General features: G+C 33.9%; 4 protein-coding genes across 4 annotated transcripts; 2 read left to right on the top strand and 2 right to left on the bottom strand.

Moving 5' to 3' along the window:
* Window positions 1-20425: 20425 nt before the first annotated feature.
* LOC128559254 (uncharacterized) lies at window positions 20426-21823 on the bottom strand. The gene has a single exon (XM_053550502.1). It carries the CDS (start codon window positions 21821-21823, stop codon window positions 20426-20428), a length of 1398 nt encoding a protein of 465 aa, XP_053406477.1.
* Window positions 21824-35960: 14137 nt separating this feature from the next.
* On the top strand, window positions 35961-40252 carry LOC123547881 (perlucin-like protein). The gene is made up of 5 exons (XM_045335126.2): window positions 35961-36080; window positions 36653-36738; window positions 37707-37797; window positions 39115-39331; window positions 40187-40252. The coding sequence occupies exons 1-5, from the start codon at window positions 36008-36010 to the stop codon at window positions 40206-40208; spliced, it is 489 nt and encodes a 162-aa protein (XP_045191061.2). The 5' UTR covers window positions 35961-36007; the 3' UTR covers window positions 40209-40252.
* A 5294-nt stretch (window positions 40253-45546) lies between these two features.
* On the top strand, window positions 45547-53438 carry LOC123547880 (perlucin-like protein). Its single transcript, XM_045335124.2, has 5 exons — window positions 45547-45685; window positions 46168-46253; window positions 46666-46756; window positions 47014-47230; window positions 53319-53438. The coding sequence occupies exons 1-5, from the start codon at window positions 45631-45633 to the stop codon at window positions 53338-53340; spliced, it is 471 nt and encodes a 156-aa protein (XP_045191059.2). The 5' UTR covers window positions 45547-45630; the 3' UTR covers window positions 53341-53438.
* Window positions 53439-53549: 111 nt separating this feature from the next.
* Window positions 53550-64180, bottom strand: LOC123545143 (uncharacterized). Its single transcript, XM_053550501.1, has 5 exons — window positions 64090-64180; window positions 58168-58425; window positions 55909-56226; window positions 54650-54766; window positions 53550-53558 (listed from the first exon to the last, which is right to left on the bottom strand). The coding sequence occupies exons 1-5, from the start codon at window positions 64147-64149 to the stop codon at window positions 53550-53552; spliced, it is 762 nt and encodes a 253-aa protein (XP_053406476.1). The 5' UTR covers window positions 64150-64180.
* Between the last annotated feature and the right edge of the window lie 7909 nt (window positions 64181-72089).

Here is a 72089-nt window from a genome sequence, read left to right as displayed (position 1 = left end):
TAACAGAAGACCATTTTCACAGAGATTTTAGAAAGTTTCTAAACTACTAAAAAAACCAAAAAAAAACAACAAAAATATGCATAGTCTGAATACAGCACAGTGAAGAAAAATAATCCGAAGTGTAGTCCATTGTTCATCTTTGAGTACATAACTTAACATAATGCGAAGTTGTACATGATTTGTTTCAAATGTTGTCTGATACACTGGTCAATGCCAAAAGTTATAACAGTTGAATAATGGTCTAAATATTACTTTAATTTAAAAAAGTTATATAAAATGTGCGCTATATTGGCGGTGTGATCATACAGCCGATTACAAGAAACATTATAGTCTAGTAAACGCTTTGGTCAATATTTTGTCCGCCAAGTCCATAACTAAATATGAACGTAAGTGCCATCTAATTTAATTAATATAAAAAATAGCAGTGAATTGACCCGTTTGTGCTATTTATTTTTCGCAAGCATGCACATTACTTGAAGGGACGACATAATACATTCTAGAGTGGATGGTCAAGTACAGCTTATATTGTTGAATAGGTGTGTATTTTTCCATTTAACTACAAAACACATTATCGAGACGATAATAAGATCTTTTGATCAATGCGTTTTGGTATCTTGAACGTGTTTATAATGAAAATGGTGTTATATGAATTTAAATAGAAAAATTATAAATAAACATTCTTATTCTGAAATTTATCAACCATCATCTAAAAACAAACGCCAAACAACACAAATTTAGCCCATAGTACAAATTTAAATATTTTGATAGTATACTTGTTAAAAATACAAGCAATAATTTTTTGGCCAAACAAGATGAGGTACAAGCTTACATTAATTAAAATGCTTTGAACGTAAGTGAATAGGAGTAATTTCTTAATATATGTTTCTTAGTTATAGACGAGAACTAAATCAGGAATTTCTTTTGATGCTTGAATTATTAAGCCACTTTTTGCCGCCATCATCAAGACTTTAAAAACAGCTTCAATTTCATGGGCAGTAGTTTTTCAATTATACAGGATTTAATATTTACATCGGCCCAATACTATTCCATTGAAAATTATGATTAACGGTAAAAGGAAAGGCGCCATAGCCAACGCTTCTTTGTGATAACGGGTCAAAAGTTTCACGATGTCCGCGTGTAGAGCGTTCCTTAGATGATTTCGAAGTTTTTCCGTTTTGTTTTATTTTTATCCTTGTTTTTCTTTTCTCTTTTTTGTGAACGGAATGACTTGGAGGCAGATTCAATGTTAAATGCAGCAAAACGTGTGTTATTTTTATAATATAACCTTTTTTTTGAAATTGAAAAGAAATATATTGATTTCAGTTCAAAATCTACACTCCTTTGATATAAAAACAAAGACAAATATCAAACAGGGAATGCCACGTACCAAAATCGCAGCCTCCCCAAAACGAAACCTACAGCACGCAGACGTGCACACCACAAACACACACATACACGTGCACACACACAAAGCCAACACACGAGGACAAAACGAACAAACAAAGGAACACACACACGTACACGCGCACACACACAAAGCCTACACAAGAAGACAATACGAACAAACAAAGGAACACAGTGGGGCACCGCCTTGGAACGGTCAGTGGCAAAAACACCACTGGGGAGCTTAAACCGGTTTATGGTACGCACCCAACCTCACTCTTACCCCAACCATGTTCCAAAGACACGGGACAGTGTAAATAAAAGTAATCCCTCCAGGTAAAACCATTCAGCAGCTCTAAATTTCAAGTAAAAAGGATTTCTTTTATACTTTAAAAATAAAATATCGTTTTAGCTAAAAGTTTTAACTGCAAACAAGGTTTGCATGATTTGTGCCGAGCAAAAACATATAATATGCACAATATAACTGAAAAAGAGACTTATTCACTTTACTAATAGCAGAAGGGGGCATAATACAAAACATCTTTAAAAATGGATGTAATTTTATACTGTCTTGTGACATTGGTACATGGTAGGAATAAAAGGTATCAGTTTATTCTCCCTCGACTTTTTCCACTGACAGTTCCAAGGAGGGATTCCGCTCTCCTTTGTAAGAATTTGATGTGTTCTGGTTGTCTTATTGTTTTACACTGTCTATCCTTGTTTATAGATGTCGATCGTCTCTATACACATGCAAACGCTTCTGGGGGAAGGCTACGTATTTTGAATGTCGATATCCTGTCGGATATTTGTCCTTGTAGATACGTATTTACATCCTTAGGTTTTGTGGTTCTCATACTGGTGTTGAATGAGTAAAGAGTGAGGTTTGGTTCGATCCTTTATTCAGTTTAAACGCAATGTAGGCATGGTTATTTCAAGGCTAGATGCCACTGTAGTCACTGTATTCTTTGTCCTTGGTTTCTAATTGTTTTCTTTGCGTGTACATGTGCATCATTTGTCCGTTAGTCCGACACTAAATGGGATCCTGTGATAAATAAAAATACATTCTTTTTCATTAAATTTGCTGTGTGGATAGTTGGAAGCGTGGAAAATATGCATGTAACGTATCCTTCCTGCGGCAGAAAATAATGACGAAGTCCCCCAGCATTTGATGACATTTATTGCTGAGCAGTAGTTTGACATGCAATATATATATTGCAATATTCTATAAACAAAGAGGAATGTGTATACAATCTGTCATGTATTTGAATTGTGTTGATAATTTTAGTGCAGTATATTTTTAATAAACTTAATATGAATATACATTGCAGTAGTCGCAGTTAAATTTACATAATCATATCCAGTGTAAACCTTAATTTGACATTTTCTTTGATTTTATTTCTTTGGTTTTGTTTGAGATATGATTTCTCAACGACACAATTCAGAAAATTTTGCCACACTGCATCCTCTTGGGTATTCCGAGCACATAATTGTGGGGGACAAGCGATTCAATGCAGCAGTTTTAAGCACTCAGCCAGAGGCAATTATCATTTTCATGGTACGCAGTATCAAAATATAAATATCAAGTAAAGCGTGCACACATTTTATATTTTGCAAATTTGCTATGCGTGCTATTACTTTTTAAACTGTTATTCAGTACGACTTAGGGCTATTTATGTTATGTATAACTATTTTTAAACATTGATTTGATAATACATCGCTTGAAGAACCACTTTAAAATAACATATGGTATAAATTATCTCCTGAAAACATTCGATTTAAGCAGTCTTTTCCTGAACCATTATCATACAGGATAATATCTTAAACCATTAAATTCTAAACAATGTACACAATGTACTGACAAATTGTATTTTTCACTCAATGTAAATCTACAACGCACGTACGCAAGCAAAGATATAATCCGCAATTGAAGAATGTTTATCAACACTATGCCAAGTTGTCTTCTATGCATATTTTATTGTTTTAGAACTTTCTGGATAAACAAAAAGAGGCACTTCAAACAGTATTTAAACAATATTCAAAATACGTGTAACAGGATGTCTGATGCATTTTTATCGCGGTTGTAGCGTTCAAATGTTGGTGTTACCTTTCAATCGCGATCGCACAATATTGCATCTCACTGTTGTATTATTCTGTTTATACAAGTCACTTGTTATCGTCATTTAACAAAACCACTCAATCCATAGCAGAAACTTTCAGATCTCTGATACACCCACAGATGTTTCTGATCTTTGAACAGTCTTTCGTAAGTATACGTTTTCTTCAACAGTAATTGCTTGGCAATTAACATTGATAGATCAGGTCATAGATAAAAAAAGTGGCGGCACCAAACGTAAAATGGAATGTAACTATTGGTAACAGCTTGGCTTCCGACGCTGGAAGAAATTTAATCATATTTTGCAACTCCAGAAAATACAGAAATTATGGAATACAATGTAATAGTATATCAGATAGCCTTTAATGTAGCATATACCGTATTCCTAAATGTTGTTCCTTAAAATCGTCAGATAACGCTTTGAAATTTTATCATACGTGTAAAGTGTACACACCTATATATACTTTTGAGAGGTCTTTTGAATTACTAAATGAATATAACAGGACTGAATATATACCATATAAATGCAGACCGATGCGTAGTTCACTAAATAGAATAAAATGTATAATATGTCATCACCTCTTTATCAAGGCAAACAGCTGTTAAGTATCACTGTTTTACGCCATTTTGTGCAATATTCACTTCTTGACGGAATAGTTATAAAAACTTGATCTCTGCCTTCAAAAATGTTATGACCTTATCATATGTGCATCTGCATAACAATACACACATTTTTACAAAATGTTCTTGCAAAACTGTTTCACAATTCCGTCAAGCAAAGAATACAGTAAACAGTGCAGTAATAATCCTTGATCAAAGGAGGTTACCCATAGCTGTAACGTTTGTTCAAAAGGTAATGGTTTAGATATCTTCTTTTCTTTAGCGACAAACATGTATTTCTAGTTATAGTTATTTCTAAATTGGGCTACCTGACCCGTTTAACGTATCTAAAAGTTATATGCTACATGAACTGTTTAACGGATTTAAAATACGCATATGTTGATTTACTTTCTTTATATGATATACAAGTTACAAACCTTTGAAGATGCAAGGGTCTTAGAAAATAATAAAAAGTATTAGCGTCTGTCTGTGTTTATTTGAGAAGTTTGGCAATAGTATAAACGGATGTACATTTGTTCTGTTCAGCTATGTCTACTTTAGGTAACGTCAGTTAACATGATAATTACGTTACAATTAAGACCCAAAATATCTTTTATAATTGCCACATAGAAAAGAATTCTCGTAAACGTTCACCTTAGCAGCTGAAAGTAAAGTAGAAGTGATAGAAACGTTGAAGCAAGTCAAATTGCTGGCTTTTACTGCCTTATTATATTTCCCCCGAACATATAAATGTCAGTTTGCATTGACAAAATAGCAGTATATAATAATGCAAGGTATTTGTTTTTATCTCAGTTTTAAACTTTAAATATATTGACACAAATGTAATCTGTTTAAACCTTTAAACATACTAGAATACATTTAACGTCTTTGCATTTAATTTAAGTATGCTGTTAATTATCCAAACGAAATCATGCCTATGCGAATAAAAAGTATATCAAATTTGACAGTAATCATATATTAATATAAATATTGATGGAAACTAATGCATTTCAATTTAACTTAGAAGCACGTTACTGATTGAATGGAAACTAAGAAAAAGACAAATGTACATTTTCAATGTTTGAAATGTCTTTTTTTATTTTTTTTTGTGTGTTTCCTATGTCTATAGGATTTTGTTAGAAATAAACAATGTGGTACTGTTCACGGCCTACGAAGCCTATGCCGATTATATTAAAATAAGAGTGACAGTGATCATTTTTTTATTTTCTGAATAAATTGGGAAGAAGTGTTATAGAGACATTTGTATTCAGTTGTTCATTTGAAATCAATATAATTACAAGGTTTCCGTGAAAGAGTAACATTGTTGAATGCATAAATATAGTTTACTAAAGTTTTCATTCAATAATTTGTGAGAATATCGATACTCTAACTGTAAACGCCATACATAGTATTGAAGGTTTATTTCTAAGAAAATACGTAAAGCAAAACATAAACAGTTAGTGTACAGAAATTTGCACTTATTGATTACTGTTTCAAGTAAGATATTGACTCTTACGAAGTTGAACTAAGTATTTTTCTTTAATTCGTGGGCTGTATTTGCGAAGAGCGCATAAAGATCCAAAACTTGCCATTAACTCTCCGCATGGGAATTTCTTCTAGACAATATTTACGCAAGTTTTCAAGATTCGTGCAGTCATGACTCTATACCAAACAACAGGGTTTCAATACGTTCAAAATAAAAACAAAACTAAATAAAAGCCCTACAGAACACATTATCCTATGTGATTACACAAAAGAAATGTTTGATTAACAAATTGCATGTGAAAAGTTTTGGTCAAGAACGAAACAAGTTAAGTCTAATATTTTTCTTTTACTCAGATGATTATTCCCAGAAATTCTTCAGGTTTGCATTTTGTCTTAAATTAAGCCCTGCTCAGCGCAACATTTATTTGTCGTACGATGGCAACACCTAAAGTTAATACAGTAATTTTGTTAGATCTTTATTTGTTTTGACTTTAAAAGCTTGCGGACCCGAAGCCGGATATTTCAATTCGCAGCTACTTCCGGGAATATACTCTTTCTTTTGTCTGCGTCTGATACAAACAATATGAATGCCTGTGAACAATACTATTTTGTCTCACAGAAGCGCAGGAAACATTCGTCCGAAACAGAACCAACGTCGGTAAGACAGCACGCTGGACTTTTCTCAGTGCTTGACTCTGAATTAGAGCTTTGCCAGTAAAAACTTTATAAAACTTTAATCAAAAAAATCTAAGTTGGAAAGGGGAATAACTCTGTCACAAATGAGAATTAGGAGAAGTGTTTCTCCTAGTTTAGACTTTACAAAGCAATTTTAAGTTTCAAGTAAAAATCTTTGAAAGTAACAGAGGTAGTTGAGTGTATAAAATTTTCTAACCAAAACTGTCTAAGTAAAAAAGGATATTACTCTGTCAAAATTAAGACCAGGGTTATGGAGATTGCTTTTTTTCCGGTGTAGACTTTGATAGTAAATAACTATGTTAAGTTCAAGTCAAAAACTTTGATGGTAACAGAGATAGTTGACTTTATATAAAACTTTAACCAACGGCGACGACGCCGGGACGAGTGCAATAGCTTTACTTTTTCTTCGAAAGGTCGAGCTAAAAATGAACAAAAATCAAGAGTTCCGGTTTAGTGTTATAATTTGTTGTGAAACATTATGTATTTCATGTATAATAAGTTTTTAATTCAACAACTTTACTATAAAAATAGAGCGCAACTATCAATGTATTTCATTACCCGGTTTTGCATCAAATTAAAAGTAAGCACACGAATATTCTGCATAAAAGGAAGTCATTATGATGGCATTTACAACACGATGTTATGCCACAAAGAATAATAGAAAACAAAATATAATAAAGATTTGTTGATCTCAACAAACTTGTTTTCTTAGGAGTTCTAAGGGGTAACTTATAGCCTTACCTGACCATATATAATTATTTGCTAGTGAATAGACATTCAGCAAACCATCTGGAACTGCCATAAGAAAAACGTAAGATAACTGATCTCTCTTTGGTTGGATACATTTATGACACCTGAGAAAATTACTTAATGCTAAAATAACGTCATATCTTATATTTAGTAATTCGTCTGTATTAAATGACTTCTTAGGAGTAAATGATAGACGCCTGGAGAACTTCTTACCTGTTAAGTAAATACACTGACATAGATGGCAATCTAATTAAAATCATCTCCTATTAATGCTACGCATTTGATCTGAGGAAAGGCTACTGAGACTCACGTTCAAGAATCAGAGCCTTGCAAGTGAAAGTAGAAGTTAAAAAAATCTATATTTGACCTTGTATTCCAGTTTTCGATATGTGATTATCACGTATGGGCTTATAATTCTAATAAGAAAGCTTGCAGAAAGACATGAGAATTAATTGCCTTTCCTATTTCTTCCATTTCAAATTGAAAAGCCTTTGTAAGGGATACCGGAGGTAAATTGCCTTAATTATAGAGCTTTCTTTTTAACAATCGATAAGTTCGTGTTCCTCTGTGGTGTAATAATCATGAACGCAAGAATACTTATTGCTGTGGCGGCCCGGGTTCCATTCCCGACTCGGGTGTGATGATTTCTTGATTTAACATTTTTAAGATAGTTAAGAAACAAAATGTCATGTTCTTATGTTCATAATATGACGAAACTTTTATTCTAAAGAAATAGAATTTTGACAGAATCTGTCTTCATTCCCTTTTAGCCAAACGCTTGTTGAAACAGAATCGTCTGATTGGTTCAAATAAAAATAATTTGGTGGAAATAGAATTAGCAATATTGGGAATGAAATTATACAGAAATCGGCTTTCATCATATCTACCCTTTAGGAAGATCGGGAACTTTTGCAGATTGACTTAAATGGTCAGGAAATTGCTAAATGCGCCCGAATTTTAAAACTTACGTGTAAAAGAATCATGTCTTAAAATATTAATTTATTCGAAATAAAAACTTACCAAAACTGCATAACACATGACAGCGAAAAAAAAAAAAAACGAAAAAAACAACATGAATCATACTTATTTGAAATTAACAATTTTTATATCCTTTAGATACAAATACAGAAAATAATTGTTATACCTTTAATGTTCTAAATATTAAATCTCTTTTTTTGTAATAAAGCTTAAGTATTGCTTAATTTTCGAACACTTGATTTTTCAGGTGTAAGTTTAAACCATTCAAGATAATACGTCGTACATTTAGGATTTCCTACAGGGTTTGGAATTACCCTCTGATATCATAACCACAATAATCGGCATGAAATCCGAATCAAAATTTATATATAAATCAAAAGTAAATGAGCTGCCACATAACAACTCTGATAAAAACATCCTTAACAATAAACTAATATGGCGATAGAAGCATATGTATAAACATTATAAACGAGAAAAGCAAGAAGGGAACTAAAAACGAAATGCGGAATCATCAGTGCGAAATAAATTACCCTACAAACGTCTTATTCTGTTAGTTAAAATTCCATTTAAGAAAAGTCTTCCCGGAGTAATATGAATTGCGTTCTTTGACGGTAATGCAGGTATCTCTTAAGTCAAAGTATTTTCCTCATCTTAGATTTTATAACTGCAGAATTACACCAATGGCATTGCATTGTACTCATTTTAAGACATGGAATCACATTTATCAAGTGGGATACAATGTCCTGTAACTGGCGGAATAGTAGGAGTAAAGAGTGATTGTTAATTGATTTCAACGGAAAACAGTTGGTGATTTTGTTTTTGGTTATTTCATTGGGATATATGCCACTGTATTTACTGTATTTTTGTCCTTGTTATTATTTTAACATTTACTTTTGTATAAATGTGGATCATTTGTTCATTAGTCCGACACAAATGTCGGTCCTATGATACTTTAAAAAGACAAGACCTTGTTTTATTAAATTTCGTATGTGGATAGTTGGAAGCTATGAAATTATGTATGTAAAGTATGGTTCCTTTGGCAGTAAATGATGAAGAATGGGGACATTTTTGTTGAGCAGTAGTTTGAAACACAAACTATTTATTGCAATAGTTTAAAAATAAAGGGGAAACTGTATATCTAAAACTATGTTAATAACTTCAGTGCAGTATATTTTCAATATAGTTATGAATATGCATTGCAGCCGTCACTGGGTTAAATATGCAGACTTATATCCTGTATTAGCTTTCATTTTAAGTTGTGTCTGTTGTTTTAGTTCTTAAATGGGATTTTTGTTTCACACAGACACAATTCTAAGAATTTCACGACACTAAATCCCCTAGAGTCTTTCGAGCACACAGTTGTTAGGACAAGCGATTCAAGGCAGCAGACTTAAGCACCCAGCCACTGTCCTTTTCATGGTACGCAGTATCACAATATTAAACAAAGCGAACAGTAAAACTAGGCGCATGTTAGATTTTGCAAATTAGTTAAGCATCCTATTACTTTTTAAACTATTATTCATCACGGCTTAGGTATATGTAATATATTAATATTGCGAAATATTGATATTATAATCCATCACTTGAAGAACCTTTTCAAACTAACATACGGTATGAATAACTTCCTGGAACATTCGATTTAATATTTCTAAACCTTTAAATTCCAAACATATGTACTGACAAAATGAACTTATCACTCAATATAAATCTCAACACACGAACGCAAGCAAACTTGTAACCCGTAATTAAAAAAATTGTATCAATGTAACGCCAATCCCCCCTATACTAGTATATATATAAGCTACGCGATTCGTCTTCTATTTGTTTATGCTTTGAACTGTCTAGATTAATGGTTAGATGCATAACATTAAAGCCGGTCAAACACGATTTAAACTGTACACTTTAGAATATATATGACAGGATGTCTGATGCAAATTCCATGTTGGTGCATCTTGAAATCTTACAATGTTGAATTTCCCTTCTCCGTATCTTAATGTTGAAGCATTCTGTTAATACCGTCGTTCAACAATAACAACAAAAAATACTCAGACTGTCTGAAACAGAAATTATTAGATTTTAGATAGGCCATTAAATCACTAAATAAATATAAAGAACTGACCATAGTCTATATAAATGCAGACCGATGTATAGGTCACTAAATGGAATAAAATGGATAACATATTAATCAGCCACATACAGCTTTGATGAACCACTGTATAAAGATTCTGTATTTTGTACAGTATTCTCTGATATCTGCTTCAGACAAATGTTATGCCCTTATCGTATGTGCAGTATATCCCCGTAACGATACAAAAAGCTCAGGCATTTAAAACAAAATATTCTTTCCAAAACTCTGCTTCACAAACAAGGAATAGAGTATAAATTGCAGAAATAATCATTGTACGTATGAGGTTGCCTGTAGCTGAAACCATTGCTCAAAAATGATAGGTTGGATTTTGTTCCGCTTTAGTATCATACGTGTATTTTTAGTTATATTTATTATAATTTATATGCTACAGAAACAGTTTTGTTATCCTTTCGGAAAAGTAATGGTAAGGGTAGATTTCTTATCACAGTCCTAAGGCTTCTTAAATACACTTTCAAAGTCGCAAAACGTCTCCCCGTACTTGGATTCAGTGTTTGACATTTAAGTTAAACCTAAACTAGAGCTGCGCGTAATGACTTTTCTTATGAACAGACTTATTCAAATCGGATTTGCTCGTTGCAACACACTTTGTTTAGCTGCATTCAATTTCTATGCTTCTACAGGATCTTCTCATTATAGATAGTTTACGTAAGTAATTTGAAGACCTAGATTCTTAACATTGATCGATGCGATATCGGTATTTTGCATTAAACACTCGATGTTCTTCTCAAACTGGACAGTTATTACTGTCAAAAGCATGTTATTCTGCCTCGCTTCAAGATATTTACAATAAAACATAAGAGTAGAAATACATGTTGCACACAATGAGCAAATGGTCTTTCAGCTGATTTCCCAGTGAGGCCTCGTCGTATTATTTTCCATGTGAACCACAAGAGTACACACTGAAAATGAATACTATTTTCGATAAAAATGATCAATTTACGCACTGAATTACTTTGCTTTTATTTTTATTTTTGATAAGAATTATCAAGAAGGCATTGAAGTACTTAGCATTCACTTTATATTTCCAAAAGTTAAAGTCTTTCTACTTAACAAGTGTTTTGTGTTTGCCCCTTAAATTATACATTCAACTTACTACTAGATAATCAATTTTTTACGCCACTAATTTCTTGTTTAGTCCACTAAATTTGTATCAGACTTGGACAGTCTTTATGTCATGAGTTGTTTTTTTTTTTGTTTTCTTTTCAGACAAAGATTCTTTAAACCAATTTATTATTACATATTTGTACAAATATCTAAACCCACTTAGCATGAATAAAATATGATAATCTCGCAATAACTGACATTGAAGCTTAAAATACTGGCCCTAGGACAAATAAAAACCACTTTTGCAAGTTTTATAATTTTTTTTTAAAAAATTGCACTGATATATTTATAATTTATCTATTAATTTAAAATTTAACAAGTAAATTCAATCTATATGAAGACATTTTGCATGCATAGATCCGATATATTCGAAAATATAGTTACCATAAATCTAAAACTCTGTACTACTTCTTGCACTATTAAATATATACAAACGTATAAAGAAAGATAAATTTACGAAATATAATATCTGAAACATTCAAAGGCATACATCTGTATCCTTTTATCCGTAACTCCACGGAAATTATTCCAAGTGGAACTGGTAAAAAGAGTTAACTGTTTTGTTGAGTTAAACGTCACACCGACACATTTATTGGTCATATGGCGAATTGCACGTTTTCAAGTGAAGAAAGTTCCAAAGGCATTCTTTCTAAAATCATTTCAGGCATAGGTGGGTAACTGGTTAGAGCCATCAGTCTTCTGCACGCAAGATAAATAGCTTTCTCACAGGAAATAATTCTTAAACCAAATATTTAAGAGTTGAGCCCACAGTAACTAAGGGTCTTCTAATAATCTTAACGTCCATTCTTCAGGTAGAGGAGCAACTCCAATTTAAACATGTCGGCGCAGCTCAACTTTATATACTTTTTGGTATTATCATAATTTTGCTTTCAAAATGAAGGAGGCATGTTTTGTACTGTCTAAAATCGCACTGAAATGTCCACTAGAGATAACTAATTTTCGAAATCAGGCTTTTAACACATGTACCTGAAATCAAAAATCTATGTCGGCGATCTAGGGTTAAATTAAATTGCATAGAACTGAAATCTAAATATCGGGACAATTACTAAAATGTTATGCTCAAATGATTAGTTAATGATATACATCTTGAACAAAACATCGCCTTTTTTTCAATTTGTGTCATTCATTTGTATATTGACCACGTACCTTTTGTGTCGGCAATTTGGACAACAGGTACGTTACAACATCTATTCAATTCAAACACTCAGGTGTGTAATGCATGTTCCGGAACGACTATTGCCAGTTTGAATGTTTAATGATATCATTATCAAAATAATATTTATTTATTAACGGAAAAACATATTGTAGAAAATAAAATAAGATGATGTTCAACTGCCACCGTGTATTGCATTTATCTAGAAATTTTACTGGGCATTGTAGTAGAACATGTGTTTAACTTTGTATCCGAGTTAAAGTATTTAACTTTTAGTCTAGATTTTATATTTTTCACTTGAGAAAACATATTAATACAGATACGTTACAAACAACAGATACGTTATACGACCGTGCTATAAATGTGTAAAAATATTTGAATTGTTTGAATAATCATCACCTTAACTTAAAGTTTTAGAAAACAGTTGAATACGGTTTTATTATTGATATCTGGAGTTAATAAGACATCATAAATAATGAATAAAACAGATACGTTACAATTTCTATTTTTTATGTTAGATGTCCAAATTAAAGTTTTTCTATACAAAACATAAACATTTTATGTTATATTTCTTTATTTTCAAATAGAATCATATCAAAGTGTATGAAATATAAAGCAAATGTAACGCCAATTAATCAATTTAAAAATGCGACAGATACGTTTATACGAAATGGATAGAATATTTTCACAAAAAAAGACTGTATTTTCAGATATATCTAATAAACAACAGTTATGTTGTTCATATAGTATGTTTCCCTCATCAATTCAAGTACGTTTATCTACATGATGATATAGATTTTATTTCATAATCCAATATGAAGTGCGTTTTATGACAACTGATATTTGTGTGTAAATTACGTTATTTTTTCCATACAATTTGATTTATTTTTTCAATCATGGTATATAAATAACTTCATTTCTTATTAAAGTATAAAGAGTATTTAGTTTGAACAGGTAAATAACGGACACACATATTGGTATATGTTATATTAAACAATTTTTGAATGAAAATACGCAGTGTAACGTATCTATTGCTGATTTCGAGCTATCTTTGCAAAATCAATGAAATAACAAAAAATTGTCAAAAGTTAAATAAAATATTTAATTTGTGTACTCCAAAGGCATGAAACAACTAAATAAAAACAAATCTGATTATATTTGGGAACATCAGATATGGGGACATTTTTACTGTCCAAGTTGCTCCTCTATCTGTAGAATGGACGTTAACCACCCGCCCAAGAAGAAAGGTGCTGTAATCATTTAAAAATTGCATTTGTGTACTTTAACGGATATTTTTTAACAATTTTCTCCCAAGATATACTAGAAAACATTGGATAGGCTTGTATACTAGGCCGATGGATTGTGTTAGCATCGCTTAAGGGTTGAGATCTACATTATTTGAAACATAAGCGGCGTAGCATGAAAATGTAAGCTCGAAAGCTGACAATGGGAGGCAGTAGGCAGTTCCTATGTATTCAGAGCCAAAAAGAAAACACCCAACATACCTGTATCTCTTGTGTTCGGGATATATATTATCAAAACATTATGATATTCGTTTTACCACAGTACACTGAGCAAAATAAATCATTTGATAATGCAATTTGAATGTTTTTATAAATATAAACATTAACCTGAAAATCAACTTGAACCATGGTTCTACTATTGTCAATAAAGCAACCATATATTAAGAACTGTTTGCTGGGTCCTATGCCTAATTGGCAGGTATACACAACAATTCTATATAATTGTATACATGCTGTAATCAGTGCTCACTAAATTTAAACGAAATAGATACAAAGTAAAACGATCCTATTATATCAATTAAATAAAATCTAAACAGAGTCAATGTATTTAGGCATACTTATATAAAGTTCCGGTGAACAAAAAGCAGACAAACTGCGAAATTTGAAGCATCTAAAATGTCTATAAAATGCTCTTATTATTTCTACATTGTACTTTTTCCCAAAGCCAAAAGATGCATCAGTGTCTGCAATTATTGTAGCGATGTTCAATTACAAGGCAATTATACTCCAATTTATGTTCAGCGCCGATACGTTTCTAATCATTAGTCTGGTCTATTAAGGATTTATATTGACTACCAAATAATTACCGCTGAAATATAGGATAACGCTTGCTTTCTAGTTTCTTTGAAAAGTATTTTCCAGCTTTCGATTTCAAATACACTAAGAATGATATAAAAAAACGACAATAGATAACTTTAAGCCATATTGGCTACTTTTTTTTAAAAACTATGGCAACAAAAGGTGGTACGGGGGAAATTTCTATATTCTGAGATTTCACGATCAACAACATTTTTTGTACTAAGACCCAAGCCGACATTAGTTTTTTTAACCATTTCACATATAATAATATTCTTTCTAATCTTCATTGTCTGTTTGTGTCGCACTCCAAAAGTTGCTTTTCAAGTTGTAAGTTTGCGATATTGTGATAAGTAGAAACCAAGTTGGTGTATAAATGAGGTTATTTTGCGTTTATTTTATATTTAACTTGATATATTGAATCAGATTGTTCAATAGTGAGATCGTAAAAGCTGGCTTAAAGAAGTAAGTTTAACGATAAGCTACCAACTGCTACATAAACATTTTCGGTTTGTGTAAATTTTACAAACTTCTTTCACTTCTTGTTTCAATAGTTTTATCTCTGCACAATTTCTAGACTGGTACTCTGATACAAATCAAGATTAAACCGATCAAGAAATACAAACACTTTATCTAAATGATATATCTTTGCATTTAAACATACGTTCGAAACATTAGCCTTTTACAAGAACAGTCTTTAATTGAGCTGGAATTATTGATTCATATGTAATGTGGTGGTTTTAATAATATTTCGTTGCATTTACAAAATAGGAACAAAATACGTAATTAACAATTTTGTAATCTGAAAATAAGGAAATTTGGATGAAAATACACCATTCTTTTTGGCATGGTAAGCAGTAGCTCCGCACACGATTTGCATCTTCTGAAAAGCTTACATAGTCATTTTTATTAAAGCCAGAGATATTTTACTATATAACATAATAATTCGGTTATAAGGACATCGATTTTGCAACCCTTTTATACTTATACAACACTTAACATCATTAGAAAAACTATTATGTCTAAATGAGACAAAATTAGAATAGACAAAATGCTAAATGACAGGCGTGTCTGGAAGAAAAGAATATCTTTTATCTGACGAAACAAAAATTAACAAACAGACATCGTGAATCTTTCAATATATATGTGAAGCGTTGCGGTCTCTGTTGGATTACATATTTATCAAATTTGGCAATAAAACATATAGACAAGCGTTTCATATCCCAAAGAGCAACGAATGTGCTCCACTAATAGCTGATTTAATTTTATTCTTTTGTTAACGAGATTTCATTCAGTGGACTGAAACCAAGTTTGCAATTTTTGTAGTTGATACTGAAAATTGCTCTGGCTATGCTTACTGTTTTCAGTGCTTTCAGGTTGTCTTCTTGTATATGTCCGTAAATCCTCACAGTGTAATAAAAAAGTATTTATCTTAAATTTAAAACATTCTAACTGGTTGGAACTTGTCACTGTTACTCGAGTTAACTGAAGAAAATTTAATTATGTTGTGAATAAAAACAGTGATGATTGCTTCAAGCAATACATATAATGGCTTCCCGTCCAAATGATATAAATGAATTTGCAAAAAAAAAATATTCTTTGCTGCAGTTGATAATGACTGTTTTCTGTCACTACATATTATTTTTATACTGACACAGTACGTTAACTGTCAATACAATTGTGTCAATGCCTAATGTAATAAAATTAATGTGTTTGTTTGATCACTGCCATTGGTTTGGCCATTAATGTCTGGTGCATTGTCTATTACATTTCCGACATGGCGACTCTAGTTTAAAGATGTACACAAGAAAAAATACATTTTAATGAAACAGAATGATAAAAAGAATTCATTCAACTTGAATTTTGAATCCTCCTAGAATTTCATTAGCTTCCACCATATATTTCCGTTAGATACAGTTGTTTATTTTCAGAAACATGTGTGTGACAGACAATCTTAAATATGAGGAATCTTGAATAAAATAACGTTTTTCGCGATAAACTTACGAGAAGGCATAAATGGTAAAATACGAAATGATCTAACAACAATAAACGGACTAGAGCTCTATGAGTCGAAATAAAACACCAAAACAAGTCAATTTTAATAGGTGGTTTTTACCGTCCGCCAAGTTCTAACAACAATTACTGGCTACTAATAGAGGAAAGTTTTGACAGGGCCTATAACTCTCAAATAGAGAACATAGTTCTCGCTGGAGACTTTAACTGTAATCAAATTGACGATAATTCTAACAAAATGACTAATATTATCTCTTCGTATAACATGTACCAAACAATAACTGAACCAACACATTTTACTGAACATTCATTTTCTTTAATTGACCTTTGCATTGTTAAAAACATAAACAGTGTAATTACTAGCTTTGTAGCTGACCCGTTTATACCTGATTTAGTTAGACATCATTGTCCTGTCGTACTTGTTCTGAAATTTAATAAACCAAAAGTTACGTCATTCAAAAGACATGTTTGGAGTTACGATAAAGGTACGCCGTATTCTTAATCTCACCGACAGGAATAACATCTTGTTAAATGACATCTAATAGTAAAAGATGTTTCATTCGCGATACAAACTGCTGCCGAAAAGTCTATTCCGAACAAAACAGTAACTATACGCCCAAATGGTGTTCCTTGGTTGAACACAAAAATACGTAAACTGATACGCCAGCCAAAACGCGTGAATAGGCAGGCCAACTTAGAAAATACAGTACATGCCTGGAATAGATTTAAGACAAAAAGAAATCAAGTTACCAAAGAAATAAGGCGTGCAAAAACTGAATATCAAAATAAAATTGTTGATAATATTAATGAAAACTCAATAACTTCTAACAAAAAGTAAATCTGTATATCTGATTAAACCTTTGGTGTGATACAACTGGGTTTGATTAAATGCCATTTGACAGTTTACCCGGCCTTTCTGATCTCTTCAGAGGCCTTCAATGAGAGGTACCGCTTCAAAAATGGAATAGCTAAAGACATAGCTACTTCATTAAAGTCAGCTGTAAGTACAGTTGTACATCAAGTGAGAGAAACGTATCTTAAGTGTAAGTGTTATTATACACATGTTGTCATAGGTATATAGCATTCATGGAAAACAGCATAGTTTATATAATATATATACAATATGACCACACAATTCTAAATAAATAGCAGCGTATAATAAAAAAATGAGAACTGCTCCGCAATACATACGGCATAAGATTTTCAACAATTAGCATCTATGTTATGAAGGAAAAGAAATGAGTTTTACTGTCTTGACATATAAATCATTTCGAGTATTGATTTACGACATATCTCTGACTTGAATGTAATATCAGGAGCGTTTTGCTTTTCAATAAAAGGAGGCCCTTTATTATCAGAAATGACAATGTTTGCTTTATCTCTGGTTTACGAAATGTATCTACTAAGATTTCAGTATAGAAATCTCCATGACCGAGTAGTTGCGGAATAGGATATGAATAATCCTTCATGTGGATTTTGCATTCGGTTGGCTTACTGAAGGTCAGTAGTTCTACTCATTTGCTCGCCAATGCTTGAAACAGTGTTTGAAGGAGAACATGGAGCCTTTATCCACCAGAAAAAAAGTTCGTATACAATCTTAATTGTGCAGCTGTTCAAACACAACTACAAGGTTTCAGTTCGCCCGAAATAATAAAATACAACATTAAGTTAAGGTCCTTCAGATATTTTTAATCTGCAACTACCTCCGGGAATATATTTTTTTCTTTTATCTACCGTTTGATAAAAACAAAACAAATGACTGTGAACAACACCGAATTGTCTTATAGAAGAGTGGAGAATATTCCTCCGAAAAGAGAATAATGTCAGGAAATTTGAAATTAAAGCAAACACCAACAATTAAAATTTTGTATGATTTATGATATTTCCTCAAGCTCAAAAAGAGACAACTTTCAAAGTGACAAATTGTACAAAAAGTTTGAAGAGAATTAATTATACCAATAATTTTGATAAAAGAAACCTCGAAATATTGGTAAACAATAATAATTATTGTAAAACACGAAATGAAACTGTCGAGAACATTTTAGGGAGCCTCAAGTAAAAGGATTTAATCGGACAGAAATTTAGCTCCAGCACTGAAAAAATATGGCCGAGTCCTGTGAGACCGTTTTAAATTTTGCTCTCACGATCAAAAACAACTTTTTAATCATGCGGCGGACTTAATCTACCTACATTTCATCCACAACATGTAAACTAAAGAGTAAAGATGAAATAAAGAACTTTGACCGTATGTTCAAAGATGAATAACCCTGCACCCTTCTGATTCAGAGGTAAAATTTACATTAAACAGCAAGAAACTGCTTATCAAAAATCCGCTTTACAAAGAATCAATAATAAGTTTAACTTATTAGAAACAAGAAATGTAATGAACCAGTTTGGTCCTAGTGCGGCTTGAACCTACGCCCTCCTGAAAAATTAGTCAAAGTAGGTTTATGGTATAGGAACTGAATACTCTTCAAAAGGAGGTACACTATTACGACTCCATTACCTTAAAAGCAAATACACGAATCTTCTGCATAAGGTAAGTCATTATGATGGCATTTACAACACGAGAATCATCTTATCCCGTAGGATTAAATACATAGTCTTCCGCTCTACTCCGGAAATGCTAATCAAATTAACAGGAAATTCATATATTTGCCGTGGAAAAAAGAGTTTGCATAATAATATGAAACTCAACGGAATTTGTTATGTTATGCCCGTGAACCTTCATAAATATGCTACTATGAATTGAACATGAGTCCTTTAAAATAAATCTCTCTGTAACACATCCCTCTTTAATAGTACTTTTTGAAAATAGTTCACTTAAAACGGACTCTTAATTTAAAAGTGAATTTCAGTGAATAAAAGAAACAAAATGTAATAAAGATTTCGTGATAATTTACGGAATTCTAAGGCGTAATTCATAGCCTCGTCTGAACCAATACATTATTCGCTTGTCACATCTTAAGCTGTCTGGAACTGTTTTAGGAAAAAGCGTAAGATAATTTGCGTCTCTTTGTTGGGATATTTTTATGACAACTGAGAAAATTACATAATGCTAGAATAACGACATGTCACACATTTTGTCATTCGTCTATATTAAATGACATCTTAGAAGTACATGATAGTCGCATGGGTAACTTAGTACCTGTTAGGCCTAAAATAAATACACTGACATAGATTATCTACAAAGTAGTCAATGTGCTTGGATTTTAAAACGTATGTGTAAACGATTCAAGTTTTAAAGATATGAACTTATTCGGAATGAAAACTGACTACACATGAAAGCGAAAGAACATAAATCATATATACTTTAAATCAACAATTCTTATATCTTATAAATATATATAAAGAAAATAATCATTATACCTTTAGTGTCCAAAAAATTAATCTTATTCTTTCTGTAATAAACGTAAATAAATTGCTCAATTTTTGAGCACTTGTTTTTTTTTCAGGTGTAAATCATACATGATAATACATCGTACCTTTCGAATTTCCTACAGGATTTAGAATTACTCATTGATTCATATCTTAACTAAACCACCATAATCTGTATGAAATCAGAGTCAGTTTTTATATAAATCAATTGCAAATGAGTGCCACATTACAAAATTTGATAAACATCTTAACCAATAAACCAATATGACGATATAAGCGCAGGTATAGACATTATAAACGAGAATAGCAAGGAGAAAATTCAAAACAAAATGCAGAATAACCTGTACGAAATAAGTCTTTATTCTGTTGGTTAAAATTCCATTTAAGAAAAGCCTTCCTAGAGTTACATGATTGGCGTTCTTTGACGGTAATGCAGGTATCTCTTAAGTCAAAGTATTTTCCTTATCTGCAGTATTACACCAATTTTATTACAATGATTCATATTAAGTCAACAAATCGTTGCCTTTGTCGGAGCAATTATCACGGTCTTGAACATTTTCATGTAGCGGTCTAGGAGAAGTCTGACCGTCTCTAGGGATTCTTTTCCTTACAGAACATGGACACGGAAATGGTTTCCGCATGTTCGACTGTCCACGTTTTTCACGTCTGCAAAGACAAGTAAGTATCTTCCATAGCTCCTTACGAAATGCTTTACACATACACGAGTAAATTAGAAATATAGCTGGATAGGTTATAAACTGCCATAACAAAACAACTATAGAGAAACATCCTTTAGACAATGGTAATGGTTTATCAGAATAGTTTGCTAAAGTGTACGTATTTACAATGGCAAGAGGACATTCGTGTACAAGAATAATGGTTGAGACAAGAAGAATAAGCAAAGACGTCCTTTCGCTTTCTCTATCCAGTTTATCTAAACTATGATCACTTGAAGTACTTGCATGAGTATGCCTGCTTTTGAAAGTATAGAAGTTATGCTGAGTATCTCTCCTCTCCTTAATGTCTTTCATCGAATTTGTCTTACATTTATTGTTTTGTACAAGTGGTTGTGAAATGTTTGGAATATACCGTTCATTAAAATGGAAAACTTTTTTCAGTCCCAAAGTCTGATTGGTTGAACCACGGCTATTGATTTTACTTGGTTCGGCGTCCGTATTTATATTCTTCTGACTGTTTTCCTCATCGCTTTTAAAACACACATTGTTTGTATGACGCAATGACGACCGGCTTTGCTTCGCCTTTCTCAACGTTATCAGTAACTTGATGTTGCAGCACACAAGAAGAGCAGATGGTATTAAAGAATCGGTTAATGTTTCCACAATAATGTGCAATTTTCTTCCAGAACATGATTTCAAATATACACCCTCTCTTTCTATTAAAGCACCTACTATGGTAGTCAAATTTGAAATTGGATCAACATTTGTCACAGACCGGAATTCAAATAGATAAAACGACGGTACATGTACCAAGCCCACAAACACAATTATAACTACAACATATATTATTATTTTTCTTGGCGAATGTACTTTCCTAGCAACAAAAGGTGAACTGATACATCTATAACGTATAAAAGCCAGTAAAACTGTCAGCCATAATGAACACATGTTAAACATATCCACGCAAATTTTTCCAAGTAAATATGACCATTTAATTTGCTCACTTGTTAAATAATGTTTGTAACTTCCACGTAAATAAAGATATGCAAACACAATAGCCGGGCAATCAATATTCAATATTTCCACACACGCAATTAACGTCAAAATAAATGTTGTATGTGACCTCATATGTCGTTTGACAAAAACTATAATTATAAGAACATTCATTGTAGTAACAAACAAGGATAAAACAGGAATAATATATCCAAACATATTCACAGCCATTTCTGTACAATCCCGATGCAAATCTATAAAACGTATGAAGACGGGTTTTCCACAAGTGCTATTCATGATGCCGTAATTACTTCCTCTAGTCTTATTACAGAATTAATATTTTCCAATCAGGGGTCTTTGTTGTTTCTCCACTTTTTTGTGTATTTAATAGATCAAATATATATATTACATCAAGAAACTAAGGCATGTATGATATACCTCCAATTAGACAATGAGAACTGTTGTACTACCAATTGCAGTGTATAGTTGCACTATGTCTATCGGAAATTCCTACTCACGCTCACGATGTGAAAGACAAGGCGAATGCGTATGAAAATAGGCGAGAAAAAGCTTATGTTAAGAATATTTATGAATACAAGTTAGTATCAATTGCAAAAGTATCTTTGAATATATTGTTTTATCTGTATTCAGTGCTTAATCTAATATTCAAATAGTTTTTCGCACACATGCTTGTTTAAGCATATTCATTTTACCTTGTTAAAAACCAATAAAATATGGTTAAAACTGATAAACATTTTTATACAAACGTATATTTCTTTCCAGTGTTTAAATTACAACTTATAAGGCGTTATTGCTTACTTAAGTTAATTTTGTGTGTGTATTGTCATCCCTCTTCTCTATATTGCATTGTATCAAGTAATTTATTAGTCCCCTACTGGTTGAAAACCAGTTTCAGGGTATTTAGGAATGCGCTTTTACGTTATTCCGTCATTCCGCCTGTCCGTCCGTCCGCATTTTCATGTCCGGCTCATAACTCAGTCATCCATGAAGGGATTTTAATATTACTTGGCACAAATGTTCCCCATGATGAGTCGACTTGTCATGCGCAAAACTCGGACCCCTAGCTAAAAGGTCAAGGTCACAGTTGCAGGTCTCCCGCCCATGAAGAGATTTTAATATTACTTGGCACAAATGTACCTCATTATAAAATGATGTGTCATGCACAACTTTCAGACTCCTAGCTCAAAGGTAAAGGTCACACTTAGCAGTCAAATGTTAACATGGCATGAACAGGGTCTGTTTCTTGTCCGGTCAATAACTCTGTCATAAAGGGATTTTAATATCAATTGGCACAAATGTTTGCCATGATAAGACAACGTGTCATGCGCAAAACCCGGACCCCTGGCTCAAAGGCCAATGTCACAACTGGGGTCAAAGGTCAACAGGGTTTTTTTCCTGTCCGGTCTATAACTCTGCCATCCGTCATTGCGTCCGTCCTTCCGCCCGTCCGCAATTCGTGTCCGGCCCATAACTCAGTCATCTATGAAGGGATTTTAATATTACTTGTCACAAATGTTTCTCATGATGAGATGACATGTTATATGCAAACCCCGAACCCATAGGTCAAGGTCACAATTAGAGGTAAAACGTTAAAAAGAACTTTTTCCTGTCTGGTCCAGAACTCTGTCATCCATCAAGGTATTACAATATTACTTGGCATAAATGTTCCCTATGATGAGGTGACGTGTCATGCACAACATCCAGAAACTCTAGCTTAAAGGTCAAGGCCATACTTGGAGATCAAAAGTCAGTAGGTTTTTTTTCTGTCCGGTCTATAACTTTGTCATGCAAGACAGGATTTAAATATCAGTTGGTACAAATATTCCCCTGGATGAGACAACATTTCATGCGCAAAACCCGGGCCCTAGGTCTAAGGTCAAAGTCACACCCTGAGACCAATAATAAAAATGACTTTGTCCCGAGCATTTCTACTTTATGCATGGAGAGATTTTGATGTTACTTGGCACAAATTTTCACCACCATGAGACGGATTGTCATGTGAAAGAACCAGGTCCCTAGGTCTAAGGTCAAGGTCATACTTGGTTAGATTTAAGAATAACTTTGTCCTGAGCAATTCTTCTTCATGTTTGGAGGGATTTTGATGTAACTCGGCACAATTGTTCACCACCATGAGGCACCTTTGATTTTAGAATTTCGTCCCTTTGTTTTTACTATAAATAAATTATGTTACTTTTTTATTACTGGCCGTAGGGAAAAATCGATTGTATTTTGACCTATAAAGAGTTTTGTGTGGACTTATAATAGAATATTTTTTCAGGATTAATTTCCTTGTGTTGTTACTATAATACAGTAACTATAAATAACTTGTATGATAACTTTTTTATAATTGGCAAAAAAATCCATACCAAAACAACTGTAGGTTTTTATACATGCAAATTTTAATCCAAGTGGTGTTAACTGTTTTCTTATAACATATTGTATATATAGTACAGTATTGTTTATATATCATTGACAGATATCAGTTTATTATGTTATACTGCAGTACAAAAAATTAGGTGCCTACCAGTAGGGGACTTTGTATTGCATGGCAATACTTCATTCACTTGTGTTAATCTTATTTAATTCAATCTAATTTCAATTTCATTATTTTTAAATCATCTTGTTGACTGAAATTTCAAGCAATGCGCCCGCATTTTAGTTTTCAAAAAATAAAAGCTACCAATTCCAGATATTGTTTGTGTGTGTCTGGACAATGTCAAGTTTTTTTCTCTATGAACCAAGTTCTTCTAATCTAAAAGTTTCATTTTCAAACCTTTCTATATATCCCTTTATTGGTTAAACTGTGTGTGTGCGCGGGTTGTTGAACGTCTTTTTCAACATTTTTTTCAATCATATAAACGACGATGTCTACTTATAGCAGTGAGCAAAATGTCCAACCTTATAGTGCTGCCTCACTGGAATATCACGCCGTAGACACATTACATAATACCCCATTCAGTCACATTATACTGACATCGGGCTGAGCAGTTCTAGCACTATCCTTTTAATGATGACTATGAGCGCCAAGCAAAGAAGCCATTAGTACCATTTTTACGTCTTGGGTATGACGCGGAAAGGGATCAAATGCACGACCTCCCGCACTTGAAGCGGGCACATTACCACTGGGCCACCGAGTAGGTAATAATTATTGGCTTACGTGGGTATACGTATGTAAGATGTCACTTATTGCAACTGAAGAGCCCGTAACGTCTGACCGCCAATGCCAAATACAGTCGAAATCCGTTACCTCGATATTCAAGGGACTGTAAAAATTGCATCGACGTATCCGAAGTTCGACGTAACGATATCAACGATATCTGGGGCTACTTTGTACTTTTGTAGGACGTCTATATTGTCATTATATCCAATGCTTTTTTCAGAGGGTTTGAAAGGGGAAAGAAATAATATATAACGTAAATACGATTTTAATCTTATTTACAAATAAAGCATCTTAATTTAGTTAAATACATACATACAACTTTTATTTTTTTCAAAATATACATTTAAATATTAACATTTTTATTCCTTCCCTAAACAAGTCTGAATGCAGCGATAATGTTCCTAGTTGAGTAGTTATTTTGACAGTGCTTCGATAACGGAAATTTGCCTGTTAAATATGCATATTGTTACTCAATCCTAAATGGCAGAGTTTTACTCTGTCAAACAGAAAATATGTCATCCAAATTAGTTGTTATATTGGAAAACAGCTTTCCTGCTTTTATACAAAGCGTTATAAAAATAAATTTTATTTTATACTTCTTTGTTTTATAAGACTAATTACTGGGAGTTAAATAACTTCCTGACATTTAAATTGGATTAAAGATTAAATAACAAACAAAACAAACACAAACTAACTTGAATTTGATTATACATCGCTGGACAACAATAGGTTGAGTTTCACACCTTACAAATAACATGGATATCTTTGACAATCTGTGATATCGACAAAACCAGGTGTGAAAACAGTATAGGTAAGTTGACGGAACTGAAAAATCTCATCGAGCTAAACAAAATATCGAGCTAATCATATCGAGGTAATGGTACATAATTACATTAAGATAAATAGGGAAAAATCGGGACCGACTCAAACACATCGCTAACCGGAGTATCGAGCTAACCGATAGCGAGGTAACGATATTCAACTTTATTATAAAAGATCAAAAATGATTCATTTATAGCCTTTAAGTTAATGACATTATATCAAATGTGCGCTATATCGGCGGCATGATTATAAGCAGCGCGTTTGCTAATTCAAATAAATATATGATACAACCGACCACAGGAAATATTGTAGTGTAGTATAAAAAAAACAGAAATAGGAAAAACAAAACGATACACTCGACATTATATATAGATCAATACTAATAGTTAACCTGTCAATTAATATCAAATAAAACTTTAATATATTTAAAATAAAAGCATTTAAACCATCTGGATATTTTTATATAAATAAGTATAGGAAATTATGTATCAACACTATCCGACGATTTACCCGGTTTGTTTGTTAAATTCGATTATAGAAACATATTTTGAATTCATTTAACATTAAAATAATGTACACCTAAACATTGTATACATTTTACCGCCTTTTTACGCGCCGTTGTTTTAACGATCTCACGTCCGTTGTTTTTATCGTTATTCTTCCCTGATGAAGGCTTAACGCCGAAACTTTGGAAGTTAATAATTATCTATGAACAAACGCTACACGTGTTGCTGATTTTTCCTGTTTATTATAGTATAGTATACTCTTTGGTCTATATATTTAAGGTGTCACCCCGGTATTGAAGTACTTCCGGGTCGTTGTATCCTAGGAAGTAGTTCTTTGAAATTCTGAAGTTCCCAGTTTGAAGCCATCTCTACTTTGACTTGTTAAATTCAAAATGTATTTTTTTGACATTGTGTACATTTTGTGTCATTTTTGATGCATTTAACAGTTATTTTGCCTGTGTTTTTCAGGACTACATTTCTGTGCGGAAGGATTAAAAAGCTACTCCATACTGGCGGCCATGACAGATGTGGGTGGGAAATTTCAACAGTGACTGAATAATTTGATGTGTAGCAAAACATTTCATTGTTGATAACTATAGTGTTTTTTTATGATTTATTGACTGGGGGCATTATCAATCTTCAGAAATACAGAGCTGTGTCCAAATGTTTTACCATACAGTATAGAAGGAGAAATTGAACCGGGCCGGCACTTTAACTGCTCAGCCAATAACTACATATGAACGTAAATGCCATTTATTTTTGTATATATCACATGATAGCAACAGATCGACTCGTCCGAGCTATTCATTATTTTTTCAGCAAGCATGCACATTATTTGAAGATTCATTTGACAGGGACGATATAATTTATTCTAGAGCGGGTGGTTGAATACAGATTTTATTATCCTCAAGTTGTATTTTATTAATCATACTAAAAATTATATTATCGAGACTATCATAATATCTTTTGATCTATGCATCATGATATTTTCTAACTGTATGTACCTGCTGGGCTTCAGGGAAATCTACCCTTACCTTTTATCTTATTTTTTGGGCGTGTTTATAATGAAAATGGTGTTATATGAATTTACACACAAAAATATTTATAGACGTAATAATCACAATTTTAGCCCATAGTAAATGGTATAGATATTTTAATAGTTTATTTGTTCCTTAATACAAGTCATAAATTGCAAAACAACACGATGAGGTACACGCCGACGTTGATTAACTCCATCCATATAAACTGCTTTGAATGTAAATAATTAGGAATAATTTCGTAATATATGTTTCTTAATTATAGACGAGAACTAAATCAGGATTTTCTTTGATGCTTAAATTATTAATCCATCTTTATGTCTCCATCATCTATTAAGATGTGCTTCAATTTCATTGGCAGAAGTCATTCATTACAAGATTTAATAATTACATTCGACCTATTATTTCCAGTCAACTTTGTATGAACAACAAACGGAAACGCGCCAAAGTTACGACAACGCTGCTTAGTGGTAACACGTCAATATTTTGACGACGTCCGCATATATTCGGGGAGAACGTTCTTAGATAACGTCGCAGTTGAACAAAATGGTCGGGAAGCTGATTTAAAATTTTAATACAACAAGACGTGTGCAATATATTCATAATATCACCTTGTTTATACATGAAAAAGAGATATAACGTAAATATAAGAAATGAAAAAATTCGTTTCGGAATTTGTGCTAAATGAATGACAAAATAAAATGGACAAATCAAAGATGTATTTGTCGATCCTATTCTGTCGTTACTTTCGCACGAACTCCGAAAAAATAACTTTTCGTTTCTTAATTTCAGACAGGCAAAAATAAATGATCGGCGACCAGATTGTTACAACAGGCTTTAAAAAGCAAACAGTTATTAATACATTTGGCACACTTCATATTTAATTATCAAAACATTGAAATAGCTTTTGAGAACATTATTGTTTCTGCAAAAATGTCCATTTAGTTGTGGTCCAGAAGGTTTAACAATAAAAATGGGATAATGTTGAGTTCTGATAGTAGTTTTACTTTGTCTATGAATTTTCGTTGTAGTCTATTATCGTCTACATGCACAAGCAAACCAGAGGGTTTTATTTCTGAGAAGGCTATGTTCTTGGAATACTGATATTTATACAGTATCTTTGTCCTTTAGTTTTGTAGTTCTCATTTTTTTTTGTTTCTTAATAATTTTTATTGTGTTGTTGATTTTACCAAGGTGGGTACAAAGTTCTGTAACTAACGGAATAGTAGGATTAAAGAGTGTGGTTTGGTCCGCCCCGTTAATCGGTTTAAACACAATGTAGGTAATTATTTTATCTCCGGTTATTTCAAGGCTAGTTGCTACTGTATTCTTCGCCTTGTTTTCTGATTCAATTTGGTTTTACATTGATTTTCGTATATAAATTTGGAACATTGGTCTGACACAAAATGGGATCATACAAAGACATTCTTTTCAATAAATATGTTATGTGTATAGTTGTAGTTGGAAGTATGGACACTGCAGGTAAAGCATGGTTCAAGTACAAGAAAATATGACGAATGCCCAAATGAGTTTGGGGCATTTATTGCTGGGTAGTAGTTTGACATGCAAAAATCTATAAATAAAAAAGAATATGTATATTTGAAATTATGTTGATAATTTCAGTTATCCTGTGTCAGCTTTTACTCTATACTGTTATTGTTGTTTTGTTTGTTTTTGTATGATGCTTTATTTCACACTGACACTAATCAGAGCGTTTAGTGACACTGCAACCCCTTGGGTCTTTCGAGCCACAGTTTTGCGGACAAGCGATTCAAGGCAGCAGCCTTAAGCACTAAGCCACTAAGTAGACGTATTTTCGATTTTGCAAATTTGCTAAGCAATCTACTTTTTAAACTTCTCTTCATTATTACATAGAGATATGTAATGTATCATTTTGATAGCAAAACATTGACATGATAATCCATCATTTGAAGAACTCCTTCAATATAACACATGGTATCAATATCCAGTTTTTTCCTGAACCATTATCATTCAGAACAAGTCCTAAAACTTCAAGTTCTTAGCAATTATAATGACAAATATAAATTTAAATGCACGTACACAAGCAAAAATGTAAGCCGCAATCGAAAAATGTTTATCAAGACCACGCTTATTTCCACACATATAAAGATATGTGTAATAGTCTTTGAACTTTGAATCCTTGGTCTAGCATTAAAATCTTGGTGCATCTTGAAATCTCACAATGTTGAATTTCCCTACTCCATGTCTTACTGTTGCAGATTTATGCCAATACCAGAAACTTCGTCATCCCAATACACCACAAACTAAGAAATTTTAGATACGGCGGTAGTTGTTTAAAAAATAATATATCTCATCCAGTGATTTGTCGTTGAATAAATCATTGTTTGGAGTTCAGATGCAAAGGAATTATATCACGAGGGAGCAGCCCGAGTGATATAATAATACGCATCTGAAAGACAAACAATGATTTATTGAAAGGCAAATCACTAAATGAGATATATTATTTCGATTCTAACACGTTACCAAGGATTTTAAGTACATCCTTGATAACATTCATTATATATTTGCCCGTTTTCAATCGGTTTCTTTTCCAGTGCGCCGCTATGCCGTTTGACGCCATGACGTTATAATTGTGACGTCAGAACAGTGATTTGTTGTATAATAATTTACTGTTTTCTGCCTTCTTTGTTGAATAGGAAAATGAATCGGGTCGTGTTAGAATTTTGATTATTTTCTATCTTTTGTATGGATGTTCTCCCTTTCAAAAGCAAATAATCATTTACTTTCTTGGGTTTTCCACATTAAAACAATTATAGATTAGTTCATAGAAATCTCTCTGCATCAGTCTTAAAATGGTATGCAATTATTGGTAAAGGTTTGTTATGTTTCCGACGCTACAAGATATTTAAAAGACGTAATTTATACGTTGCAACTCCAGAAAATATAGAAATGATAGCATAGTATAAAATTAAACAGCCATTAAAGTGGCATAAACCGTTTTCCTAAATGGTATTCCCTACATTCCTACATTCTTCAGATCACGGTTTGAATCTTAACTGTATTTATAAAATATATAAACAGTTGCATATTTAAAAAAAGCAACCTTAAATCGCTTAATATATCAACTTTTTACTGTTTGACGGAACAGTGCTATAAAAATTTCAAATAATTTTTGTGCACTATATCCCCGTAACATTACTGAAATCTCAGGCAAATCAATCAAAATGATGATGGATTTTACGTTTTTTCTCTTCAACTTCATACATGTGTTTCAAGTTATAGTTTTAATCATAAGTTACATGCTACATAAAACATTTTGTTGCTCAGCATCTGCTTACGGGTTTAAAAGACTTATAGGTGGATATACTTTCTAAATATGATATGAAAGTTACAAACCTTATTTAAATGTACTTCAAAGGTGTTAATGGTAATATATGTTTGTTCACAGGTTCAATCATATCCATAATACACTCGTTCTATTCACAAGAGCTCGTGCATTTATGCCAACTTCATGTAACCTGAGATTACATAATAAGTAACCTACAATTTAACTCGCAAAAATATCTTTTATATTTGCCAATTAGTAACGAATTCTGGTAATTAATGTTCATCAAAGCAGCAGTAAAACAGAAAAGATGTGACAAAAAGATGAAACAAATTATTAATGCTAGATATAATTGGCTTTTATTGCCTAATTATATCTTCCCTGAACATTTAGGTGTCACTTTTCATTTACAAAAACGACAGTAAGTAATTATGCAAACAATTCTTTTTTTTTTTATCTCAGTTTAATTAAAACGGACACAAATGCAATCTGTTCCGACGTGTAAATATACTAGTATATACTATATTCATGTCGTTGCATTAGTTATCTAGTAAATAAACCACCGATATCACAAAGTCAATTAATTATGATATGAATTATTTCAAAGACCACATTACAATGAAAATTATTGTTTGAAAGATTCTTTTCTGTTATTGATCTTGTTGCAATGTCTGTTGCATTCTGAAATTTTAACTCCAAAAGAGAGCATGGCTGTCTCCCAGGAGAACATGGCTGTCTCCCAGAGAACTCGGACGCGCATTTATTGATTGCAACACTTTCAAACAGTATTTTAGCTCTACTTGTTTCGATGTTTGATACTTAATAAAGTCTACAAAAGATCATATGAAAGCACAAAACAACAGTAAGCAAAAATTAGCAGAGCCGGATTGATTTTGTCTTTTATAAGAGGTAATAAAATATTTAAAACCACTTATGCCCTATAGCAATTTACATTCAGAATTCATATACATTGTCAGATGTCATTAATTCCAACACATTCATTCATATGGTGCTGATTAACGACTCAGTTGTATGTAACTAATGAGAAGTAAACAGTTTTGGCATCACTTCTAGATCTCCTGCAAAAAAAAAATCACGAACTGATAAGAAGCACTCGAAAAGTTTCCCCATTTGCCTGTAAAATTAAATTTACTTTAGCCATTGTAATTAGATTTAGTAACTCATTCAAATGCATCTGTGAATGCCAAATGATCTGGCTTCATAAATTCCAGCAAGGTTCCATTAATTGCTACAGCGAACCCGCACCAAATCTAATTATCTGCCAGAAGGTCAGTAACGGTGGTGCTAATCGACTCTCTTCGCAGACTATTCGGCACCTGATAACTCCCATATAACTTCTAACGAATATTCATAATGAGTGTGTGGTTAAATTATGGGAATAATGGTATGAATCTATGCATACATGGTGGTAGCATTCATCAATAATATGTAATTTGAAGAACAAATGATTAAGCCTTAGGACCTGTCTAATGTGGTGTTTTATCAACACTTTGTTAAGCGGTTTTGTCAGATACATATAAATCTACTATTCGACATAGACGCTTGAAATACTTATAACAATCCTATAAGCTATATGCGCTAAACGCAGCTTAGGTAAGATGTTATATGCATATTTCAATGATTTTAGCCATACATACTTAAAAAAGTCTACGAGAAACCGATATTGTTGTCACTTGATCGTCGGTGTCGGCGTTGGTTAAAATGTTTGTTTGGGTCAACCTTTTGTCTAACAATGTTAGAGATACTGGCAGAGTGGTTAAGTTCGATGACTTCAAATCACTTGCCCCTCATCGATGTGGGTTCGAACCTCACTCGGGGCGTTGAATTCTTCATGTGGGGAAACCATACAGCTGGCTTACGGAAGGTCGGTGGTTCTACTCAGGGGTCCGGTACTGATGGAATAATGCATGGAGGCGCACCAGGGTCTAAATCCAACAACAACAAAAAAAAGGAAAAAAAGTTTTGAAACTTTGCGCACTTGCGTATTATCATTAGGGGACTATGTAGGACTAGAACTATAACTTGATATGCATTTTTATTAAATTATGGCTTTTTATTCTTTGAAAATCATTTTTTGTTTAGGTCCACCTTTCCAAACTGTAAGAGTTTCAGCTTTTCAAATTGTGCACACTTGATTATAAACATTAGAGGATTATGTAGTTCAATAATCATATCCTGCATTTTGCTAGAATTATGGCCATTTTTGTACTGAACTGTTCTCTGCACATCGTATCATTGTCACCTACCCATACGCCGAATTTAAAGTCAGTACCTCGAACAGTATTAAAATATGCTCCAGACACTAAATATAAGGTTTAGATTGGATCTTTGAGGTCCATTTGAGTACCTTGACCTTTGACCCATCGTCATGGGTAACACAATTTCATCACTATTTACATAATCCAGTTTATAGACAAAATTTTAAATGGATATTAAGTTATGATCCTTTCATAATTCTCACGGACAGACAGACTAACACACAGAGAGACGGCCGTTTTTCCGAAGTTTTCCGAAGTGGCAGATAAACTGATCCGACTGAAACTAATCATATTTGGATTGAAAACTGTATAATAATATAATAATATGAAAGTATGATTTTATACAGTGCCTTATCCTTAACTTTTCGACATGAATTTGAAGGAAAAAATGGTACGTTTACCAAAGCAAGGAATAACAAATCAGTGACGTACGGCCAACTATATTGACAACTGTTTATTTAGTATTTTGTTTCAAATCCACTTTCTAAGATTTGATACTGAATGATTCGTTGTGTTTGTTTTTATAAATCCCTCCCTTGCCAAATCTGCAAACTTATCTAAACAACATCACAATTTATCACATTCCTAAAATTTCCTGATAAAACATGCAGATCATGAACAAGCGCGTTATAATTCTATGCATATAGATACAATCATTTGTCTGGAAAATAATATCTTTATTGATTATTAACTTTCCTGGACCGATAAATCTATATAGATAAGATAAGGAAGCTGCTGCTGAGATAGTGGTGTGATATTCTGTTTGATTATTCAGTTTCATTTAAAGGTGGTCAATCACATTTAATCAACATTTAATGACATTTTTTACTTTTTGTATATTCTGGTTGAGAATTATTTAAGGAACAAAAAGACCGATTACATAGAGTTAGATTCCTATTTGAAATGTATATTTTATTATTTTTATAAAATTTTGTAATTACTCCCCTTTAATATGAAAGTATATAAAAAGCCGGGTATTTCTTTTTATTTCGATACAATGTCTAGTTTTACATTTGCATTTGATAAACATATCAACTATTGAACAATCTGAACCAAAATGCAAGTTTTAAAGCCGTGTGTAGCTTCTGAATTCATTTATTTCCAATCTATCTTGGTTGCGCAACCAAGATAGGCAAAGGGAGGTAATAATAATTTTTCAAACTTGCGTTTCTAATGAATTCCATCTAAATACATAATTTTTAATGCAAATATTTTACAAATATATTACAATATGTCTTATATTTATACATTTCCTTAGGCAAAGTATGTTTATCAAATTTATACTTATGATAAAATAACTCTATCTTGGTTGGGCAACCAGGACAGGAAAATGAAATTTTAAAAATACCTCCAGTGAAAATCTAAGTGTTAAGTGAAGATAAATGAGTGTAAATGATCAGATGCTAAAGTTTCGAACAAATCCGTTACATGGCCAAAATCTGATTATCCACCTTTAACGAAATAACAAACATTACTTTGTTGTTGAAACAGGCAATTTTTTTAGAAAAGAAGCATATTTACAAGACAGTTTCAATTGAAAGCTATTCAGAAATATATATTGTACGCTTCTGAAATTAAAAAAAAAAAGAATGCGAGAAGCGTTTTAGCGAGGCCTTATGACGTAATATAATGACCTTTCAAACTAAGTAATGGATAGTGGAGACCGCAGTCACAGTCCGTTGTCATGAGGATTCAGACCCACAACCGCTGGTTAAGGAGCAGAGGAATACTTTATTTAGTTAATGATGTGAAAAATATTCTAATAAAACATTGAATATCAACCTCAAAGCTATTAATCTACACAATAGTCGAAACTATTGCACGAGATCTTAAAGACAGAGAGCCAATAATTTGCCTATTGAACCTTTCAATAAGTGTTATTACTTGACATCTGCAAATAATTTTCTCATGTCTATTAGACTAAGTATTGTTATTTTTTCATTATCTTGCTTATTAGCTCAGTAAGGATGTGTTTGATAAAGTCCGGTCATATACCACAAACTATGAACCGACCATTTATATAACATTGACACTGGAAAGTTTTATAGAGACAATTACTGAAAGCTGTTCAGCGAAAATACTAAAGACTGCGTCCAAGGACTGGCTTTCGCGGTCTTCATTTATCCATGACAGTGCTGCGGCATTCAAAAGTGTCATCGTGTAAAAGTTTGAGGGGAATGAGGAGTACGAATCTATCATCCCGCTTATTTATCATATATAAATGCTTGTGAATACAAACTAAATGACAAAGATGTCATAACTTTTACTGTCTTTTGGTGTTCCTATTCTCAATATGTTTTTTTTTTCTCGGACTGTATCGTTCTTAGCTTATGATTAACATTCCTGTACTCTTTCCCAGTAAAAATGTATATATTGTCAACTGGTATTTGAGACACTCCGTCTACTTCATCTTTCCGCTACAGTGTAAAAGTTTGAAGCCAAATACCCTGAACACGACTAAATATCGATATGTCTCGTTATACCTCACTATTAAAATAATTCAAAGGATTATGCTCTATTAAAAAGATAATGGAAGAATGGAAAATTTATGGGGCATAATCAAGAGCAACTAGAATTCATAATTGAGCCGTGCCATGAGAAAACCAACATAGTGGGTTTGCGACCAGCATGGATCCAGACCAGCCTGCGCATCCGCGCAGTCTGGTCAGGATCCATGCTGTTCGCTAACAGTTTCTCCAATTCCAATAGGCTTTAAAAGCGAACAGCATGGAGCCTGACCAGACTGCGCGGATGCGCAGGCTGGTCTGGATCCATGCTGGTCGCAAACCCACTATGTTGGTTTTCTCATGGCACGGCTCATATTTATTTTCTTTAGTGAGTTTCTTATCTTTTGAACTGTGATAAATACTGCTTTTAAAGTCATTTCCTTTTAGGATGCAGGCAACGAGACACAAAATTTTACACATATGTGTTGATCAAGATAATGCAACCAACTAAGCACATAATTATCATACAGCCCATGCCTCGTTAAATTCTTATCCGGAATTGTTTGCAGTTTACAATTGACACTCGTGTTCGCCAACTTATTCATCCATTTTCCAGCATGTGAATCGCTATTTATCAGTGCACAAATAGTCCACCCTATCAAAATTAGCTCTATCTGTTTCTTATAAAGTTCGCAATAGGTCTAATTCGGTGAGTAATATTGTTAAGTTGAACAATAATACATACTTAATTTTATCTTGTTCCCTTAAGCTTTTATATATGGTTCTTGTGTTCTTATCTTTGCTAGTTGTGCACTAAGTATTTACTTGAAGTAGCGATGGTTGAAAGATTGTACAAGACAATGTTATTAAACTGGATTGTTTTGATCCTTTCTCTTCTTTTTTATGAAGGTAACTTTATATAGCATATATGTTATTGTAATTATATTATGTGTGAATGCATTACATATATTTCATGGCGTAACATTCAGAGTTAGGTCGTCGTAAGACTAACTCAATCTTCAGCATTCAGTTATCTCACCGAATTTTAGGTAAACAGAAGGTATTATGTTTTCGCTTCATTTGTTCAGTTCGTATATCTCGAAATCTCGAATAGATTTAAGGATGACGTTGTCCTATTCAATGATAGACTCATATATTTGCTTGTTGAAATAAAAACATATGCTGTACTTATTTCAGTACTTATGACGTAATATAATGACCTTTCAAACTAAGTAATGGATAATGGAGACCGCAGGTGCTAAAGGGAAGGTCCTAAGTCTAAACACTTATATATCTTTCAGAATATTGTTTCTTGTACCAAACATTTTTAGTTGTAGTACCTCATACTAGCAAATGATTGTTTTCTATACATTGTACATATTTTAGTGGTTTGTTGTTCATTGAGATTGCTTACACATGATCAATTATGTTAGCAGTTACTTTATTTTTTCATATTATATTGTCAATATTATATATTGTAGCATTTAGCTGTCCCGACGGATGGTCTGCGCAGCAATCGTCATGTTACCATTTCAGTCATGACAAAGAAGCATGGGCAAACGCAGTGGTAGGCTTTATAATGCTTTATGATTTTAATCAAAAATATTTCAGTTTAAATAATCTATTTAGGGATCTATTTCGCATCGTTTAGCAAATAACTGGAATTTCACTGCTTTATAATTATATATTTTATAATATCGATATTGTTAACAAAAATATAAAAAGCTGAAATTTTTGCTACTTAAGCACTGTGTTTTGTTTGACTTTACAGTAAAATGTTTACGGGCATCCTACAGAGAACAAACTGTTCAATCCGTACGACTCTGTTCACATGCGTTTCTTGTATGTTTCTTATTCGGCAAATGTGATTCTTCTCAGGTAATTCCGTTCAGTCCTGTAGACAGATTTATGTATGCATGTGTTAGGTAAGCGGACGTTTAGAACGTTGGCTAGGCGTCCAGTTACAAGTCGGCCACACACATTTGTAATAAAAAAACCTCAGTTTCTCCTTGCATGTCATTGGTAAAGCTTTCAGGACTTTGATCAACACATCATGGTGTTTAATGTTAAAGTCCTGCATTATCAATCGGTCCTAATGCAGGCATAAATTGGTCAGCTAAATAAAATTCTGATTATCTTCGAATGTGCTCATATCAGAAAAACGAAAAGGATACAGCAGAGATGGTGGTCTAGGCCTTGGCTAAGCACATTAAGGCGGCGACAGTATACCCGTTTTGTCAGTCAAGTGACCAGTACAAAAACGTTCATCAAATGTTCTTATAACGTTTTATCAGTTTCTCGTATGGTGACCCTTATTGCCCTGTACGCGTCCGATAATCGCTCCGTTATTGACGCATACCATCTTTTGATCGCGAGAGTTTCGAGCAGCATCAAGGACGACTTTCCTCCAAGGATAACCTTCTGCCGCAATTGTTCTGTTCCTGTAATATCCGTTTATACCATCCAGCAAAGTGTGACAGTTGAAAAATGTATATGATTAACAATTAGTAATAATACATACTACGAATATTTCAGACAATATGTCAAGTACTTGGTGGTCATGTTGTTGAAATAGAAGACGCTACAGAAAATCAGTACCTAGTGTCCCAAGCAAAAATTGCTAATAGTAAGTATGTTTGCTAAGCATAGTTACAACATCAATCACGTGTTATAATATGTTGTCCGAACTTCCACTTCCTAATCAGCTACACACGTATGTTTTGAGCCATAATGTGTAAGTATATTTCCTCACTGATATATTGCTACTAAACGGCTTTGTAAATGAAAACAAAACATATTCGATGTAAATTTTTAATAGATTATATACAGTGTGTTTTTATTTACATGGAACAATGTAATCGTACCAGGTCTTCACAATGCGAGAACACAGCAGAGGAATGTAACGTACTCGGTTTCTGAGACTATGAGAACTTATAGAATATGCAAAAACCCTCACTCCTACAAGTTGTTATAAAATACTATACTATACTATACTTAACAAATGCGCAACTGTAAAAATGCATTAAAGGTACATACATCTGACCTCCTTATAAAAAAGGAGAATATTTGTATATCAGTACATCGTGTGGATTTCAGCAACGTGGTCAACATGGTAATTGTGTTATGTCTTATCTGATTCTGTAATTATTGAATAAACTTTTTCGATTTGACAAATCATTAATTGTCAATGACATTTACTGTCGCCGTCCTCAATGGAGTATATTTAACACTTTTACAAGAGTTTACACATCCAACTCTCCCTTAAGAAACTGGCCCCGATTTCACGAAAAAACTTAAGTAATTACTTAGTTAAGTCTGTTATTTCAAAATTATGCTATTGCTTAATTTATTGTTATTTCATGTTGATTTTTTCTATAACAATTTATTTGTAGCTAAATTATACTATGGTTAGTAGTTTTTGTCTGCAGTACTTATTTTAGTCAAGCAAATATCATATTTCTACTTAAGCACGATATAACGAACTTAAGTATTTTCTTAAGTATATTTTTTATTTTTATACTCCGTTTTCTTTAAAATTCAGAATTATTGTATTTTAATTAATGAAATAGTCATGTACGGTTCTGTTATGGCTGAAAAAGACTACATTAAAGACACATAAAGAGCAAATACAGGCATTTGAAATAACAGACTTAGCTAAGTAATTACTTAAGTTTTTTTGTGAAATTGGGGCCTGGTGATAGTTCTATTCTTCTGCTTTCCTACCATGTTGAGGAATTTGATGCTTGTAACAAACATAAAATAAACTGATAACTTTATGTATAACGAAGTTTGTATAATCTATCTTAATACGTAACACATAGCAACATAAAATTTAAGCCGTGTTCATTGGCAGTTTAGATGTTAATATATACATATTAGTATCATGAAAGTACTTTTTTATATTCATATTGTGAGAATATTGTTTTTCATGTTTATTTTTCAGCATCATTTTGGATAGGACTGAACGACCTGCAAGAGGAGGGCACTTGGGCATGGGTAAACAGCAAGGCGGCTGCCTCGTACACCAACTGGGCAAAGGGACAACCAGACAATGACGTTCGTAACGAAAACTGCGCTCTTATAACAAAAGGCTTCAACTTTTTATGGAATGATGCACAATGTTATAGTCTTCAAAAATATATATGCGAGAAAACCGCTGAGTATGTATTCGTGTATTTTATCGGAAAGCGCGTTTTTTCTATAACAGGGTTCGCACAGGCTTGAAAAGTACTTGAAAATGAAGGGCAGTCTTGAAAAGTCCTTGAAAACAAAATTTGTCTTGAAAAGTGCTTGAAAATTGCCCAAAGACCTTGAAAAGTACTTGAATTTCTTATTTTCTCGTATGCTAGACAATTAAAATCTCCCTGAAAATCAAAAGTAAATCTTTTAGAATAAAATCGGCAAGTTTCGAGCAATGGGCAGAGCTACGAAAACGCCGTAATAAAAAGGTCGAATGTGTTCGGGACGAAAGCAAAGTTTGGGTACGAATGTTTCGTACTTTCTGTTAGCGTTGTCTCCCCTGACTAAAATGGCGTCAATGAATGACGGTTAGAATTTACAAGTCTGTGTAAGTATTATTTATAAATAAGTCCTTGAAAACTATAAGACTAGTGCTTGAAAAGTCCTTGAAAAGTCCTTGAATCTGACTTGGCCTTGTCTGTATGAACCCTGTATAATGTAATAGTGTTGTCAATCAGCAGAACGTACTAGAATTGTTGTCCCTTTAGTGATTATTGATGTACGTCCTGGTGTAATGAATACTGGACCAGAGTCGCTGTATAATATTAGCTTACTATCTTATTATAACAGATAACGCTAATTTCAATTCAGATTCCAACGAACTAATACAGAACTTCGTTAACGAGTGGTGAAGCTATTCTGCTATCAAACGATTGCTATTAATGGATATCGAAACCTGACTTAGAATATGGATTTCGTTTTACATTATGATGGACTGTTGAAGTATGACTTAAATTGTATTTATGTGACAAACTTCACTACTTTTGCTTTTTCAGAAACACGATGATTGTTGGGTAGACGTATACATGCTGCTTGTCTTGATGATTAAAAAGTTAATTTAATTATTTTGTTTCTTTTTGTATTATATCAGACGATTAAAATAACAACATTAATAATGGCTTCATGTCTTTGAATGTAAATTACTTTATACAAGTAATAATTAAGTAGCAAATTGATCTAAGGGTAATATCATTATCATAGAAATTAGTTATAAAATATAATTATTTTTGTAAGTAATGTAGAATGACAAATACATGCGCCAGAAATACATTGGAACTAAGATTAAGCTCAACCAAATGTAAATAAATAAAAAGGTTAGATACCTCAAATTTACTTTGTTAAGATAATGGGTCATGTTTTTATTTCAAATTTATGTAATTCATAATTATGCACATCATGTAGAGTCACTAAATATTGAAATTTACCAAATGTGAACAAAAGCAAAGGGATTACATTTTCTGATTCTGACATAAAGCATATTTCATATAAAAAATCTGAAAAGTAGATCCCTCGGAAGCGCTCAGAACAAGGCAAGTAAGTATCTTATTTTTAAACACCTTTATACTCGCTTAATTTTTATGCATTTCAGTTTCTGTGAAATACCCTGTCGCAGAAGAGTATTTGGAGTTCCCTTGATTTCAACCACTTATTCCCTAAAACAATGATGAAATTCAGTGAACAATTTTTAAAATTTATGATAACGGTATTCTTCCTGAAGATGATTTCTGGCACATTGAATATTACGAGTATTAGGTCTTCAACCTGACTACAGTCTCTGGCAAATCTTATAAACTGTAAGATATTAAACATATCAAATGTGGCAAGTGGTACATTCCCATAAAAAAAGGAGGAAAATTTACAATTTCAAATTTGAAGTTATCCTCTTTTCATATATGTTCTTGTGAATACTAACATCATTAAAAGTTGTTTATCAGATTTTGGTCAACCAATGGATTTTTTCGAAACTTGAGCAACTGATCATTTACACTTATATGAGTTCACCAAGTTCTTAATACACGCCAGATTTTCACTCGAAGTAGTTTTAAACCTTGATTTTCCTATCTTTGTTGCCCAATCAAGATTATTATTTATTTTAGCATAAGTATTAATACAATAAATACATTTTGCCCAATGAATGGTATATAAATATTATGCATGGCTCCGATCTGTCAGTCAAACCAATAATATTGGCCAATAAGATAAAGCGTTATCAGTCAGTCCGTAGACTGCTGCTCAGGCGCCATGATTGTGTCTTGGAAGCTTACTAGTATTCGTTTACGTTCTCGACACGGTCATGTGTACAAATAAAGAGATGTTTTACATACAAAATGTCAATATGACATTTAGAAATAAGAGAAGAAGTGACAACATGTTACACATAATAGCGAAAACCCATTTAGCATGTCCATTTATCAAGTATATCATTTCATGAAATAACAGCTATTTTTTTTATAGGTTCTCAGACAGGTTTCACAGGATTTTCATTCGATGTTGCACTCGACAGAACGAAATTCTTTAAGGCAAATAGAACATAAACATGTGAACGGCGATCTCCAAATTTCCGTCACACTCTACACATTTTGTATAAGAATTTTAATGCTGAATACTCGTGAACTGATGTTTTGCTTTTCACCTAAGAATGTCCGAAAAAAAAAACAAAGACAAATATCAAACAGGGAATGCCACGTACCAAATCTCAACAGATATTGTGTAAGAATTCAAATGCTAGATATTCCATAAATTTTTTTTTTCTTTTCTTTTCTCCTTAAGAATATCAGAGGAAATTTTGAATGCGTTATTCATGTTTCTTGCCTTTTAAATGTTGCAGATGGTGCGTGAACCAACTGAAACGAAGACAGATTGTTACGAAAATGATGTTGGTTGCATTTATACAATTAAAAAAGGACTGTAGCCAGAAACAATAGCAGCCATAGAACAATAACGCTTAACTAACATAAGTTGATGGTCTGGTTCTGATACATGAATAATCTATCTTTATAAATATAAATAGGTATTTTTTTTACGGGAATCAAAATACATTCGGAAGATGTTTCAGCATCTTTTTTTCTTCCAACTTGTTATACTTTTTTTTTAACTTTCTTGTTTCCAAAATACAAATCTCAATGAATATAGAAGTAACTTGCGTTAAATGATCGTATGGCTTCCTTTTTTGATAACCACTTTATTATCAATAAATATCATTGGGTACAGCTTGTAAGAATTACGTTAATTTGTAGCATTGACTGATCAAATAATAGGAAAATCTAATTAATGGCATGAATAAAAGTATCACAAATTAAAAAAAAACCCCGCTAACACCTGCTGATTTGCTACTCTTTCTTTTCAGTAAAAACATACGTGCGTGAACTTAGCCGGAGCAGCTAGAGTTAAGCTAGAGTAGCCAGAGTTTCTATGGATTGGCTACTCTGGCTACTCTGCTGCTCTGGCTAAGTTCACGCACATTAAAAACATGTCTTATCACTAACAACTTATAACAGGCACCCTGTATTTGTGATTTACACCGATGTGACAATTGATCCGTTTCCTTTCAGTGTCATTCCTTCAGAAGGTATACACAAATATTGCAGAATTTCCACACATTACGATGTTGTAGCTAACAGTATCAGTTTAGTCTCCAGAAGAATACAACATATTGAAATAGAATATAGTGACTTAAATGATATACTGGTACTTATTTGCAAATATAGAAATGAAAAAAAAAATGAATTATCCTAATCGGTTCCATAAAAACAAACATATCGTGCACATAGAATTTACAACGCGCAGGTGTTTTTCAGTAAAATCAACAGAGTCAATCTATTAATAGACATATTCCTCTTTGCAAGGACTGCTTCGTGATTTCGTTTTATTATACTTTATACCAATAGTCTGTGAGCATTTTGTGTGATCCCTAAATAAACAAATTTATCAAATTCTACGACTTTCATATTTATGAAGACCTTATTAGCTTCGACATTTAACAGCTACTTTTCATCACTTTTCTTCATGGAATTAATGTAACCTTAAGTATGATTATTAAATGATTCAATTTGGGTCCGACAGGTTTTGGATTTTTTTTTCACAATAATGAGTAAAAGATTTAGATACTTTATAAAAGAGAATCCGCCATAGCGGTATCATGTTTATCCGCCATTTTGAAGAAAGCTTGTGAGACAACGCAACAATATCCGGGGGAGGGGATTCGCAACCAAGTTAGACTGAAGATTGATTAATTCAGAAGCTACACGTTGTTTTAAAACTTGCTTTTTGTTTCAGGAAGTTGAAATATTTCAATATGTATCAAATGCAAATGTTAAACTAGAGATGATATTGAAATCAAAATAAACGATCCATTTTTCAAACACTTTTGTATTAAAGGGAGATAATTACAAAATTTCATCAACAGTTATAAAGTATACTTTTCTAATAGCAATATAACTCTATGTAAAGAGTCATTTTGTTCTTTTAATAAATCTCTAACAGAATATATGAAATCTGAGAAATGTCCGAAAATGTTGCTCGAATGTGATTGACCACCTTTAGTTGAGGGATGTAAATATGAAAAAGCCGCGGTATCCTTATTGTTAGCCCTTTTTCACTTAATTTCTCTAGGACATACTTATTTATCACTCACCATTGGTTCAAAATACACATTACCTTTTTTTGATAAAACACAAAGCCTTCTTCACAGACACTGAGCAACTCTTGCTTTAATATAAATACAAATGATAACAAGGAAAATACATTTAAAATTTCTACATGTTTGAACCCAGAGAACCCAAATCAGAACGTATAAGAGAACTACTTTGCTCCCTGCAACGCAACAATTGCATCACTCCCTCCGTTATGTGTAGGATTTAGAAGAAAAACTTTATCAAGTCTCACACTTGATTATGCATGTATATTTTTTCTTCTTATGTTTACATTTCTAATTTCGGTTTATATGCACGTCTGACAAATGTTATTATATATGCTTAAAAAAAGCGTGCGCACCGATAGCTACAGTGTCGTTAGTGAGTTGAATAGCTTTCTAGCTCTTCTTTTTACTGCACACTTATATCTGATAAAACTTCAGAATCTCATAAATATATGCCTTAACAAATATTCTTATAATTGCTTCTATTTAAGACTTCATTCAGAAGTGTATATGATTTAGCAGAGGATAGCATTCTTACAAGTTCAAATCGAGCCCGTATTTTCAATATACCGTGCTAAAACTGTAAAAGTCTTAAACCTAGATGCTACAGAATAATGCAGTTTCTCTTTAGAAAACAAATTCTACTTGCATGCGGTCAGATGAATTTTGTTTAAATACTGAAACAGTCAAAATTGCTAAATTTGCATCATTTCAAAGATTGTATAACTGTCGTTTATGACACCTAAGCTGATATATATATAGCATAGTGAACATCAATGCAAAAACACATGAAAACAATATCAATGTTGGGCCGTACGACACAGAGAAAAAACGATAAATGATTATGTGGAAGAATAGTTAACACTTTGTAAACCAAAACATATAAGTTACTGTCAAATTATCTCACTGAAAACTCAATCGTCTTTGTTGACATCCGGGGATTTTGTTTTAGACATATCGAAATATATTATACATTAATTTCACATACAAAAAAAATGGAATCTAGATATAACATTATTGCATTTGTAAAAGATACAAATGCTTGCAATTCCATGGACTTTAACTTTAAACAGTTTATGTATCCTTAAGTGTCCTGATGATTTATACATAATTTTTTATATATATTTTCCCATTTATGTTGTTTGAATATTGCAATATTTCTTTAATTAATCAATTAACTGAATGACTAATTAAGCACTTTTTATACTATCATTTATAGTTTTGCATTCTCTAATTAAAAACACATTTGAACAAGTATGTACGTTTTCAAACAATGTGCCAAAAAGGCACATGATACTTTCAGGTTTAGCGTTTTGCATTGAATTAAGCTTAGTTCTTCAAACTAAAGAAACTGCTTCTCTGTAACATATCTATGGATCGCTGGTTGTATAAAATAATTATATTTTGTAGATTTATAATTTACAGCGACAGGTATTATTTGTGCTGTAAAGAAGACATGATTTCATAGGTGACTAGATATAAACATGTTGTATCATGTTGAAAGAACATTCTAGATCTAAATTGTATCGGGTTGTATTTGATGTCACACACAAGACAGAATTTAAAGAAATTCTGATGTAACAGTTGCTAAGCAACAGAAAACCGTTGGCGAAATTAAAGACGTACTGTACTCATACATATCAAATGTAGAAAGAACAGTGAACATTAAAACAATTAGCAGGTACTAAGACAGCCGTGATATGAGTAGCGAAAATGTTCCTTATCTTTGATAGGTCACAGAGATATGTTGATACACTTAATATTTACTTTATGTAGTCAGTAGAATATAGATAGCACACTAATATGCTTAGGATTGGGAATAGGATTTTTGTGTTCCTTTCTCTTTGCTGCTATGAAGGTGATTTAATTTATATTTCTAATACATTTATATAACTATATCGATTATAAAACATTCTATATACACCGTTATATGACACTTATTAAATGTTAGATATTTCAGCAGTCACTCGGTCGCCTCAATGGATTGGCCACGAAGATTTTTACTTCTTTATATACTTGTGCGCATAGTCATCCCGTCAAAATTGTCATCAGCACATTAAACACTAGGATTTCTCTTAGCTGATCATATTCCGCATATATCTTTCAGCAGCACTATTATGTTATTATTTTGATTTTTCATATTTTGTACATATATATATATTTCAGCGTTGAGTCACCCAAAACGATTATCGACACAGGGAGCATAGTATTATCACTTTAATTGCCCGCATCATATTTCGGAAAGCAGTTTCCAAAAAGATGACCAACACGCGGGCAATTATATTATCATACATCATGTGTTCATTGCTCATTTATGTTTTCACCTTGTATATGTTGTAGCATTCAGTTGTCCTGACGGATGGTCTACACATCAGTCCTCATGTTACCATTTCAGTCATGATAAAGAAGCATGGGCAAACGCAGTGGTAGGTATCATGCCATTTGAGCCGCGCCTCGAGAAAACAAATAAAGTGGGTTTTCGACCAACATTCGCGCAGTCTGGTCAGGATCCATACTATTCGCTTTTAAAGCCTATTGCAATTACCAAAACCGTTAGCGAGCAGCATGGATCCTGACCAGATTATGCGGATGCTGGTTGCAAACGACCTTTGTTAGTTTTCTCATGGTGCGGATCAGTATCATAATTTCAGTATTTTTACTTGAAGACATGATAATGTAAAGTAATTCATGTGAATCTTTGCGTACTTCGTGCGCCGTTCAAAAAAGATATATTTTTAGAAATAGTATAGAATGTAAAAGTTTAAACAAATATGATTAAGTATAACCGCTAACTGATGGAAATAATCATCTGTTTGATGATAAATGTAAATATTTCAGACAATATGTAAAATTCTTGGTGGACATCTTGTAGAGATAGAAGATGCTGTTGAAAATCAATATCTTGTATCCCAGGCACAACTTCAAGACAGTATGTATTTTTGCTGAAAATCACGTTAGATTAAAGTTTTTCCAATTTTGCATTCTTCCATATTTTAAACTGTGTGTGTTCTTCAGAGAGGGGTATATACTATAAAATGTTTCATTACCGATATAATTGTAAGAAACCCGTAACAAAAAGTGTTATAAATACTTTTTGAGGCATATTTTCTTTTATTTTACATGACTGTATCAAGAAATGATAAGTTATCAATTCACGCCGTAGCGGTAATCCCATTTGTCTTTCAGAATCATATTGGATAGGACTGAACGACCTCCAAGAGGAAGGTACATGGGTTTGGGTAAACAGCAACGCCCCTGGAACTTACACCAACTGGTCCAAGGGACAACCCGATAATGCCGCGCATAATGAAAACTGTGCTCAAATAAAACAACCCTATAACTTCCTATGGAACGATAGCCAGTGTTATACTCTTCTCAACTACATCTGCGAGAAAGCAACTGAGTATGAATTTATAAATTGCATACAATATTGTTATTCCTTTTTCAAATCACAGAAGACTATAGGATGTTTATTCCCTAATAAATTACCTTTACAATTTTATGATTAATTCACGAAGTGTCTAGTGGTACGGATCCGTAACTCTAGGATGCTTTTCTCTAGACAAGACGGACAGGGATTGTCGATGAGTGCGTATATGGCAAGCCAATTGTCCAATAATTACGTGAACCCTAGTTCACGGTCGAAAAATTAGGATTAACTATCGATAAACTAGGTTTTTCGAACGTAAAACTAGGTTTTTTGAATACTAACCTATATTTTCGAGCGAAAACATAGGATAACGCCGTGAACCACAATTCACACTCGTAAATGTAGGTTCACGATTGTAAACCCCAGTTCACGGTCGTAAACATAGGTTTACGTTCGTAAACTATGGTTTACGAGCGTGAACCGGGGTTTACGAGCGTAAACATAGGATAGCGATCGTAAATATATGATAACGACCAAAACTCATAGTTCAATCGGGAAACCTAGTTTATCAAACGTAAACCATGGTTTACGGTCTATATATTAGGATTATAGAATCGACAATGAATTTCGGGCGTGAACATGGGTTTACGGCCATGAATCTACGTTTACGGACGTGAACCTATGTTTACGACCGTGAACCATAGTTTACGGACCTGAACCTATATTTTCGAGCGTGAACCTATGTTTACGAACGTGAACTTGGGTTTACGAGCGTGAACTTACTAGGTTTATGTTCGATAAAACCAGGTTTTTCAAACGTAAAACCAGGTTTTTTTCAAATACTAACCTATTTTTTTCGAGCGAAAACATAGGATAACGTCGTAAACCATAGTCCACGCTAGTAAACGTAGGTTCACGTTCGTAAACCTAAGTTTACGGGCGTAAACATAGGATAACGACCGAAATTCATAGTTCAATCGAGAAACCTAGTTTATCGAACATAAACCTGGGTTCACGAGCGTAAACTATAGTTTACGCCCGGTATCTGATGTTTTCACTCGAAAATATAGGTTAGTATTTGAAAAACCTAGTTTTACGTTCGAAAAACCTAGTTTATCGATCGTTAATCCTAGTTTTTCGACCGTGAACTAGGGTTCACGTAATTATTGGACAATTGGCTTGCCATATGCGTACCTCTTTTTTCCACTATCATGGGTTAGTTACATATTTACTTTTATTGCAATGAAGTATAAAATATGATTTATCAATATTCACATAAAACTTGAATCGTAATTATTCGGAGAAACCGGCATACATCCGACTGTTTACACTTCCTTTCGAAACTTAAATAACCGAAGAATTAAGAATACAAATTATGGGCAGGCGTTCGGATGCGTAATAATAAAAATGGTTTAGTTATTAGCAGCCGAACGACTCAGAAATCAGAAATCAATACTTTATTCAAAGTTTATGATGTCTATGCAGTTTCCGCGTCGGTCTATGGATCGCGGGGCCGTGAGTTCTATCCTCGGGCAGGGCGTATGTTCTCTGTGACTATTTGATAAATGACATTGTGTCTGAAATCATTAGTTCTCCACCTTTGATTCATGTGGGGAAGTTGGCAGTTACTTGCGGAGAACAGGTTTGTACTTGTACAGAATCCAGGAACATTGGATAGGTTAACAGCCCGCCGTTACAAGACTGAAATACTGTTGAAAAACGGCGTTAAACCCAAAACAAACAAACAAACTGTGAAGCTTCCAAAAAATAGTGTACGTGACTTCAATCAGGGCTGTTATATTTCGATCTCCTCAGGTATTTCGTGCTAGCACGACTTTTATGTCGTGTAACTGGTACTGTTTAGTTTCTCAGCATGACCGCCTCGGTAGCCTAGTGGTAGTGCGTCCGCTTCGAGTGTTCGATCCCCGGCCGCGTCATACCAAAGACGTAAAAAATGGTACTAGTAGCTTCCTCGCTTGGCGCTAAGCATTAAAAAAGAGGGTAGCGCTAGGACTGGTCAGCCCGGTGTCAGTATAAAGTGACTGGGTGGGGTATCATAATGTCACATGTTTACGGCGTGATATTCCAGTGAGGCAGCACTATAAAGTTTGGGCATTGTGCTCACTGCTACAAGTAGACACCGTCGTTTATATGACTGAAAAATTATTGAAAAAGACGTTAAAACCCGAACACACACACACACAGTTTCTCAGCATGACCATTTCTGCCTGGGTGGTGTCAATACTCCCGCTTTCATAGTTTGGGGATTGTATAATCACCCCTTGAATATGGTGCCTGCTTTTAATTTCGTCTTTTGGCAGTTCCTGTGGAATGCAGGCTCCATAACCTCAGATCCCCGTTCTGAATTCCAGTTTATTTAGTTTTGCCCATTGTTTTCTTGTTTAGGCAAACCCATTATATTTGAATCTGAGGACCATACGCCGCTGTCCATGGAATTACACGCTAAATTACACGCTAGTGTATCATTGAAGGTTCCATGTGCACCGCCGTATGAACACATTTGTGGATGATCTTTTTTGTACTTAAGCATGAGTTAATGTTGAGTTCTGCTCAACCCGGGGCTAGAGGGTGTGGACGGTAGCATGTATTCCACTACCATCCATATACAGGCTCAATCAAACCGGGCCTGCAACATTTTCGTTTTTGTCGTGTTGAGCGACCTGTGGAGTTTCCATTTTTTCTATTGTTTTATGACACTCGATTACACAAATAGTGGAATACATACCAGGTTGCTGCAGCATATAAACTACGTTAACACTGGAGTCTGGATGACTGGAACATGGATTAATGTTATTTAAGAAATAACTAGAGCTATCACTAAAGGTGATGAATGTACCCCCCGCATGCACTGACACAGTACATTGCAATTTGACGCACACAAGATTGCATAATTATGTGGACTGTATGTATATAGACTGTTTTTTGTTACTAAACTGTATACATACAAAGTCCCATAACTATGCAGAATATTTATCTAAAAGAATGTAACATGCACCATGCACAACTAGGGTTGGTACTGATCACTTGTGTGAAGTTTCATTAAATTGTGTGTAAGGGTTTGGTAGATTAGGCACGCACAAGATTGCATATGCAGACTGTATGTACATAGTATGTTAACAAGAAACAAAGTCCCATAACTCTGCAATTTTTGTCGCTGAAAGAACCTAACATGCCCCATGCATAACTACTGTTGTTACTGATCACTTGTGTGAAGTTTCATTAAATTGTGTCAAGGGGATGAGGAGAGATGGTGCGCACAAGATTGTGTCTATGTATATAGTATAGTAACAAAAAAACAAAGTCCCATAACTCTGCAATTTTTCTTTTTCTGAAAGAACCTAACATGCCCCATGCACAACTACTGTTGATACTGATCACTTGTGTGAAGTTTCACTAAATTGTGTCAAGGGGATGAGGAGAGATGGTGCGCACAAGATTGTGTCTATGTATATAGTATAGTTACAAAAAAAACAAAGTCTCATAACTTTGCAAATTTTTTTTCTAAAAGAACCTCACATGCCCCATGCACAACTACTGTTGGTACTGATCACTTGTGTGAAGTTTCATTAAATTCTGTCAAGGGGATGAGGAGAGATGTTGCGCACAAGATTGTGTCTATGTATATAGTATAGTAACAAAAAAACGAAGTCCCATAACTGTGCAAATTTATTTTCTAAAAGAACCTAACATGCCCCATGCACAACTACTGTTGGTATTGATCACTTGTGTGAAGTTTCATTAAATTCTGTCAAGGGGATCAGGAGAGATGGTGCGCACATAATTGCGTCACAAGATTGTGTCTATGTATATAGTATAGTAACAAAAAAACAAAGTCCCATAACTCTGCAAATTTTTTTTCTAAAAGAACCTAACATGCCCCATGCACAACTACTGTTGGTACTGATCACTTGTGTGAAGTTTCATTAAATTGTGTCAAGGGGATGAGGAGAGATGGTGCGCACAAGATTGTGTCTATGTATATAGTATAGTAACAAAAAAAACAAAGTCCCATAACTCTGCAATTTTTTTTTCTAAAAGAACCTAACATGCCCCATGCACAACTACTGTTGGTACTGATCACTTGTGTGAAGTTTCATTAAATTCTGTCAAGGGGATAAGGAGAGATGGTGCGCACAAGATTGCGTCTACGGACAGACGGACAGACAGACAGACAGACAACCTGAAACCAGTATACCCCCCCCCCCCTCTTACAACTTTGTTGTCGAGGGGTACAATAAGTTCCCAAGTGCGGTTTATCTCGGGTTATTTTACAATAAATCACACGTAGGGACTTGATATCTCGATTCAAACACAACATACTTGAAACAACAGTGTTAGGAAAAATGGTAAGTACTTTTTACGACATGAACTACACTTCTTGCTACGCATCTGGATTTGGCTGTTGAAATTTCCTCCATGTATTCTCCCTATTACTTAAGGATTTCAGAAAATATTGTGAAACATGGCAATCAAACCTTTCATCAATATACCCTCCAGTCCCCAAAACCATGGCGAATCTTGCAACAGCTAAATTGTTTGTGTCATTTTGCAGGCGAATATTGTTGCTGTTATTGTACGCGGATACCATGATTTTTACGCTAGTATATACAAACGTCACGTGACTTTCATTAATAAAAGAATTGCACGCGGCATAGGGAACAGCCAAAACAATCCTTTGCACGCGCATGGGTTATCGAAAAATAACCGTGGATTGATAGACTTCTATGTTTATGTAGGTTATTTGATGGTCGTGTTAGAATTATGTTTGTACTAGCTGACATTTATGGTGACTGCATTTACTGCACCGGAGAAAGTGTAAACTTGAACTAGCAACTTAGGCCAACACATTTCCACGGTGAAAATTTCTTCTATCTAAGGAATAAATCTATCAGTTAATAATTGTATGTTTCAGAAAATCGGATGCATTTTATATTAGATCTACTACCATTTAGCACTGGAAATAATTAGTATTTTAAACGGTAAATAATGGAAGCAAAATAACATCTTCTTGTATAGGCAGCTTGCTATAATGTTTATACAGCGATGTGTTAGAAAATTAAATGAATGTACTGATCCGTATCTATTAGTTTCTCTTGACAGAAAATTAAGAAGCCATATCAAACACTGTAATCAAAACTAACTAATGAAAACATACAAAAAATGATAAATACAATGTACGGTATGATAATTTATGGTTAATTTTACTTACAAAACATTGATCGGCACGGAACGAAGTTTTAGATACTAGTAATCAAATAACCAATATGATTGAGCAGAAAAAAGTGAAATCTCCCCTTATATCTCAAAACGCTCACCCAATGTGCGGAAATCAAATTCTCGACATTTCACTAAATGTTACGAAGAACGGGTTTGTCACAATATAATTGAAGATCAGTTTGCCTAATTTGCTTGTGCCTGTACGATTAATCGTGATTTATTTTGTGATTCCTGAATATGTACGTTTTGAAAGACAATGTAAATCAGCGTGTGAACGCTGGTATATGCGAAACATTACGATTCAACTATTAGGTGAATATGGATTAAACTTATTCGATATTTTATTTACATCAAAGTTAAAGATGTGATTTATTCATAATATCAGGATAAAGGCAGGCAAACCCTAACAACCTTGTCTAGTAATGCGGATCCGTACCTCTAGAATCAAATTCCAGAGGTACAATTCCGCACCCACAGACAGTTCCTTAATTCATTTACAAGATATATTGCTTCACGGTTTTATGAAACGTATTCATCAACGTTAAAAATCTCAAACATAGCCTTTGGGCCGCAATATTTTTAAGATACCATTTACTTGTTTATTGCATATTTATACCAACTGAAGTTGCACTTTCATTTCAAGTTTTATTACATTCTGCGTAAAAACCAGGTAAACTAGAATTAAGCATAAAAGGTAAACAAGAACTAAATCATAAGCCTAAGTTTCGGACTTAACATAGATGAATACGGGTCAGCGAACGGTCTGTAGATCTACCCAGACACCCACTTGTGCCGTTCTGAAAGAAACATCTTTTTTTCCTGTCAAGTATTTTACATAAATTGTGTTGATGCTACAAACGAAACTTCTTTCTGTTCTTTTCAGAGACTCAGAGATTGTTGGATAGGTGAATGTAACCTGTGATATAACGGTGAAGTTGAAAGCGGAACTTTTCTTTTATATTTGTATTTTATCGAGCAGCAATTAAAACAAAAGCAAGAACAACCGATGTCCTATTTACTTTGAACATTTATTTAAGAATCGAAATTAAGTAAATACTAGTAGTATATTGATCAGTTGAAAATGTTCAATGGGCATTAATAACTGCTGATTAAGTTATGAAAACTGATATAAAAAACAAAAACAAAAAGAATAAACTGGGATTAGTGACAAAACATTCCTCGCCACTTTTGTAATAACTAGTGTCCTCAATGACTGTGTATCACTTTCCTTTTATAAATCTTATTTGGTAAAATCTGTCTTTCTGGTGCTTACATGTATTAATTTTAAGCACATAACTATAGTTACCCCAACAAACAACAAGAGTGCCAAACTGCCACCAAAGGGCTATTTAAAACAAGAGGGTCATGATGACCCTGAATCGCTCACCTGAGTATATTGAACCACATGTTTCAAATGGCAAACCGATGCTAAAATATTAGAAAGTAGATCAGTAGGTCACATTTATGGTCACCGAAAGACAGTTTGAAGATTGGTGTGCAAAACTGTACATGTCATCCAAATTTCAAGGCTGGATCTTAAACTAGATGGTCACAAGCAAAAGTTTACGCATGGACGACGTAGACCTACTGACCTAGTTTTTGACCGCAGTTGACCCAGTTTCGAACTTGACCTAGATATCATCAAGATGAATATTCAGACCAACTTTCATAAAAAATATCGCCTCTAGAGAGGTCACAAAGTTTTTCTATTATTTGACCTACTGACCTAGTTTTTGATGGCACGTGACCCAGTTTCGAACTTGAACTTGATATCATCAAAATGAACATTCTGGCCAACTTTCATGAAGATCGATTAAAAAATATGGCCTCTAGGGAGGTCACAAGTTTTTTTCTATTTTTAGACCTACTGACCTAGTTTTTTAACACAGTTGACCCAGTTTCGAACTTGATCTAGATAGCATCAAGGTGAATATTCAGACCGACTTTCATACAGATCCCATGAAAAATGTCGCTTCTAGAGAGGACACAAGGTTTTTCTATTATTTGACCTACTGACCTCTAGAGTGGTCACAAGCAAAAGTTTACGCATGGACGACGAAATGGCACCTGGAACTTTTCCTTCTTTCATCTTTTTTCTTTGCTAGCAGTACTCATTGTTAGCATTGTGTAATGTGTATACCAATATGCCAAACTTGAGCAGGATATGTTCAACCAAAACATTTTTATGGCAAAACACCTGCCGAAAACACTTACATGTACTTGTGTCCTGTTACAAATTTCCTTGTGGCTTCTCAGTGAAGACAAAGGTATCATTTGATTGCAATCAATACACTGTTCTGTTACATCAGATTCTGTAGGCTCCGAGTGTTCCTAGAAAAAAAATCACAAGCATAATTAATGCTGAAGTCATCAGTATTGTAACACATCACACCAACCTGAGAAACATGGGTTAATTACACAGTATAACCCTGGTCCCATATGTTTCTCAATTGAGTTTTATCAAGTTTTATGATATTTTTGCACAATTTTCCTCTTACCCCGCACTTATAATTTAATCATTATTTAACTTATCTGATGTATAAACTAGAGCTGCTTTTGAGAAAATCACATGTCTTCCACAACTGCAGTTATGTATCTGAGACAACCATGCACCAATGACTTAGAGTGCCAATACTGGCATCAACCATGCATCAATGACTTAAAGGATACTGGCATCGATTTTTAGTAATTCAAGGGCCATAATTCCGAAGTGCCTGGGCCGATTTGGCTAGTTATCAAACTTGGCCGAAGACTTATTGACAAACACAACTATGTTTAAGATAGGATGAGAAATGTTCAACTTAAAAGTGCGGACAAGATTTGTCACAGACGGACACACACACACACACACACAGACAGGAGTAAATCAATATATCTCCCACCACACAGTGGTGTGGGAGACATAATAAGTTAGTCATTCAATAATACTGTAAACATACTAATATGATAAATTTTGATGCCTGGTAAGCCCATATATAAATTTGGTATCAGTTTTCTGATTTTGAAAATATAAATTATGACCAGAAAATGCATTTTTACGGTTGTTATTTTGACTTTAATACTTTTATTCAATATTTTTTTTGAAAGTCTTAGCTTCATAGCCCAATTTATACATTTGTATCATTTCGCAGCACAAATAACTAGTTTGGCATATTACTTTGGTCAATTAACTACATCTTCTTGCTATAAAGCCAAAAAATGAAACCAAAATATAAGCTTACCTGGCATTAAATTAACCAACTGAATACTTTGACAGACCTTAAAAGCTTTCATTAGCATATTTCATAAGCTGAAGAGGATGTCACAAATGGTGTTTGAACAGTGAAACCTGGTTTTTATTACATAATATATACATGTGCAAAAATGCATTGCTAATAAACAGCAATATTTCCATTTATTGTTAGAGAAAGTTTCAATTTACTTCTTAACATTAATATCAACATGATTCATCTATGGATATGATTATCATTTACCTGTGTACTTCCTATATGCAGTTCAAGATCTTTCTGTATTGGCCTTATATAGCATAGGGCTTGACCCAAATTACTTTCATTGGCCAAATAAATGGACGTAAACCCTGTGGAAGGCATTTTTAAAACTTCCAATGATACACGACTTCCACAGTTTGATCGCAGCAATTCAAAGCCACCACAGCCTATCAAATTGGGGTACACTTCTTCAAGTTTTGCTTTAAAACTCTCTGGGTAGCTATCTTTTATAAAAGTTATTTTCTTTTCACCAAGGCCAGCATCATATAACTCCTGCTTTTCTTCTCTTGTAGGTGCTGTGATCTACAAAAATATTATTTTGTTAGAAAATTATTTCCAACAAGAAAATCTAAAAGACTGTGCACTTGGTATTTTGCACTGCCCTCAGCACTTTTCATCCTAATATAACAGAGGCCTATATAAGGCCACTTCCCAATCCAAAAATATACTATTTTTTCCCAGCTGTGTTGTTTCCCAAAATGCAATGTAATATTTCCCAAAGTCATGCCAACATATGGTTAAGATTTTGTTTACATTTTAGTATTTCCAGAGGAAGCGTTTGTCTGGTATCCATTTATTGTCTCACTATAGCCTAGCAGCGCACAGAACCATGTGTGTCGCATTACTAGTCTAATCAGTTAATATGTTCTATGGCCTGGATTTTAGTTAGTCCATGTTTCAGGGGAGATAAATTTAATTTGTCTTTCAGTGTTTACTACTGTCTGATATTTTTTCGCAAAATGGACAATTATCGTGCATAAATTTCCCAATTTGAAAGGCCAAGGCCTCTTCCCAATTTCTTCATGAAAAGCCCTGGCCCTGTAACAGTCTAAAGACTTTTTTATCCATATTTTAAAGTCTTATCAATAAGGAAAAAGACAAATAATTCCATGAATAACAAGAGCTGTCATTAAGAACAAGAATGCTTGACTTTTAAAAGACATTGTCCAAACAATAATCAGACAGACAGTTCAAAAGCAAGTTGCAACTGTTCCAAACAATTATACGGTACAGTTATGAGACCTGTGCCTGAAGCTTTGTGTTGTCTCATCCTGAAGACTAGGGTGTAACAGTACAATAATAAGTCTCACGATACAATACATACTGGGATACAGATGCAACGATATGGTACATATCGCGATACAAAGTGAGTACCCTAAGTAAGCATTCAATGTGACAAAGTGAAAAACAATCAATGTTCCTGCACTTGAAAAAAAGTTAAAGAAACTGTTAAAAATGATACATTTGTTTAGCTATTATCAGTATCGTGAAACAGGCCTATGATATGATACGCATATCACCAGACTAATGTATCATGATACAGTGAATTTTGATATATCGTTTACCTTTACTGAAGACACAACGTTTCAGTGCAATACATGCATACAAAATGTTAACAAAACTGTTCTAAGTTACACAGGGGGATAATGCTTCAAACACAGGGCCTCCACTGGGCCTCAGAAAGTTGTAGCCACTTTTTGAGAGAAACTGCAAAACTGAAGCCGAATTGTTGAAATTTGGCCACATTTTAATAAAATTCTTGTAGCCACTGTCAAAAATCTGTAGCCAGTTCTTTGAATTTGTAGCATTTGGCTATACTGGCAAATGGCAGTGGAGGCCCTGAAACAGATACAGGACATAAGTTTGTAACCTTGTTTTAGAGTGACAGACCTCTTGCCCACAACACGCTTGTTCATCATTAATTATTGATTGAAGTTATTTAAAAATCCTCCCATGCATGAAGAAGTTATGGAATGGACACAATCACTCCCATTTTTAACCTTTGACCTCAGAGTAAGACCTGACCTTTAAGCTACAGACCTTGATCTTGTGGGCGCGACACACTTCATCATGGTGTACAACTCTGCCAAGATATTTCAAAACTCTTTTGTGCACGAAGATGTTATGAACAGGACATGACCAGTCCGATTTTTAATGTTTGACTTCTAATTGAGACCTTGACCTTTGATATATAAACCCAGGTATTGTCTCATCACAGTGAACCACTGTTTCAAGTTACATCAAAATCCTTCACTTCATGAAGTTAAACGTGGACACGATGTTTTAATACACTGACAACACATTCATGAACAGGCATAACATTGCACTTCCAACATTTTTAATGGAGTGAGCATAAAGGTCTTTTAACGAATGGCCAAGTAACAGCCCGGACAAATCTAGATCTACATAGACATAGATCAACTGGATAATTCAATATATTTATGTCTTATACTGTTTCAGTACCTGTTTTGAACTCGCCAACAAACAGAATCTGTGGGACCAGTATGATATCGGTTCCCTTCTAGTCCTGTTTCTAGGATTTGCTGGCCTGTAATTTGACCGATTATAAGGGGTAAAAATACTCCTTATTGCAGATCCAATCGTAGATGGAGCTGTAACTGTACTACATGATGTAGTGGTAGTTGTAGCAGATATTTCAGCGTCTAATGCCTCTGCCGCCTTTCTCAGAAACTCTGCTGCTCTTATTTGGTTACTCATCGTCTGAAAAATAGAAATAAATAGGGGTATATTACATAACAAATATCATGATTTCATGTTTTAATGACATCAATGTTGATGAACTGTCACTGTGTATGCCAATCTTTTTCATTTGTACTCTACAAAGTTTTTCTAGGACATGTCTTGCTTCAAACTAGTTGTATTGATGCGCTACTAGAATATGTTGCAATTGTCTCAATCATACTGAATTCGAACTTACATGCATTTACATGTATATCTATGTATAAATTAATACCATCAGATATTGTTCAGGGTTTCAAAGAAATGGCAAAATCACTGCTAATTTTCAATCTCTCTCCACTTAGGACTGATTGAGCCGTTTGCTGGTACTGTGTCGGCATTTGACATGATTTTTAGGACAACTAAATTTTCCCTTTGGCACTGGTTTCAGGCAAAGTTTTTTAAGCATTAACAGGCCCATAGGAACGTGGGGAGGGGGCATGGAGGGCAGTGACCCATTGTATATATTCAAGTTCTACTGTTATGTATACATCTGACTTTGATGTGTCCCTACAATCCATATGTCTAAATCTGAGTCAGTAAGGCGTGTCCACCCTGCAAATCGCCCTCTAGGATGAGCCCTGGCTATATGGTGATAAATCGATTTACAACTGACTTTGTGGCTTGTTTGTTGGTTTTATGTCTGCTTTATGACATGTTTTCAATGGTTTTTCATTTGTGTACAGGTGACTCTGGGGCTTGGTAGAAGTTGGTTGAGTGTCCGTCCTGTTAGTAAGTGAACGGTCCTGTGGGTTCCAGTCCCGGCCAAGCCAAGAATTTTCACAGGACAATGACTATTACACGTGGTAAAAAAATTGTAGCCTGACCAGGACTCGAACCCAGCATCTCTTGCATTCTGTGTGAGCACTCTACCACTGAGCAACTGAGCCATACAGTCAATCAACCTACCGATTTATCAACATATACCTGTAGTTGGCTACACATACCCCCTCCAAACTTAAAAATCTGCCAACAAAAACTATATGATATATAACAAAATGGTAAAATCACTGTTGCAGGTATGACTTTTCATTATTGGCAATAGAAGTATTAGGGAGTTTTCACTTTACCCGTGTTTTATTATCCCTATATAAATTGTGCGTAAGTATTGACGAACTCATTAATTGTAATCTTCGCCAATCCTTTCCGGCGTTTCGTTATTTCGCGATACGGTGCTATGCTAAACAGTTAATTAATCAAAAGAACCATTAAGGTTCAAAAAGTATGATTCGTTAACATGCCTCAAAAGTTTCAGGTTTTAGTGCATGAAATGATACAAATAGGAGTAATGGCCTTTAAGCATCATAGTTGTTTACTCATGCCATGTTTAAGCATATAGGTAAAAGGCAGTTGTGCAACTTTTATTCAAATTTGAAAAATTCCTCCAACCATAAAAAATCAGGGATTGCAAAAATTTAGAGTAGGCCGGATACCGAAACCAACATTTTTGGGCTTAGTTACCATGCACAATTGCGTGTGGTAGTCTCGACTTGTAATGCAAATTGCAGGTTCGAATTCGTCAACCTTTTTAATTCATGTATTGTATTGTAATGTATCATTTTACATATTTTAGTAACATTTCACATTTTGTTGTTACATCAACATTGTTGAATTGTCTGTTTATGAGAATGACATCTTAATTTTAAACAACTTTGTGAACGGTTAAGCTGTACCCAAAGATGTCTGGTACTGAGTTATTCGTTGATAAATCATTGTCCCCGTTTAATTTTCCCGTCGCTAAAAACAACAAAAAATAACAATAAATTCAATTTAATCTGAATTATTTTTATTTAAGTAAAATTTACATAAAAACAAACACAATTTGGGTCTAGAGGCCTCAACACACAACCTAAGATAAGTGGCAGTACCTGGTGATGGCCGCATAGCTTATTATTAGCTATAATCTGCACATAGTATCTATGATGTATGGCAGATTTTCATAGTTAATCTTGATTAGTTTGGACCGAATATAACTTTATAAACAATATTAGACATCATGAGTGGTGTCAAACCTAAGCACAATATATAAACGATTATTTCATAGTTATATTCCTTTATGTCTAATCATTATCGCAAAATAAATTTCTTTCAACTTCACTGCACCATTCTGGGTAATTTGAACATTTGCCAACTTGCTTTCATAGCTCTTTGATATTGCTGATAACAGCATTATAAACGCTGTGTAAATTACCCCAAACTAGTCAACGAATTAACGGATCCTAGGATTAATATTTTCGTCATATGCAACTTCCCACCTCGCTCAACACTCGAAAGACAAATATTTTGACATTTCGATGAAATTTTTTCAACTGCCAGCTTATTATCATCATTGAAGTTTTATGCCGATTGTCACCAAATTGCCATAATCAATGAACTTACATGTAATACATTGTCTTGCCAAGGACTCATCCTCATAGATTTATTAAAAAATTCACATATTAGTTCATAACAATTAGATTTCTGTGGATTTAACCTATGTATTTCTTCACTATACGTTTACCGTGTTAACATTTGCCAGCGTTAAAACCATTCGTTGATATTGACTTCACCTGTGGTTTGATTCCTCATCATTGGTCTCAAAGTTTTGACATTTAGATTGCCCATGTCCAAATATTAAACAATGAACGTCAATTATTTTGATACCAATTGTGCTTTTTCCTATTACAAGTCTTTGAGATCAACATATCTTAATATTAGTTCTTCCAACTGAATCATGACATTCTCTAACTGATGCCATCTAGCTTGTCACCCCCAGTATGTCCTGCAGACTTACCTTAAAATAAACTGAAGCCCTTTTAAATGAATCTGTGGAAGTTAGTGTACTATTTAACTTACCACTGCAAAATTTACCAAACGAAAATGTACGAAACTCATGCAGATTTAGGTTCAAGCGAATTGCCGCCAACTCACGACCATATAAATAATAAATATGACACTACACATATATTACGAGTTGTTTCCATCCTTTTTTCGGTGTACGCCTTGTGAATAGCACGTCATGAAAGCTTGTGTTCAGTGGAGAAGCTATACCTTGCCTCGGTTTTAATGTAATTCCATCCTGTATGCATGTGTTTCTTTAGTAGGAACATTGTTCTTTTAAGCTAGCTCAAATGTACATTATGTTAAGTACATCCGTAAAACACACTGGAGCAAACCATCATGAAGACAATATTTGTTAAGTAAGAATACTTCAAATGCTCACATTAAGGGTAACTGCATTATAGATTAACTTAATAGAAACTAAGCATTATGCTAACAATAACTATAAAGCATATCCCAGTTCAAAATAAATTCTTTAGCAGGATAAGTATCAGTACAGTTTGATTGTATATACGCTTCATTAAATTTTGTTGTATACTAGTACATTAAGTGATATTGACTTAATAAATATAATTCACGACAGTAACCTGAAACGAGACTGCAACGTTCGTATAAGCGTCACTAGCTTTGTTGCAATTTCCTTACGACATAACACTTTGGCGGGGTATCTATTCCTAATCGATCGATGATTTGAGTTATATCGAATTAAATTTTTGATACCGTCAAGTGATTACGATGGACATCTTAATTACTCTTCAGTACAAGAACTATTTATTATGATACGGACTTTTCATAATTGAACGCGGTAAGGTGTCATGAAAACATCTACATTAATCAAAAGAACCAATTAAGGCCTAAAAACTTTATGATTCCGGTAACATGCTCCAAAAAGTTTAGGGTTTTTTTGTGTCACGAAATGAATACAAATAAGGGGGTAATGCCTTTAAAGCATCAGTAAGTTGATTTCTAACATCACTGACCATGTTTAAAGCATAGAAAAGGCAGTTTTGCAACTTTTTGTTAAAAAGTTGAAAAAAATACTCTCCGAGGCCATAAAAAACATTTAGGGTTGGGCCAAAAATTTAGGGTAGGCCGGGATACCGGAAACCAACATTTTTTGGCGCCTTAGTTAACCATTGGCACAGTGGCGTAGTGGTAAGCTCTCCGACTTGTAAGCAAGTTGCCATGGGTTCGAATTCAGTTCAAACCATTTTTGTAATTCCATGTATTTGTATTTGTAATTGTATCAATTTTACACTATTTTATGAAACATTTCAATTTTGTTGTTAACAACAGTTGTTCGAATTGTCTGTTGAATGAAGGAATACTTGACCAGTCCTAAGATTTTAAACGACATTTTGTAGAACGGTTTACAGACTTGTACGCAGAAGGATGTCGATGGATACTAGAGTATTTCGTTGATAAATCATTGTCAGTTTAATATTTTCCGTCTGCTAAAATAGTAGACATAAAAATATTAACAGATAAATTCAATTTAATCTGAATTAATTTTTATTTAAATAGATTAAATATTTTTACAGATAAAAAACAAAAACAATTTGGTCATACAGAGGCCTCAAACACACAACCCTAAGATAAGTGGCAGGACGCTTTGTCCGCATAGCTTATTATTAGCTATATCTGCACATGATACATGATGGTATGAACTGGATTTTCAATAGTTAAATCGTTGTTTAGGTCTGGGCACCGAAAATTAATTTATGAAAACATATAGAATATTCATGAGTGCAAGGTCAATACCTAAGCACAATACTATAAACTATTATTATCATTATTGTTATAATTATTATTCTACATTCATTGATGGAAAATAAATTTCTTTCAACTTCACTGCACTCATGTTCATGGTGTAATTTGGACACATATTGGCCAACTACTTTCCAATTAGCTACTGTTGAATAATTGCTGATAAGCAGCAGTTAAGACGGCTGTTGTAAAATACCCAAATAGTAGTCCAACGAATTTAACGCGATCCTAGGAAATATTGAGATAATTTTGTTATATGGGCAATATTCCCACTCGCATCAAACACTCGAAAGACCAAAATAGTGGAAGCAATTTCCGATGAAATTTTTATCACTGCCAAAGCTTTACATGCTTGAGGTTTATATGCCGATTATGTCACAAATTGACCATAAATTCAAATAAAACTTACATGTATAATACATTGTATTGAAAGGGGATTCAATTCCTCATAGATTTATGTAAAAATTATCAAATAATATCCAAAATTATGGATTTTCTAGTGATTTAAACCTATGTATTTACTGTACACTATTAACGTTTTCCGTGTCTACACGCCATTATGCGCAAGCGATAAAACCAATTCCTTTATATATGACTGTGTACTGTGAGTTATGATTCCTCCATCATTTGGTCCTTCAAAGTTTTGACATTTAGATTGCCCTGTCACAAATATTAAACAATCTGAACGTCAAATTATTTTGACTAACCCCAATTGGTGCTTTTTCCTAGACTTACAAAGTCTGTTGAGATCAAATAATCTGTAATAATATTAGTTTCTTCATACTGACACTGATATTTTCTCTAACTGATGCCAGTCTAGCTTGTCCCCAGTATGTCTGCAGACATTAATGTGAAAAAATAAACTGAAGCCACTTTTAAAAACTGAAATCCTCGTGGGAAGGTCTAGTGGTACTGAAGTCTGAACGCTACCCTGCAAAAATACCAAACGAAAAATGCTACAGGAACACTCATGCAGATTAGGTTCAGAAGCGAATTGCCGCCAAACTCGAAGACAATGTATTAAATAATATAACATAGACACTAACACAATATACTTACGAGTCTGTTTTCCCTCCTTTCTTTCAGGTGTACCGCGCATTCGTGAGAATAGCACGTCATGAAAGCTTTGTTCAGTAGGGAGAAGCTATTATTTGTCCTACGGTTATTAATGTGTTAATTCCATCCATGTTAGTGCATTGTTGTTTCATTGTAGTGCTTGGCTTCAGCTGCTTCTTAAATCATTATGTGTTATAGTTTTAGTTAAATAGCCACTAGGGGAAACCAACAAGAAAGAAAGTAGCAAAATATATTGTAGTGTAAAGTCGAACGAATGACCGTAATTCAAAGTAGGACACACATGAAAAGGGTAACATGCATGATAGATCTGAAACTTAGTAAGAAGAATGAGCAATGGAATGCTAAGCATAAAAAGGCGTGATGAATGAAGGTATTAACATGACTAGATAGCATTGAAAAATCATAACCTAATATAGCAGGACGAAGTAAACACGACCAAAGAGACTGCAACGTTCAGGAATAAGCATGTCATGTAGATGTTTTGTAATTGTCATATAGATACATAAAGTTTTGGTGGATATGACTAGGTAGCATTGAAGAAACATAACCTTATATACATTCAACAAGACGAAGTAAACACGACAAACGAGACTGCAACGTTCAGGAATAAGCATGTCACGTAGCTTTGTTGCAATTGTCCTATAGATACATAACATTTTGGCGGATATTCTCTTCCATAATCGATCGATGATTTGAGTTAATAGTCGAATTAAATATTTGATACTCGTTCACAGTGAAAATACAAGATGTGATACATTCTTAAATTCACCTGTCAGATACTAAAGAACTATTTATGTACATGATATCGACACATATCATAAATGAACCGTCTGTGTCCAAGGGAAACGACTAAAAACAAATATCACTTTTGAATGACTTAAAACAAAAAAAAGGAACAAAAGTAATTTGGAGAGTTCTAGGAAGTATTTACAATTTGTAAAAAAAAAACTCACGTAGTTTGTAAAACACGTAAACAATCTTTCTGTAAAACAAATTGCACATTAGCCCGTATTTCATACATTTTCCGCGAAAATACATCTCCTGAAGAATGTCAAGTGCACTAGACAGTCAACAAAGCTGTTATATCCGGGGATGGCTTGAATTGACGTCAGAAAACTTGCATTTGACTTGAACCAATAATTCATACACATGGTTTCTGAAGTGTTTTTGTATTAGTATAAAAATCATGTATAATAACAGCAGCAAAATTTGATTAAATACAAGATCAGGAATACCTTCCATGACATATGTGTGAATGCACAAAAAAATATTATGAAGTGTGAGTGATACGCATTTACGATTTTAGAGTTCACCGCGAATCAGATGTTTATCGATTATCACGTTAGGTACATTAAGCCTTGAATCTCGTTTTTATTTATTGTGTTGGGTTTAACGTCACACCGACACAATTATAGGTTATATGGCGACTTTCCAGCTTTGATGTTGGAGGAAGATCCCAGGTGCCCCTTCGTGCAATATTCCATAACGAGCGGGCACTAAGGTAGAACCATCGACATTTATTAAGCCAGGCTCGAACCCACATCGATGAGGGGCAAGTGATCTGAAGTCAACAACCTTATCCACTCGGCCACGGAGGCCCCACTGTTTAACTGCAAGCAAAATATATAAATACATCACCTAATTTAATTTAACGAGCGTAAAATGTTTGAACACGATAGCTGTAACTTTTTTTAGAGTGATATGATCTCAAATCCATTACAAAATGCACTGGAACGCTTTAAAGATGCCTACACTAACATAACTGAACAACTCATGTTCAAAGAAAATAAAATGTATTTAACATTTTAGGAAGTAGCTTTATAAGCCACTCTTATCTGTGTAAATTTCATAAAGAAGAAACGCATAATAACGTATGTGTATATGTCAGGAGACACCAATGGCGAAATTAAATATCACAAAATGATACAAATTTCGTTAGAATACTGCCTTTTTGCAAGATATGCAGATGCAGCACTGTCCAATATTCAATTTTTTTTTCATGTAATTGTTGATGCCTATCAAACAGTTTTAAGGTCGATACAGCCTTGGAATATTAGGTGTTAATCACAGAGCATTCCTTAGGCTTGTTTTATTATCCGTTTTAGAATGAGGCTGGAATAAAAGGGAGTGTCAAATCGTTTACAAGACAAACGTATAGTGTATGTTTTTAAACAAGTAAAATTAGCCCTTTTCAATTAAGTACTATTAAATTGTTAATGGTTTTGTATAACCACTCAGCCTGTGTCTTGATTTCGAAAAATACAGTCATTAGAATTCAACATAATATTATGTTAAATGAAAAGTGTTTCAAAGTCCGTCACTGTTAAGAGATGAGAGTTTAATATTTCTTCTCTTAACCTACCGAATACAATTTGTCGGGAACGGGAAACTGATTTTTCCGCTAGACTTATTGCGGCACAACACCGCTAAATGTCGCAACCACCGTTAGATATCGCAACTACAGCTAACTGTCGCACTTTTAATGCTAAATGTCGCAAGAATTTGTCCACCGTTATATGTCGCAACACCAACTCAAAATGTCGCACTTCCTATTTGATACTATGACATATATTAACAACTGATTGTGTATATTTTTTTTTCTAACACGACTAGCAAATAACCTACATACATGTTGAGCAAAATTTATCTCGGGTTATTCTGTAATAAATCAATCGCGTGCAATGACGTCATCCGATCCAGGTGCGTAGCACGGGCGTAAAAAAAGAAGTTACCATTTTTGTAACACTGTTGATACTAGTATGTCGTGTTAGAATCGAAATAACAAGTTCCGAAGTGTGATTTATCGTAGAATAATCGGAGTGTTTCGTTCTTATGCGAAACAATATCGTAGAATAACCGGAGTTTTTCGTTCTTATGCGAAACAATATATTCTTAAGCATAAGAACTCAAAACACGGGTTATTCTACGATAAACCATACTTGGGAACTTATTATTTCTTAATTATACGTGATAAATGTGAATCTTCAGTAATATAATAATGTGGTGGTAGCTACATTCTTGTATACTTTTTCGAGAGGTGTTTATGTTATACAAATAATTATGTGCTGTTACGTATAGAACAAAGAGGGTATTGGTGGCCCTTGATCCACACCTTGCTTGAACAATTTTAACAGAGGATCATGCAAGACGAATTTTGTAATAGAGCCGGTGTTTTAGGACAGAAATATGTTGAAGTTTCTACAAAATAAATGGTGTTGCGTGTTTAGCGGGGTTGGTTAGGGATGGGGAATGGGGTGAATGATGACACAGAAATCTAAGACACAACAAAATTAATGGAAAATATATTTATATTTTTTTGAAATGGGAGTGGGGTTTATGGTGGGTGGGGTGGGGAGAAAAGAGGATGATGTGGGCAGGGAGAAGATGATTTTTAAGAACTAAAAGTACAAAAAATATTAAGATGCCCGCTCGTACCTGAAATAATGTACACAGGATCTTCCTCCGACACTGAAGCTGAATAGTCGCCTTATGAAATGTTAGCCTCCAAAAAGAAATAAACTTATGACTGATTAATAGAACATCTTCGTTTTCTACAGCTACACTGGTACAAAACACAGTAACACGGTTTAGGCTAACTGGCTGCGGGTATATAATTAGTGACACGGACATGTTCAAGTCTCTCGTGTGTATCCCTTTATATGAACTGGCTTATGAAGATCGGTGCAGTTCACATTGATCGCATGTGCATCAAGTTGCGATTGAATGTCATTCAACCAACCGGGATTCGATCTTTTGGCGGCAATGCATGTTAATGTCGCATATATCTTACATTTTTCCATTACATGTTTAAATTTTGTAGCAACTTTTACTGAAATGAGACAGACTGGACTCGGCTGGGCTGGGCCGGTTTAGCATATACATTTGATAGAAACCACTCGCATTTTATATATGGTATCGTGAAGGTAAGTTGTCTGCAACTATCTGAAACAAATGATATATTTTAGTTTCATGACACCTGACGCACACTTATATGTTTTTTTTTTTACTTATCACGAGCATTCGAAATAAGTGTGGTGCGATCGAGATCTTAAGTGGGATCGAGATAAAAAGTCGTGAACTCGAGATAAGAAGTCCTGCTCTTGCAAACAGTTGCCAATCGAGATAAGATGTTTTGAACTCGTGATTAGATGTCATGCCCTCGAGACAAAATGTCGTGTGACCGAAATAAGATATCGTGGGCTCAAGATAAGATGTAATGCGCTAGAGATAATATGTCATACTATGAAGATGAGATGCCGTGCGCACTAGACAATTTGCCGAGCGCTCAAAATAGTATTTTCCTTTAACACGGCAACGTATCTTGTGTGCTCAATATCTTATCTCGAGCGCATGCCATTTAGTGGAGCGCTCGAGATTATTTAATCTAAAACAAAAAAGTATGTGTCCTAAACATACCACTGTATAAAATGACATGTAACGGGTTTTAACTTATAGAAAGGGTTTCGGCAAATATTCAGGACCAAAGTTCATCTACATTTGAAATTAAAAACTTAAGATTTAAGTTAAGTATTGTTAAAAGTCATAAATTTTGTTGATTTTTAGCATACTTCAGATTTTAATAAAAAATGTGTGAACACATGATTCGCAACGTCAGACAACTGTGACAAATATTAAAGATACATGAGCTTTAACATTTATATATTTAAAGACATGCCATTTTCTATATTCTGACGTTTAACTTTTTTGAATACAGACAATGGCTGAAAACAATGGTTTCCTAACCAAAATGGTTAAGGTTGTTGATTTAAAGGTCACAACGGCTAGAAGGGCGACACATTTTAGTTCCTTGATGATTAAATTACGACGTCGTAATTTTGGGTCGCTAGGTTAATCTTTATATGGACAGGCTGCCAGATACATTACTAGGAACACTTCATACAATACGCTTCGATCAAAACTTAAAAAACATATTATTAACAAATTCCAACATTTTCATCGTTAAATAACAATTCAAAAGCAAGTGTAAAACTGTTCACGATTAATATGACGAAAACACAACAAACTGTAAAGTCTACACGATCTGTTTTATATTCAAAATATATCTATACCATAGAAAATGTCTCCAGAGAGCAATGAACTGAATAAAAAGCAACATAAAACAAATTAAACAAAAAAGTAACCAGATACTTTCTCTCTCTCAGTAAACCATACATTCTCACGTAAAAAGAATTAAAGCATATAATACAAAGTTCTAATATTTGTTCCGTCTGTACCAAATTCTGTCAGTTGTGTACCAGTCACAATGTGTATAAGCTGAGAAACATTGGCCCAAGATGAATTTGTGATGACATTTTGAATTGCCTGTACTAAACCACTTCCACAACCAGCGATGGAACACTAATGGGTGACACAGAGATACTCCTGAGTCTGTCAGGGGCGAGATAAATCCTTGGCAATGGTGTTTGCCTTAAAATATCTCGAAATAATCTGTTCACCCGTTCAAGGACATATCTTTGATGAAGGATCTTGTTTCAAAACATTGTTAACGATTAAAAACCAAATTCCCGTGGTAGCTCCACGTGCTTCTCAATAAGTTTAGGTCTCCTTGTCATCTCAATGACTTCACGTAATTTTCAATGCGTGACCAGTCTGAACTGTTATTACCCGCATCGCTTTCACAATGAGAAGCACTATCATCTTGGTCTGACGAGGACGTTTCGTCTCTCTCGATAGGTTCATCATTATCTGAAGGTGCGCTATAATGCCTAACTGGTTGTTATCAGTTGCTTCTCATGAAATCTGTGAGCAATCTATGATTGTTTGAAGTTTTTCTCAATCAAATTGAAGAGCAATGTAATGCTCACCCGCAATCTTTATGTAATGTCCTAATATAAAAAGGTGGATTATTGTCCTATATGTCTGAACTGCCGTTGGGACTAATCAGTGTGGTTTGGCAATTGTTGAAACTACAACTATTTGAATGTAATACATTTGAGATATAGCTTGTAACATTGTATGATCTCCATGCTCGTAGTTCCTTGCCATGCGAGACATGTAATTGTCCGAGCTTTCTAATATGGTGTTTGACCAATGTGTGCCAGTGCGTCCACGTTCGGGATTTGTCTTAAAAAGTCAACAATATATTGTCTTAATGTTTGCTCCGATCATACATACCAGATTGGTGCAGTTGGTGCGATACTGCTGAATAATGGCAATTGCCGTTACCCGCTGGATCAAAGCTAATAGCAAGTCCGAATTCCGATCATAAGTTGTCTAATGATATATGAAACCGTTTGACTTTTCTTACTCTACTCGGTGCATCAGTAACCGTACGGTGTAATATTACTAATATGGAACCATTCAGCATTCGAACGCTTTTCTCCCGTTTTATTGGAATTCGGAACAATATATCTTATCTTATACATATTTGATTTTAAAAACCGCTCTATTATTTTCCCGTTTATTATCCATTTTCTTCTATTCAAAATACCATTTTTTCTTATACGTTAATAGCACAGGAACTATGAATAATAGAGCTGTTTTTAAAATCAAATATGTATTACCTCAAAAGAATGTTTGGCAGGGAGCACTCCCTGTGAGATATACTATGGCAGGGATCCTTACAACAAGGGCTCAACATCTACTCTTAAAATAAGGGTGCAAAAGTTAAGAGATGCTGCAAAAGCCGCAACAGTTAGATTCAATAAACGAAAGGACAAAGCATACGGAGAATATTGCAACACTTCTGTTCAGAGGTGTGCTCCTTGTCGACACGACGCACAACAATGCGACACGACGCGCGATGTTGATGTCATGATGTCGCGTCGTATTGTCGCACGTCGTCGTGTGTGTCGTGCGTCGTGTCGCAGTGTTGTGCATAGTGTTGTGTAATGACTTTTTTCCAGGTCGAGGCACGACATGCGATACAACGCACGATAATACGACGTGCGGCACGACGCGCGATATTAATGTATCATGAGCTAAACAGGATTCCGTAGTTTAGATCTGAAATAATTTTAGTACTGTGACGAATATCCTTTAAATATCAAATACATAAAATCTGGAAAGAAGATCCCCGGAAGCACCGAAAACAAGGCAAAAAGTGAAAATTGCAGACTCGGTTTGATTGATTATAACGTATGTATGTCGCGAGACCGTTGAAAAGCATATAGTATGACATTTCAGCCCTTCCCAAAATCCACACATTGCATACTCATGCATACACGCACGCACTCACCTAATCTTAGGACTGTTGTACTTACCTTATCTTGCTGGGCGACATTTAGCGTTGGTGTTGCGACATATTACGGTGGTCAACTTCTTGCCCCATTTAACGTTAAAGGTGCGACATATAGCGGCAGAGGATTTTGCGACATTTAACGTCAACCTTGCGACATTTAACGATGGTTGCGACATTTAGCCGAGTTCCTACATTTAACGGTGAAACACTCAACTTCCAGTTCATTTTTACAAAACTAAACATTAGTAATTATACATAATAGGCCAAAGGTTATCTTATTTTTCAAACATTTTATCTAAAGTAATATGAATTAAGGCACCGCCTAGCATGTGGGTTTATCTTTTGATATTTCCACTTACAAAGAAATATTCAACACTCAAAAGAAGGTGAAAGTTCGCCCTAACAGTAAAGTTTACATTTAGTGTCATCATGCCTCTTACAGCGAATATCATGCTTTGCAAAATTTACGGGAAGCTGTGACGATGACGTCATCCACCGCGTTCTCGGACTGGCTTTAGGATCTATTTGTTTGTTTGCACTCCACGCAGAAACTTGACGGCCTTTACACTTCCTTACTATTTTAAAAATGTACAGTTATCATTACGTAAAAGAATCATGCTGGCGCGCTCTCCGAATTTCTGTGACTGATTTGGGGTGCTCGGATGTTCATGCAGACAACCAGTCTGCGGTGTGTACATAAACCGGAACCGGAAAACATCGAAATCATCCAATTGAAAGGTACGGTCATTCATCTTTTTTTATAAAAAAAATAATAAAATTA

This window comes from Mercenaria mercenaria, chromosome 9 (assembly GCF_021730395.1).
Source record: "Mercenaria mercenaria strain notata chromosome 9, MADL_Memer_1, whole genome shotgun sequence".
In the NCBI taxonomy this organism is placed as follows: domain Eukaryota; kingdom Metazoa; phylum Mollusca; class Bivalvia; order Venerida; family Veneridae; genus Mercenaria; species Mercenaria mercenaria.
The sequence above is the reverse complement of the archived record's forward strand: the minus strand, read 5'-3'. Positions and strand labels throughout refer to the sequence as shown.

Excerpts from the sequence above, each read along its gene's own strand:
- LOC128559254 (XM_053550502.1), bottom strand. The coding sequence starts at position 21,823 with ATGGCTGTGAATATGTTTGGATATATTATTCCTGTTTTATCCTTGTTT.
- LOC123547881 (XM_045335126.2), top strand. The coding sequence starts at position 36,008 with ATGGTTGAAAGATTGTACAAGACAATGTTATTAAACTGGATTGTTTTG. Across the intron at positions 36,081-36,652 it reads TTCTCTTCTTTTTTATGAAG|CATTTAGCTGTCCCGACGGA; the intron begins GTAACTTTATAT and ends TATATATTGTAG. Across the intron at positions 36,739-37,706 it reads AAGCATGGGCAAACGCAGTG|ACAATATGTCAAGTACTTGG; the intron begins GTAGGCTTTATA and ends CGAATATTTCAG.
- LOC123547880 (XM_045335124.2), top strand. The coding sequence starts at position 45,631 with ATGCTTAGGATTGGGAATAGGATTTTTGTGTTCCTTTCTCTTTGCTGC. Across the intron at positions 45,686-46,167 it reads TTCTCTTTGCTGCTATGAAG|CATTCAGTTGTCCTGACGGA; the intron begins GTGATTTAATTT and ends TATATGTTGTAG. Across the intron at positions 46,254-46,665 it reads AAGCATGGGCAAACGCAGTG|ACAATATGTAAAATTCTTGG; the intron begins GTAGGTATCATG and ends TAAATATTTCAG.
- LOC123545143 (XM_053550501.1), bottom strand. The coding sequence starts at position 64,149 with ATGACGTGCTATTCTCACGAATGCGCGGTACACCTGAAAGAAAGGAGG. Across the intron at positions 58,426-64,089 it reads AAAGGAGGGAAAACAGACTC|ACGATGAGTAACCAAATAAG; the intron begins GTAAGTATATTG and ends TCTATTTTTCAG. Across the intron at positions 54,767-55,908 it reads TGCATATAGGAAGTACACAG|GAACACTCGGAGCCTACAGA; the intron begins GTAAATGATAAT and ends TTTTTTTTCTAG.